This window comes from Myotis nattereri (assembly GCF_964212035.1).
Source record: "Myotis nattereri genome assembly, chromosome: 7".
NCBI classification, from domain to species: domain Eukaryota; kingdom Metazoa; phylum Chordata; class Mammalia; order Chiroptera; family Vespertilionidae; genus Myotis; species Myotis nattereri.
Genome location: NC_138082.1, coordinates 95,007,817 through 95,079,905, shown reverse-complemented (window position 1 = coordinate 95,079,905; position 72,089 = coordinate 95,007,817).

Below are 72,089 nucleotides of genomic sequence, written 5' to 3'. Positions count from 1 at the left end.
AAGTCGCCAGAGTAATACGGCCTCAATTGTAAACATAAGCAGTACAGTCCTCACTTACAGGCTTTCTACACAAATTTTGAGCTGTATAAACAAGAATTCCTAATATTTGAAAGCAAATTCAAGTGAAAACGCTCGCTAAAGTGCCCGGAGTTGTAAATGTTATCAGTTTGCTGGTCATTTCACGGCTTTCCACTGGTAATGTCTGTGATTACAAACGGCAGGAAATGTAGGAAGAATCAATTTACTTTAATTTCAAGGGGTTCTTCCAACTTTTTAATCATTTCTGGAAACTCTAATTACGTATTTTAAGAGTTTTACCACAACTAGAGAGTTTTCTTACAAATATGTACTGGAACCGTCAGGATTTTAACAGAGTCATACAAAAGTCGCCAGAGTAATACGGCCTCAATTGTAAACATAAGCAGTACAGTCCTCACTTACAGGCTTTCTACACAAATTTTGAGCTATATAAACAAGAATTCCTAATATTTGAAAGCAAATTCAAGTGAAAACGCTCGCTAAAGTGCCCGGAGTTGTAAATGTTATCAGTTTGCTGGTCATTTCACGGCTTTCCACTGGTAATGTCTGTGATTACAAACGGCAGGAAATGTAGGAAGAATCTATTTACTTTTATTTCAAGGGGTTCTTCCAACTTTTTAATCATTTCTGGAAACTCTAATTACGTATTTTAAGAGTTTTACCACAACTAGAGAATTTTCTTACAAAAATGTACTGGAACCGTCAGGATTTTAACAGAGTCATACAAAAGTCGCCAGAGTAATACGGCCTCAATTGTAAACATGAGCAGTACTTCTCACTTACAGGCTTTCTACACAAATTTTGAGCTGTATAAACAAGAATTCCTAATATTTGAAAGCAAATTCAAGTGAAAACGCTCCCTAAAGTGTCCCGAGTTGTAAATATTATCAGTTTGCTGGTCATTTCACGGCTTTCCACTGGTAATGTCTGTGATTACAAACGGCAGGAAATGTAGGAAGAATCTATTTACTTTAATTTCAAGGGGTTCTTCCAACTTTTTAATCATTTCTGGAAACTCTAATTACGTATTTTAAGAGTTTTACCACAACTAGAGAGTTTTCTTACAAAAATGTACTGGAACCGTCAGGATTTTAACAGAGTCATACAAAAGTCGCCAGAGTAATACGGCCTCAATTGTAAACATATGCAGTACAGTCCTCACTTACAGGCTTTCTACACAAATTTTGAGCTGTATAAACAAGAATTCCTAATATTTGAAAGCAAATTCAAGTGAAAACGCTCCCTAAAGTGCCCGGAGTTGTAAATATTATCAGTTTGCTGGTCATTTCACGGCTTTCCACTGGTAATGTCTGTGATTACAAACGGCAGGAAATGTAGGAAGAATCTATTTACTTTAATTTCAAGGGGTTCTTCCAAGTTTTTAATCATTTCTGGGAACTCTAATTGCGTATTTTAAGAGTTTTACCACAACTAGAGAGTTTTCTTACAAATATGTACTGGAACCGTCAGGGTTTTAACAGAGTCATACAAAAGTCGCCAGAGTAATGCGGCCTCAATTGTAAACATAAGCAGTACAGTCCTCACTTACATGCTTTCTACACAAATTTTGAGCTGTATAAACAAGAATTCCTAATATTTGAAAGCAAATTCAAGTGAAAACGCTCCCTAAAGTGCCCGGAGTTGTAAATATTATCAGTTTGCTGGTCATTTCACGGCTTTCCACTGGTAATGTCTGTGATTACAAACGGCAGGAAATGTAGGAAGAATCAATTTACTTTAATATCAAGGGGTTCTTCCAAGTGTTTAATCATTTCTGGAAACTCTAATTGCGTATTTTAAGAGTTTTACCACAACTAGAGAGTTTTCTTACAAATATGCACTGGAACCGTCAGGATTTTAACAGAGTCATACAAAAGTCGCCAGAGTAATACGGCCTCAATTGTAAACATAAGCAGTACAGTCCTCACTTACAGGCTTTCTACACAAATTTTGAGCTGTATAAACAAGAATTCCTAATATTTGAAAGCAAATTCAAGTGAAAACGCTCCCTAAAGTGCCCGGAGTTGTAAATGTTATCAGTTTGCTGGTCATTTCACGGCTTTCCACTGGTAATGTCTGTGATTACAAACGGCAGGAAATGTAGGAAGAATCAATTTACTTTAATTTCAAGGGGTTCTTCCAAGTTTTTAATCATTTCTGGAAACTCTAATTGCGTATTTTAAGAGTTTTACCACAACTAGAGAGTTTTCTTACAAATATGTACTGGAACCGTCAGGATTTTAACAGAGTCATACAAAAGTCGCCAGAGTAATAAGGCCTCAATTGTAAACATAAGCAGTACAGTCCTCACTTACAGGCTTTCTACACAAATTTTGAGCTGTATAAACAAGAATTCCTAATATGTGAAAGCAAATTCAAGTGAGAACGCTCGCTAAAGTGCCCGGAGTTGTAAATGTTATCAGTTTGCTGGTCATTTCACGGCTTTCCACTGGTAATGTCTGTGATTACAAACGGCAGGAAATGTAGGAAGAATCAATTTACTTTAATTTCAAGGGGTTCTTCCAACTTTTTTATCATTTCTGGAAACTCTAATTACGTATTTTAAGAGTTTTACCACAACTAGAGAGTTTTCTTACAAATATGTACTGGAACCGTCAGGATTTTAACAGAGTCATACAAAAGTTGCCAGAGTAATACGGCCTCAATTGTAAACATAAGCAGTACAGTCCTCACTTACAGGCTTTCTACACAAATTTTGAGCTGTATAAACAAGAATTCCTAATATTTGAAAGCAAAATCAAGTGAAAACGCTCCCTAAAGTGCCCGGAGTTGTAAATGTTATCAGTTTGCTGGTCATTTCACGGCTTTCCACTGGTAATGTCTGTGATTACAAACGGCAGGAAATGTAGGAAGAATCTATTTACTTTAATTTCAAGGGGTTCTTCCAACTTTTTAATCATTTCTGGAAACTCTAATTACGTATTTTAAGAGTTTTACCACAACTAGAGAGTTTTCTTACAAAAATGTACTGGAACCGTCAGGATTTTAACAGAGTCATACAAAACTCGCCAGAGTAATACGGCCTCAATTGTAAACATAAGCAGTACAGTCCTCACTTACAGGCTTTCTACACAAATTTTGAGCTGTATAAACAAGAATTCCTAATATGTGAAAGCAAATTCAAGTGAAAACGCTCGCTAAAGTGCCCGGAGTTGTAAATGTTATCAGTTTGCTGGTCATTTCACGGCTTTCCACTGGTAATGTCTGTGATTACAAACGGCAGGAAATGTAGGAAGAATCAATTTACTTTAATTTCAAGGGGTTCTTCCAAGTTTTTAATCATTTCTGGAAACTCTAATTGCGTATTTTAAGAGTTTTACCACAACTACAGAGTTTTCTTACAAATATGTACTGGAACCGTCAGGATTTTAACAGAGTCATACAAAAGTCGCCAGAGTAATACGGCCTCAATTGTAAACATAAGCAGTACAGTCCTCACTTACAGGCTTTCTACACAAATTTTGAGCTGTATAAACAAGAATTCCTAATATTTGAAAGCAAATTCAAGTGAAAACGCTCGCTAAAGTGCCCGGAGTTGTAAATGTTATCAGTTTGCTGGTCATTTCACGGCTTTCCACTGGTAATGTCTGTGATTACAAACGGCAGGAAATGTAGGAAGAATCAATTTACTTTAATTTCAAGGGGTTCTTCCAAGTTTTTAATCATTTCTGGAAACTCTAATTGCGTATTTTAAGAGTTTTACCACAACTAGAGAGTTTTCTTACAAATATGTACTGGAACCGTCAGGATTTTAACAGAGTCATACAAAAGTCGCCAGAGTAATAAGGCCTCAATTGTAAACATAAGCAGTACAGTCCTCACTTACAGGCTTTCTACACAAATTTTGAGCTGTATAAACAAGAATTCCTAATATGTGAAAGCAAATTCAAGTGAGAACGCTCGCTAAAGTGCCCGGAGTTGTAAATGTTATCAGTTTGCTGGTCATTTCACGGCTTTCCACTGGTAATGTCTGTGATTACAAACGGCAGGAAATGTAGGAAGAATCAATTTACTTTAATTTCAAGGGGTTCTTCCAAGTTTTTAAGCATTTCTGGAAACTCTAATTGCGTATTTTAAGAGTTTTACCACAACTAGAGAGTTTTCTTACAAATATGTACTGGAACCGTCAGGATTTTAACAGAGTCATACAAAAGTCGCCAGAGTAATACGGCCTCAATTGTAAACATAAGCAGTACAGTCCTCACTTACAGGCTTTCTACACAAATTTTGAGCTGTATAAACAAGAATTCCTAATATTTGAAAGCAAATTCAAGTGAAAACGCTCCCTAAAGTGTCCCGAGTTGTAAATATTATCAGTTTGCTGGTCATTTCACGGCTTTCCACTGGTAATGTCTGTGATTACAAACGGCAGGAAATGTAGGAAGAATCTATTTACTTTAATTTCAAGGGGTTCTTCCAACTTTTTAATCATTTCTGGAAACTCTAATTACGTATTTTAAGAGTTTTACCACAACTAGAGAGTTTTCTTACAAAAATGTACTGGAACCGTCAGGATTTTAACAGAGTCATACAAAAGTCGCCAGAGTAATACGGCCTCAATTGTAAACATATGCAGTACAGTCCTCACTTACAGGCTTTCTACACAAATTTTGAGCTGTATAAACAAGAATTCCTAATATTTGAAAGCAAATTCAAGTGAAAACGCTCCCTAAAGTGCCCGGAGTTGTAAATATTATCAGTTTGCTGGTCATTTCACGGCTTTCCACTGGTAATGTCTGTGATTACAAACGGCAGGAAATGTAGGAAGAATCTATTTACTTTAATTTCAAGGGGTTCTTCCAAGTTTTTAATCATTTCTGGGAACTCTAATTGCGTATTTTAAGAGTTTTACCACAACTAGAGAGTTTTCTTACAAATATGTACTGGAACCGTCAGGGTTTTAACAGAGTCATACAAAAGTCGCCAGAGTAATGCGGCCTCAATTGTAAACATAAGCAGTACAGTCCTCACTTACATGCTTTCTACACAAATTTTGAGCTGTATAAACAAGAATTCCTAATATTTGAAAGCAAATTCAAGTGAAAACGCTCCCTAAAGTGCCCGGAGTTGTAAATATTATCAGTTTGCTGGTCATTTCACGGCTTTCCACTGGTAATGTCTGTGATTACAAACGGCAGGAAATGTAGGAAGAATCAATTTACTTTAATATCAAGGGGTTCTTCCAAGTGTTTAATCATTTCTGGAAACTCTAATTGCGTATTTTAAGAGTTTTACCACAACTAGAGAGTTTTCTTACAAATATGCACTGGAACCGTCAGGATTTTAACAGAGTCATACAAAAGTCGCCAGAGTAATACGGCCTCAATTGTAAACATAAGCAGTACAGTCCTCACTTACAGGCTTTCTACACAAATTTTGAGCTGTATAAACAAGAATTCCTAATATTTGAAAGCAAATTCAAGTGAAAACGCTCCCTAAAGTGCCCGGAGTTGTAAATGTTATCAGTTTGCTGGTCATTTCACGGCTTTCCACTGGTAATGTCTGTGATTACAAACGGCAGGAAATGTAGGAAGAATCAATTTACTTTAATTTCAAGGGGTTCTTCCAAGTTTTTAATCATTTCTGGAAACTCTAATTGCGTATTTTAAGAGTTTTACCACAACTAGAGAGTTTTCTTACAAATATGTACTGGAACCGTCAGGATTTTAACAGAGTCATACAAAAGTCGCCAGAGTAATAAGGCCTCAATTGTAAACATAAGCAGTACAGTCCTCACTTACAGGCTTTCTACACAAATTTTGAGCTGTATAAACAAGAATTCCTAATATGTGAAAGCAAATTCAAGTGAGAACGCTCGCTAAAGTGCCCGGAGTTGTAAATGTTATCAGTTTGCTGGTCATTTCACGGCTTTCCACTGGTAATGTCTGTGATTACAAACGGCAGGAAATGTAGGAAGAATCAATTTACTTTAATTTCAAGGGGTTCTTCCAACTTTTTTATCATTTCTGGAAACTCTAATTACGTATTTTAAGAGTTTTACCACAACTAGAGAGTTTTCTTACAAATATGTACTGGAACCGTCAGGATTTTAACAGAGTCATACAAAAGTCGCCAGAGTAATACGGCCTCAATTGTAAACATAAGCAGTACAGTCCTCACTTACAGGCTTTCTACACAAATTTTGAGCTGTATAAACAAGAATTCCTAATATTTGAAAGCAAAATCAAGTGAAAACGCTCCCTAAAGTGCCCGGAGTTGTAAATGTTATCAGTTTGCTGGTCATTTCACGGCTTTCCACTGGTAATGTCTGTGATTACAAACGGCAGGAAATGTAGGAAGAATCTATTTACTTTAATTTCAAGGGGTTCTTCCAACTTTTTAATCATTTCTGGAAACTCTAATTACGTATTTTAAGAGTTTTACCACAACTAGAGAGTTTTCTTACAAAAATGTACTGGAACCGTCAGGATTTTAACAGAGTCATACAAAACTCGCCAGAGTAATACGGCCTCAATTGTAAACATAAGCAGTACAGTCCTCACTTACAGGCTTTCTACACAAATTTTGAGCTGTATAAACAAGAATTCCTAATATGTGAAAGCAAATTCAAGTGAAAACGCTCGCTAAAGTGCCCGGAGTTGTAAATGTTATCAGTTTGCTGGTCATTTCACGGCTTTCCACTGGTAATGTCTGTGATTACAAACGGCAGGAAATGTAGGAAGAATCAATTTACTTTAATTTCAAGGGGTTCTTCCAAGTTTTTAATCATTTCTGGAAACTCTAATTGCGTATTTTAAGAGTTTTACCACAACTACAGAGTTTTCTTACAAATATGTACTGGAACCGTCAGGATTTTAACAGAGTCATACAAAAGTCGCCAGAGTAATACGGCCTCAATTGTAAACATAAGCAGTACAGTCCTCACTTACAGGCTTTCTACACAAATTTTGAGCTGTATAAACAAGAATTCCTAATATTTGAAAGCAAATTCAAGTGAAAACGCTCGCTAAAGTGCCCGGAGTTGTAAATGTTATCAGTTTGCTGGTCATTTCACGGCTTTCCACTGGTAATGTCTGTGATTACAAACGGCAGGAAATGTAGGAAGAATCAATTTACTTTAATTTCAAGGGGTTCTTCCAAGTTTTTAATCATTTCTGGAAACTCTAATTGCGTATTTTAAGAGTTTTACCACAACTAGAGAGTTTTCTTACAAATATGTACTGGAACCGTCAGGATTTTAACAGAGTCATACAAAAGTCGCCAGAGTAATAAGGCCTCAATTGTAAACATAAGCAGTACAGTCCTCACTTACAGGCTTTCTACACAAATTTTGAGCTGTATAAACAAGAATTCCTAATATGTGAAAGCAAATTCAAGTGAGAACGCTCGCTAAAGTGCCCGGAGTTGTAAATGTTATCAGTTTGCTGGTCATTTCACGGCTTTCCACTGGTAATGTCTGTGATTACAAACGGCAGGAAATGTAGGAAGAATCAATTTACTTTAATTTCAAGGGGTTCTTCCAAGTTTTTAAGCATTTCTGGAAACTCTAATTGCGTATTTTAAGAGTTTTACCACAACTAGAGAGTTTTCTTACAAATATGTACTGGAACCGTCAGGATTTTAACAGAGTCATACAAAAGTCGCCAGAGTAATACGGCCTCAATTGTAAACATAAGCAGTACAGTCCTCACTTACAGGCTTTCTACACAAATTTTGAGCTGTATAAACAAGAATTCCTAATATTTGAAAGCAAATTCAAATGAAAACGCTCGCTAAAGTGCCCGGAGTTGTAAATGTTATCAGTTTGCTGGTCATTTCACGGCTTTCCACTGGTAATGTCTGTGATTACAAACGGCAGGAAATGTAGGAAGAATCAATTTACTTTAATTTCAAGGGGTTCTTCCAACTTTTTTATCATTTCTGGAAACTCTAATTACGTATTTTAAGAGTTTTACCACAACTAGAGAGTTTTCTTACAAATATGTACTGGAACCGTCAGGATTTTAACAGAGTCATACAAAAGTCGCCAGAGTAATACGGCCTCAATTGTAAACATAAGCAGTACAGTCCTCACTTACAGGCTTTCTACACAAATTTTGAGCTGTATAAACAAGAATTCCTAATATTTGAAAGCAAAATCAAGTGAAAACGCTCCCTAAAGTGCCCGGAGTTGTAAATGTTATCAGTTTGCTGGTCATTTCACGGCTTTCCACTGGTAATGTCTGTGATTACAAACGGCAGGAAATGTAGGAAGAATCAATTTACTTTAATTTCAAGGGGTTCTTCCAACTTTTTAATCATTTCTGGAAACTCTAATTACGTATTTTAAGAGTTTTACCACAACTAGAGAGTTTTCTTACAAAAATGTACTGGAACCGTCAGGATTTTAACAGAGTCATACAAAACTCGCCAGAGTAATACGGCCTCAATTGTAAACATAAGCAGTACAGTCCTCACTTACAGGCTTTCTACACAAATTTTGAGCTGTATAAACAAGAATTCCTAATATGTGAAAGCAAATTCAAGTGAAAACGCTCGCTAAAGTGCCCGGAGTTGTAAATGTTATCAGTTTGCTGGTCATTTCACGGCTTTCCACTGGTAATGTCTGTGATTACAAACGGCAGGAAATGTAGGAAGAATCAATTTACTTTAATTTCAAGGGGTTCTTCCAAGTTTTTAATCATTTCTGGAAACTCTAATTGCGTATTTTAAGAGTTTTACCACAACTACAGAGTTTTCTTACAAATATGTACTGGAACCGTCAGGATTTTAACAGAGTCATACAAAAGTCGCCAGAGTAATACGGCCTCAATTGTAAACATAAGCAGTACAGTCCTCACTTACAGGCTTTCTACACAAATTTTGAGCTGTATAAACAAGAATTCCTAATATTTGAAAGCAAATTCAAGTGAAAACGCTCGCTAAAGTGCCCGGAGTTGTAAATGTTATCAGTTTGCTGGTCATTTCACGGCTTTCCACTGGTAATGTCTGTGATTACAAACGGCAGGAAATGTAGGAAGAATCAATTTACTTTAATTTCAAGGGGTTCTTCCAACTTTTTAATCATTTCTGGAAACTCTAATTACGTATTTTAAGAGTTTCACCACAACTAGAGAGTTTTCTTACAAATATGTACTGGAACCGTCAGGATTTTAACAGAGTCATACAAAAGTCGCCAGAGTAATACGGCCTCAATTGTAAACATAAGCAGTACAGTCCTCACTTACAGGCTTTCTACACAAATTTTGAGCTGTATAAACAAGGATTCCTAATATTTGAAAGCAAAATCAAGTGAAAACGCTCCCTAAAGTGCCCGGAGTTGTAAATGTTATCAGTTTGCTGGTCATTTCACGGCTTTCCACTGGTAATGTCTGTGATTACAAACGGCAGGAAATGTAGGAAGAATCTATTTACTTTAATTTCAAGGGGTTCTTCCAACTTTTTAATCATTTCTGGAAACTCTAATTACGTATTTTAAGAGTTTTACCACAACTAGAGAGTTTTCTTAAAAAAATGTACTGGAACCGATAGGATTTTAACAGAGTCATACAAAAGTCGCCAGAGTAATACGGCCTCAATTGTAAACATAAGCAGTACAGTCCTCACTTACAGGCTTTCTACACAAATTTTGAGCTGTATAAACAAGAATTCCTAATATTTGAAAGCAAATTCAAGTGAAAACGCTCCCTAAAGTGCCCGGAGTTGTAAATATTATCAGTTTGCTGGTCATTTCACGGCTTTCCACTGGTAATGTCTGTGATTACAAACGGCAGAAAATGTAGGAAGAATCTATTTACTTTAATTTCAAGGTGTTCTTCCAAGTTTTTAATCATTTCTGGGAACTCTAATTGCGTATTTTAAGAGTTTTACCACAACTAGAGAGTTTTCTTACAAATATGTACTGGAACCGTCAGGGTTTTAACAGAGTCATACAAAAGTCGCCAGAGTAATGCGGCCTCAATTGTAAACATAAGCAGTACAGTCCTCACTTACATGCTTTCTACACAAATTTTGAGCTGTATAAACAAGAATTCCTAATATTTGAAAGCAAATTCAAGTGAAAACGCTCCCTAAAGTGCCCGGAGTTGTAAATGTTATCAGTTTGCTGGTCATTTCACGGCTTTCCACTGGTAATGTCTGTGATTACAAACGGCAGGAAATGTAGGAAGAATCAATTTACTTTAATTTCAAGGGGTTCTTCCAACTTTTTAATCATTTCTGGAAACAATAATTACGTATTTTAAGAGTTTTACCACAACTACAGAGTTTTCTTACAAAAATGTACTGGAACCGTCAGGATTTTAACAGAGTCATACAAAAGTCGAAAGAGTAATGCGTCCTCAATTGTAAACATAAGCAGTACAGTCCTCACTTACAGGCTTTCTACACAAATTTTGAGCTGTATAAACAAGAATTCCTAATATTTGAAAGCAAATTCAAGTGAAAACGCTCGCTAAAGTGCCCGGAGTTGTAAATGTTATCAGTTTGCTGGTCATTTCACGGCTTTCCACTGGTAATGTCTGTGATTACAAACGGCAGGAAATGTAGGAAGAATCAATTTACTTTAATTTCAAGGGGTTCTTCCAAGTTTTTAATCATTTCTGGAAACTCTAATTGCGTATTTTAAGAGTTTTACCACAACTAGAGAGTTTTCTTACAAATATGTACTGGAACCGTCAGGATTTTAACAGAGTCATACAAAAGTCGCCAGAGTAATACGGCCTCAATTGTAAACATAAGCAGTACAGTCCTCACTTACAGGCTTTCTACACAAATTTTGAGCTGTATAAACAAGAATTCCTAATATTTGAAAGCAAAATCAAGTGAAAACGCTCCCTAAAGTGCCCGGAGTTGTAAATGTTATCAGTTTGCTGGTCATTTCACGGCTTTCCACTGGTAATGTCTGTGATTACAAACGGCAGGAAATGTAGGAAGAATCTATTTACTTTAATTTCAAGGGGTTCTTCCAACTTTTTAATCATTTCTGGAAACTCTAATTACGTATTTTAAGAGTTTTACCACAACTAGAGAGTTTTCTTAAAAAAATGTACTGGAACCGATAGGATTTTAACAGAGTCATACAAAAGTCGCCAGAGTAATGCGGCCTCAATTGTAAACATAAGCAGTACAGTCCTCACTTACAGGCTTTCTACACAAATTTTGAGCTGTATAAACAAGAATTCCTAATATTTGAAAGCAAATTCAAGTGAAAACGCTCCCTAAAGTGCCCGGAGTTGTAAATATTATCAGTTTGCTGGTCATTTCACGGCTTTCCACTGGTAATGTCTGTGATTACAAACGGCAGAAAATGTAGGAAGAATCTATTTACTTTAATTTCAAGGTGTTCTTCCAAGTTTTTAATCATTTCTGGGAACTCTAATTGCGTATTTTAAGAGTTTTACCACAACTAGAGAGTTTTCTTACAAATATGTACTGGAACCGTCAGGGTTTTAACAGAGTCATACAAAAGTCGCCAGAGTAATGCGGCCTCAATTGTAAACATAAGCAGTACAGTCCTCACTTACATGCTTTCTACACAAATTTTGAGCTGTATAAACAAGAATTCCTAATATTTGAAAGCAAATTCAAGTGAAAACGCTCCCTAAAGTGCCCGGAGTTGTAAATGTTATCAGTTTGCTGGTCATTTCACGGCTTTCCACTGGTAATGTCTGTGATTACAAACGGCAGGAAATGTAGGAAGAATCAATTTACTTTAATTTCAAGGGGTTCTTCCAACTTTTTAATCATTTCTGGAAACTCTAATTACGTATTTTAAGAGTTTTACCACAACTACAGAGTTTTCTTACAAAAATGTACTGGAACCGTCAGGATTTTAACAGAGTCATACAAAAGTCGAAAGAGTAATGCGTCCTCAATTGTAAACATAAGCAGTACAGTCCTCACTTACAGGCTTTCTACACAAATTTTGAGCTGTATAAACAAGAATTCCTAATATTTGAAAGCAAATTCAAGTGAAAACGCTCGCTAAAGTGCCCGGAGTTGTAAATGTTATCAGTTTGCTGGTCATTTCACGGCTTTCCACTGGTAATGTCTGTGATTACAAACGGCAGGAAATGTAGGAAGAATCAATTTACTTTAATTTCAAGGGGTTCTTCCAAGTTTTTAATCATTTCTGGAAACTCTAATTGCGTATTTTAAGAGTTTTACCACAACTAGAGAGTTTTCTTACAAATATGTACTGGAACCGTCAGGATTTTAACAGAGTCATACAAAAGTCGCCAGAGTAATAAGGCCTCAATTGTAAACATAAGCAGTACAGTCCTCACTTACAGGCTTTCTACACAAATTTTGAGCTGTATAAACAAGAATTCCTAATATGTGAAAGCAAATTCAAGTGAGAACGCTCGCTAAAGTGCCCGGAGTTGTAAATGTTATCAGTTTGCTGGTCATTTCACGGCTTTCCACTGGTAATGTCTGTGATTACAAACGGCAGGAAATGTAGGAAGAATCAATTTACTTTAATTTCAAGGGGTTCTTCCAAGTTTTTAAGCATTTCTGGAAACTCTAATTGCGTATTTTAAGAGTTTTACCACAACTAGAGAGTTTTCTTACAAATATGTACTGGAACCGTCAGGATTTTAACAGAGTCATACAAAAGTCGCCAGAGTAATACGGCCTCAATTGTAAACATAAGCAGTACAGTCCTCACTTACAGGCTTTCTACACAAATTTTGAGCTGTATAAACAAGAATTCCTAATATTTGAAAGCAAAATCAAGTGAAAACGCTCCCTAAAGTGCCCGGAGTTGTAAATGTTATCAGTTTGCTGGTCATTTCACGGCTTTCCACTGGTAATGTCTGTGATTACAAACGGCAGGAAATGTAGGAAGAATCAATTTACTTTAATTTCAAGGGGTTCTTCCAACTTTTTAATCATTTCTGGAAACTCTAATTACGTATTTTAAGAGTTTTACCACAACTAGAGAGTTTTCTTACAAAAATGTACTGGAACCGTCAGGATTTTAACAGAGTCATACAAAACTCGCCAGAGTAATACGGCCTCAATTGTAAACATAAGCAGTACAGTCCTCACTTACAGGCTTTCTACACAAATTTTGAGCTGTATAAACAAGAATTCCTAATATGTGAAAGCAAATTCAAGTGAAAACGCTCGCTAAAGTGCCCGGAGTTGTAAATGTTATCAGTTTGCTGGTCATTTCACGGCTTTCCACTGGTAATGTCTGTGATTACAAACGGCAGGAAATGTAGGAAGAATCAATTTACTTTAATTTCAAGGGGTTCTTCCAAGTTTTTAATCATTTCTGGAAACTCTAATTGCGTATTTTAAGAGTTTTACCACAACTAGAGAGTTTTCTTACAAATATGTACTGGAACCGTCAGGATTTTAACAGAGTCATACAAAAGTCGCCAGAGTAATAAGGCCTCAATTGTAAACATAAGCAGTACAGTCCTCACTTACAGGCTTTCTACACAAATTTTGAGCTGTATAAACAAGAATTCCTAATATGTGAAAGCAAATTCAAGTGAGAACGCTCGCTAAAGTGCCCGGAGTTGTAAATGTTATCAGTTTGCTGGTCATTTCACGGCTTTCCACTGGTAATGTCTGTGATTACAAACGGCAGGAAATGTAGGAAGAATCAATTTACTTTAATTTCAAGGGGTTCTTCCAACTTTTTTATCATTTCTGGAAACTCTAATTACGTATTTTAAGAGTTTTACCACAACTAGAGAGTTTTCTTACAAATATGTACTGGAACCGTCAGGATTTTAACAGAGTCATACAAAAGTCGCCAGAGTAATACGGCCTCAATTGTAAACATAAGCAGTACAGTCCTCACTTACAGGCTTTCTACACAAATTTTGAGCTGTATAAACAAGAATTCCTAATATTTGAAAGCAAAATCAAGTGAAAACGCTCCCTAAAGTGCCCGGAGTTGTAAATGTTATCAGTTTGCTGGTCATTTCACGGCTTTCCACTGGTAATGTCTGTGATTACAAACGGCAGGAAATGTAGGAAGAATCAATTTACTTTAATTTCAAGGGGTTCTTCCAACTTTTTAATCATTTCTGGAAACTCTAATTACGTATTTTAAGAGTTTTACCACAACTAGAGAGTTTTCTTACAAAAATGTACTGGAACCGTCAGGATTTTAACAGAGTCATACAAAACTCGCCAGAGTAATACGGCCTCAATTGTAAACATAAGCAGTACAGTCCTCACTTACAGGCTTTCTACACAAATTTTGAGCTGTATAAACAAGAATTCCTAATATGTGAAAGCAAATTCAAGTGAAAACGCTCGCTAAAGTGCCCGGAGTTGTAAATGTTATCAGTTTGCTGGTCATTTCACGGCTTTCCACTGGTAATGTCTGTGATTACAAACGGCAGGAAATGTAGGAAGAATCAATTTACTTTAATTTCAAGGGGTTCTTCCAAGTTTTTAATCATTTCTGGAAACTCTAATTGCGTATTTTAAGAGTTTTACCACAACTACAGAGTTTTCTTACAAATATGTACTGGAACCGTCAGGATTTTAACAGAGTCATACAAAAGTCGCCAGAGTAATACGGCCTCAATTGTAAACATAAGCAGTACAGTCCTCACTTACAGGCTTTCTACACAAATTTTGAGCTGTATAAACAAGAATTCCTAATATTTGAAAGCAAATTCAAGTGAAAACGCTCGCTAAAGTGCCCGGAGTTGTAAATGTTATCAGTTTGCTGGTCATTTCACGGCTTTCCACTGGTAATGTCTGTGATTACAAACGGCAGGAAATGTAGGAAGAATCAATTTACTTTAATTTCAAGGGGTTCTTCCAACTTTTTAATCATTTCTGGAAACTCTAATTACGTATTTTAAGAGTTTCACCACAACTAGAGAGTTTTCTTACAAATATGTACTGGAACCGTCAGGATTTTAACAGAGTCATACAAAAGTCGCCAGAGTAATACGGCCTCAATTGTAAACATAAGCAGTACAGTCCTCACTTACAGGCTTTCTACACAAATTTTGAGCTGTATAAACAAGAATTCCTAATATTTGAAAGCAAAATCAAGTGAAAACGCTCCCTAAAGTGCCCGGAGTTGTAAATGTTATCAGTTTGCTGGTCATTTCACGGCTTTCCACTGGTAATGTCTGTGATTACAAACGGCAGGAAATGTAGGAAGAATCTATTTACTTTAATTTCAAGGGGTTCTTCCAACTTTTTAATCATTTCTGGAAACTCTAATTACGTATTTTAAGAGTTTTACCACAACTAGAGAGTTTTCTTAAAAAAATGTACTGGAACCGATAGGATTTTAACAGAGTCATACAAAAGTCGCCAGAGTAATACGGCCTCAATTGTAAACATAAGCAGTACAGTCCTCACTTACAGGCTTTCTACACAAATTTTGAGCTGTATAAACAAGAATTCCTAATATTTGAAAGCAAATTCAAGTGAAAACGCTCCCTTAAGTGCCCGGAGTTGTAAATATTATCAGTTTGCTGGTCATTTCACGGCTTTCCACTGGTAATGTCTGTGATTACAAACGGCAGAAAATGTAGGAAGAATCTATTTACTTTAATTTCAAGGTGTTCTTCCAAGTTTTTAATCATTTCTGGGAACTCTAATTGCGTATTTTAAGAGTTTTACCACAACTAGAGAGTTTTCTTACAAATATGTACTGGAACCGTCAGGGTTTTAACAGAGTCATACAAAAGTCGCCAGAGTAATGCGGCCTCAATTGTAAACATAAGCAGTACAGTCCTCACTTACATGCTTTCTACACAAATTTTGAGCTGTATAAACAAGAATTCCTAATATTTGAAAGCAAATTCAAGTGAAAACGCTCCCTAAAGTGCCCGGAGTTGTAAATGTTATCAGTTTGCTGGTCATTTCACGGCTTTCCACTGGTAATGTCTGTGATTACAAACGGCAGGAAATGTAGGAAGAATCAATTTACTTTAATTTCAAGGGGTTCTTCCAACTTTTTAATCATTTCTGGAAACAATAATTACGTATTTTAAGAGTTTTACCACAACTACAGAGTTTTCTTACAAAAATGTACTGGAACCGTCAGGATTTTAACAGAGTCATACAAAAGTCGAAAGAGTAATGCGTCCTCAATTGTAAACATAAGCAGTACAGTCCTCACTTACAGGCTTTCTACACAAATTTTGAGCTGTATAAACAAGAATTCCTAATATTTGAAAGCAAATTCAAGTGAAAACGCTCGCTAAAGTGCCCGGAGTTGTAAATGTTATCAGTTTGCTGGTCATTTCACGGCTTTCCACTGGTAATGTCTGTGATTACAAACGGCAGGAAATGTAGGAAGAATCAATTTACTTTAATTTCAAGGGGTTCTTCCAAGTTTTTAATCATTTCTGGAAACTCTAATTGCGTATTTTAAGAGTTTTACCACAACTAGAGAGTTTTCTTACAAATATGTACTGGAACCGTCAGGATTTTAACAGAGTCATACAAAAGTCGCCAGAGTAATACGGCCTCAATTGTAAACATAAGCAGTACAGTCCTCACTTACAGGCTTTCTACACAAATTTTGAGCTGTATAAACAAGAATTCCTAATATTTGAAAGCAAAATCAAGTGAAAACGCTCCCTAAAGTGCCCGGAGTTGTAAATGTTATCAGTTTGCTGGTCATTTCACGGCTTTCCACTGGTAATGTCTGTGATTACAAACGGCAGGAAATGTAGGAAGAATCTATTTACTTTAATTTCAAGGGGTTCTTCCAACTTTTTAATCATTTCTGGAAACTCTAATTACGTATTTTAAGAGTTTTACCACAACTAGAGAGTTTTCTTAAAAAAATGTACTGGAACCGATAGGATTTTAACAGAGTCATACAAAAGTCGCCAGAGTAATACGGCCTCAATTGTAAACATAAGCAGTACAGTCCTCACTTACAGGCTTTCTACACAAATTTTGAGCTGTATAAACAAGAATTCCTAATATTTGAAAGCAAATTCAAGTGAAAACGCTCCCTAAAGTGCCCGGAGTTGTAAATATTATCAGTTTGCTGGTCATTTCACGGCTTTCCACTGGTAATGTCTGTGATTACAAACGGCAGAAAATGTAGGAAGAATCTATTTACTTTAATTTCAAGGTGTTCTTCCAAGTTTTTAATCATTTCTGGGAACTCTAATTGCGTATTTTAAGAGTTTTACCACAACTAGAGAGTTTTCTTACAAATATGTACTGGAACCGTCAGGGTTTTAACAGAGTCATACAAAAGTCGCCAGAGTAATGCGGCCTCAATTGTAAACATAAGCAGTACAGTCCTCACTTACATGCTTTCTACACAAATTTTGAGCTGTATAAACAAGAATTCCTAATATTTGAAAGCAAATTCAAGTGAAAACGCTCCCTAAAGTGCCCGGAGTTGTAAATGTTATCAGTTTGCTGGTCATTTCACGGCTTTCCACTGGTAATGTCTGTGATTACAAACGGCAGGAAATGTAGGAAGAATCAATTTACTTTAATTTCAAGGGGTTCTTCCAACTTTTTAATCATTTCTGGAAACTCTAATTACGTATTTTAAGAGTTTTACCACAACTAGAGAATTTTCTTACAAAAATGTACTGGAACCGTCAGGATTTTAACAGAGTCATACAAAAGTCGAAAGAGTAATGCGTCCTCAATTGTAAACATAAGCAGTACAGTCCTCACTTACAGGCTTTCTACACAAATTTTGAGCTGTATAAACAAGAATTCCTAATATTTGAAAGCAAATTCAAGTGAAAACGCTCGCTAAAGTGCCCGGAGTTGTAAATGTTATCAGTTTGCTGGTCATTTCACGGCTTTCCACTGGTAATGTCTGTGATTACAAACGGCAGGAAATGTAGGAAGAATCAATTTACTTTAATTTCAAGGGGTTCTTCCAAGTTTTTAATCATTTCTGGAAACTCTAATTGCGTATTTTAAGAGTTTTACCACAACTAGAGAGTTTTCTTACAAATATGTACTGGAACCGTCAGGATTTTAACAGAGTCATACAAAAGTCGCCAGAGTAATAAGGCCTCAATTGTAAACATAAGCAGTACAGTCCTCACTTACAGGCTTTCTACACAAATTTTGAGCTGTATAAACAAGAATTCCTAATATGTGAAAGCAAATTCAAGTGAGAACGCTCGCTAAAGTGCCCGGAGTTGTAAATGTTATCAGTTTGCTGGTCATTTCACGGCTTTCCACTGGTAATGTCTGTGATTACAAACGGCAGGAAATGTAGGAAGAATCAATTTACTTTAATTTCAAGGGGTTCTTCCAAGTTTTTAAGCATTTCTGGAAACTCTAATTGCGTATTTTAAGAGTTTTACCACAACTAGAGAGTTTTCTTACAAATATGTACTGGAACCGTCAGGATTTTAACAGAGTCATACAAAAGTCGCCAGAGTAATACGGCCTCAATTGTAAACATAAGCAGTACAGTCCTCACTTACAGGCTTTCTACACAAATTTTGAGCTGTATAAACAAGAATTCCTAATATTTGAAAGCAAATTCAAGTGAAAACGCTCGCTAAAGTGCCCGGAGTTGTAAATGTTATCAGTTTGCTGGTCATTTCACGGCTTTCCACTGGTAATGTCTGTGATTACAAACGGCAGGAAATGTAGGAAGAATCAATTTACTTTAATTTCAAGGGGTTCTTCCAACTTTTTTATCATTTCTGGAAACTCTAATTACGTATTTTAAGAGTTTTACCACAACTAGAGAGTTTTCTTACAAATATGTACTGGAACCGTCAGGATTTTAACAGAGTCATACAAAAGTCGCCAGAGTAATACGGCCTCAATTGTAAACATAAGCAGTACAGTCCTCACTTACAGGCTTTCTACACAAATTTTGAGCTGTATAAACAAGAATTCCTAATATTTGAAAGCAAAATCAAGTGAAAACGCTCCCTAAAGTGCCCGGAGTTGTAAATGTTATCAGTTTGCTGGTCATTTCACGGCTTTCCACTGGTAATGTCTGTGATTACAAACGGCAGGAAATGTAGGAAGAATCAATTTACTTTAATTTCAAGGGGTTCTTCCAACTTTTTAATCATTTCTGGAAACTCTAATTACGTATTTTAAGAGTTTTACCACAACTAGAGAGTTTTCTTACAAAAATGTACTGGAACCGTCAGGATTTTAACAGAGTCATACAAAACTCGCCAGAGTAATACGGCCTCAATTGTAAACATAAGCAGTACAGTCCTCACTTACAGGCTTTCTACACAAATTTTGAGCTGTATAAACAAGAATTCCTAATATGTGAAAGCAAATTCAAGTGAAAACGCTCGCTAAAGTGCCCGGAGTTGTAAATGTTATCAGTTTGCTGGTCATTTCACGGCTTTCCACTGGTAATGTCTGTGATTACAAACGGCAGGAAATGTAGGAAGAATCAATTTACTTTAATTTCAAGGGGTTCTTCCAAGTTTTTAATCATTTCTGGAAACTCTAATTGCGTATTTTAAGAGTTTTACCACAACTACAGAGTTTTCTTACAAATATGTACTGGAACCGTCAGGATTTTAACAGAGTCATACAAAAGTCGCCAGAGTAATACGGCCTCAATTGTAAACATAAGCAGTACAGTCCTCACTTACAGGCTTTCTACACAAATTTTGAGCTGTATAAACAAGAATTCCTAATATTTGAAAGCAAATTCAAGTGAAAACGCTCGCTAAAGTGCCCGGAGTTGTAAATGTTATCAGTTTGCTGGTCATTTCACGGCTTTCCACTGGTAATGTCTGTGATTACAAACGGCAGGAAATGTAGGAAGAATCAATTTACTTTAATTTCAAGGGGTTCTTCCAACTTTTTAATCATTTCTGGAAACTCTAATTACGTATTTTAAGAGTTTCACCACAACTAGAGAGTTTTCTTACAAATATGTACTGGAACCGTCAGGATTTTAACAGAGTCATACAAAAGTCGCCAGAGTAATACGGCCTCAATTGTAAACATAAGCAGTACAGTCCTCACTTACAGGCTTTCTACACAAATTTTGAGCTGTATAAACAAGAATTCCTAATATTTGAAAGCAAAATCAAGTGAAAACGCTCCCTAAAGTGCCCGGAGTTGTAAATGTTATCAGTTTGCTGGTCATTTCACGGCTTTCCACTGGTAATGTCTGTGATTACAAACGGCAGGAAATGTAGGAAGAATCTCTTTACTTTAATTTCAAGGGGTTCTTCCAACTTTTTAATCATTTCTGGAAACTCTAATTACGTATTTTAAGAGTTTTACCACAACTAGAGAGTTTTCTTAAAAAAATGTACTGGAACCGATAGGATTTTAACAGAGTCATACAAAAGTCGCCAGAGTAATACGGCCTCAATTGTAAACATAAGCAGTACAGTCCTCACTTACAGGCTTTCTACACAAATTTTGAGCTGTATAAACAAGAATTCCTAATATTTGAAAGCAAATTCAAGTGAAAACGCTCCCTAAAGTGCCCGGAGTTGTAAATATTATCAGTTTGCTGGTCATTTCACGGCTTTCCACTGGTAATGTCTGTGATTACAAACGGCAGAAAATGTAGGAAGAATCTATTTACTTTAATTTCAAGGTGTTCTTCCAAGTTTTTAATCATTTCTGGGAACTCTAATTGCGTATTTTAAGAGTTTTACCACAACTAGAGAGTTTTCTTACAAATATGTACTGGAACCGTCAGGGTTTTAACAGAGTCATACAAAAGTCGCCAGAGTAATGCGGCCTCAATTGTAAACATAAGCAGTACAGTCCTCACTTACATGCTTTCTACACAAATTTTGAGCTGTATAAACAAGAATTCCTAATATTTGAAAGCAAATTCAAGTGAAAACGCTCCCTAAAGTGCCCGGAGTTGTAAATGTTATCAGTTTGCTGGTCATTTCACGGCTTTCCACTGGTAATGTCTGTGATTACAAACGGCAGGAAATGTAGGAAGAATCAATTTACTTTAATTTCAAGGGGTTCTTCCAACTTTTTAATCATTTCTGGAAACTCTAATTACGTATTTTAAGAGTTTTACCACAACTACAGAGTTTTCTTACAAAAATGTACTGGAACCGTCAGGATTTTAACAGAGTCATACAAAAGTCGAAAGAGTAATGCGTCCTCAATTGTAAACATAAGCAGTACAGTCCTCACTTACAGGCTTTCTACACAAATTTTGAGCTGTATAAACAAGAATTCCTAATATTTGAAAGCAAATTCAAGTGAAAACGCTCCCTAAAGTGCCCGGAGTTGTAAATATTATCAGTTTGCTGGTCATTTCACGGCTTTCCACTGGTAATGTCTGTGATTACAAACGGCAGGAAATGTAGGAAGAATCAATTTACTTTAATTTCAAGGGGTTCTTCCAAGTGTTTAATCATTTCTGGAAACTCTAATTGCGTATTTTAAGAGTTTTACCACAACTAGAGAGTTTTCTTACAAATATGCACTGGAACCGTCAGGATTTTAACAGAGTCATACAAAAGTCGCCAGAGTAATGCGGCCTCAATTGTAAACATAAGCAGTACAGTCCTCACTTACAGGCTTTCTACACAAATTTTGAGCTGTATAAACAAGAATTCCTAATATTTGAAAGCAAATTCAAGTGAAAACACTCCCTAAAGTGCCCAAAGTTGTAAATATTATCAGTTTGCTGGTCATTTCACGGCTTTCCACTGGTAATGTCTATGATTACAAACGGCAGGAAATGTAGGAAGAATCAATTTACTTTAATTTCAAGGGGTTCTTCCAAGTTTTTAATCATTTCTGGAAACTCTAATTGCGTATTTTAACAGTTTTACCACAACCAGAGAGTTTTCTTACAAATATGTACTGGAACCGTCAGGATTTTAACAGAGTCATACAAAAGTCGCCAGAGTAATGCGGCCTCAATTGTAAACATAAGCAGTACAGTCCTCACTTACAGGCTTTCTACACAAATTTTGAGCTGTATAAACAAGAATTCCTAATATTTGAAAGCAAATTCAAGTGAAAACGCTCGCTAAAGTGCCCGGAGTTGTAAATGTTATCAGTTTGCTGGTCATTTCACGGCTTTCCACTGGTAATGTCTGTGATTACAAACGGCAGGAAATGTAGGAAGAATCTATTTACTTTAATTTCAAGGGGTTCTTCCAACTTTTCAATCATTTCTGGAAACTCTCATTACGTATTTTAAGAGTTTTACCACAACTAGAGAGTTTTCTTACAAATATGTACTGGAACTGTCAGGATTTTAACAGAGTCATACAAAAGTCGCCAGAGTAATGCGGCGTCAATTGTAAACATAAGCAGTACAGTCCTCACTTACAGGCTTTCTACACAAATTTTGAGCTGTATAAACAAGAATTCCTAATATTTGAAAGCAAATTCAAGTGAAAACGCTCCCTAAAGTGCCCGGAGTTGTAAATGTTACCAGTTTGCTGGTCATTTCACGGTTTTCCACTGGTAATGTCTGTGATTACAAACGGCAGGAAATGTAGGAAGAATCTATTTACTTTAATTTCAAGGGGTTCTTCCAAGTTTTTAATCATTTCTGGAAACTCTAATTACGTATTTTAAGAGTTTTACCACAACTAGAGAGTTTTCTTACAAAAATGTACTGGAACCGTCAGGATTTTAACAGAGTCATACAAAAGTTGCCAGAGTAATACGGCCTCAATTGTAAACATAAGCAGTACAGTCCTCACTTACATGCTTTCTACACAAATTTTGAGATGTATAAACAAGAATTCCTAATATTTGAAAGCAAATTCAAGTGAAAACGCTCCCTAAAGTGCCCCGAGTTGTAAATATTATCAGTTTGCTGGTCATTTCACGGCTTTCCACTGGTAATGTCTGTGATTACAAACGGCAGGAAATGTAGGAAGAATAAATTTACTTTAATTTCAAGGGGTTCTTCCAAGTGTTTAATCATTTCTGGAAACTCTAATTGCGTATTTTAAGAGTTTCACCACAACTAGAGAGTTTTCTTAAAAATATGTACTGGAACCGTCAGGATTTTAACAGAGTCATACAAAAGTCGCCAGAGTAATGCGGCCTCAATTGTAAACATAAGCAGTACAGTCCTCACTTACAGGCTTTCTACACAAATTATGAGCTGTATAAACAAGAATTCCTAATATTTGAAAGCAAATTCAAGTGAAAACGCGCGCTAAAGTGCCCGGAGTTGTAAATGTTATCAGTTTGCTGGTCATTTCACGGCTTTCCACTGGTAATGTCTGTGATTACAAACGGCAGGAAATGTAGGAAGAATCAATTTACTTTAATTTCAAGGGGTTCTTCCAACTTTTAAATCATTTCTGGAAACTCTCATTACGTATTTTAAGAGTTTTACCACAACTAGAGAGTTTTCTTACAAATATGTACTGGAACCGTCAGGATTTTAACAGTCATACAAAAGTCGCCAGAGTAATACGGCCTCAATTGTAAACATAAGCAGTACAGTCCTCACTTACAGGCTTTCTACACAAATTTTGAGCTGTATAAACAAGAATTCCTAATATTTGAAAGCAAATTCAAGTGAAAACGCTCCCTAAAGTGCCCCGAGTTGTAAATATTATCAGTTTGCTGGTCATTTCACGGCTTTCCACTGGTAATGTCTGTGATTACAAACGGCAGGAAATGTAGGAAGAATAAATTTACTTTAATTTCAAGGGGTTCTTCCAAGTGTTTAATCATTTCTGGAAACTCTAATTGCGTATTTTAAGAGTTTCACCACAACTAGAGAGTTTTCTTAAAAATATGTACTGGAACCGTCAGGATTTTAACAGAGTCATACAAAAGTCGCCAGAGTAATGCGGCCTCAATTGTAAACATAAGCAGTACAGTCCTCACTTACAGGCTTTCTACACAAATTATGAGCTGTATAAACAAGAATTCCTAATATTTGAAAGCAAATTCAAGTGAAAACGCGCGCTAAAGTGCCCGGAGTTGTAAATGTTATCAGTTTGCTGGTCATTTCACGGCTTTCCACTGGTAATGTCTGTGATTACAAACGGCAGGAAATGTAGGAAGAATCAATTTACTTTAATTTCAAGGGGTTCTTCCAACTTTTAAATCATTTCTGGAAACTCTCATTACGTATTTTAAGAGTTTTACCACAACTAGAGAGTTTTCTTACAAATATGTACTGGAACCGTCAGGATTTTAACAGTCATACAAAAGTCGCCAGAGTAATACGGCCTCAATTGTAAACATAAGCAGTACAGTCCTCACTTACAGGCTTTCTACACAAATTTTGAGCTGTATAAACAAGAATTCCTAATATTTGAAATCAAATTCAAGTGAAAACGCTCCCTAAAGTGCCCGGAGTTGTAAATATTATCAGTTTGCTGGTCATTTCACGGCTTTCCACTGGTAATGTCTGTGATTACAAACGGCAGGAAATGTAGGAAGAATCAATTTACTTTAATTTCAAGGGGTTCTTCCAACTTTTTTATCATTTCTGGAAACTCTAATTACGTATTTTAAGAGTTTTACCACAACTAGAGAGTTTTCTTACAAATATGTACTGGAACCGTCAGGATTTTAACAGAGTCATACAAAAGTCGCCAGAGTAATACGGCCTCAATTGTAAACATAAGCAGTACAGTCCTCACTTACAGGCTTTCTACACAAATTTTGAGCTGTATAAACAAGAATTCCTAATATTTGAAAGCAAAATCAAGTGAAAACGCTCCCTAAAGTGCCCGGAGTTGTAAATGTTATCAGTTTGCTGGTCATTTCACGGCTTTCCACTGGTAATGTCTGTGATTACAAACGGCAGGAAATGTAGGAAGAATCAATTTACTTTAATATCAAGGGGTTCTTCCAAGTTTTTAATCATTTCTGGAAACTCTAATTGCGTATTTTAACAGTTTTACCACAACCAGAGAGTTTTCTTACAAATATGTACTGGAACCGTCAGGATTTTAACAGAGTCATACAAAAGTCGCCAGAGTAATGCGGCCTCAATTGTAAACATAAGCAGTACAGTCCTCACTTACAGGCTTTCTACACAAATTTTGAGCTGTATAAACAAGAATTCCTAATATTTGAAAGCAAATTCAAGTGAAAACGCTCGCTAAAGTGCCCGGAGTTGTAAATGTTATCAGTTTGCTGGTCATTTCACGGCTTTCCACTGGTAATGTCTGTGATTACAAACGGCAGGAAATGTAGGAAGAATCTATTTACTTTAATTTCAAGGGGTTCTTCCAACTTTTCAATCATTTCTGGAAACTCTAATTGCGTATTTTAAGAGTTTTACCACAACTAGAGAGTTTTCTTACAAATATGTACTGGAACTGTCAGGATTTTAACAGAGTCATACAAAAGTCGCCAGAGTAATGCGGCCTCAATTGTAAACATAAGCAGTACAGTCCTCACTTACAGGCTTTCTACACAAATTTTGAGCTGTATAAACAAGAATTCCTAATATTTGAAAGCAAATTCAAGTGAAAACGCTCCCTAAAGTGCCCGGAGTTGTAAATGTTACCAGTTTGCTGGTCATTTCACGGTTTTCCACTGGTAATGTCTGTGATTACAAACGGCAGGAAATGTAGGAAGAATCTATTTACTTTAATTTCAAGGGGTTCTTCCAAGTTTTTAATCATTTCTGGAAACTCTAATTACGTATTTTAAGAGTTTTACCACAACTAGAGAGTTTTCTTACAAAAATGTACTGGAACCGTCAGGATTTTAACAGAGTCATACAAAAGTTGCCAGAGTAATACGGCCTCAATTGTAAACATAAGCAGTACAGTCCTCACTTACATGCTTTCTACACAAATTTTGAGATGTATAAACAAGAATTCCTAATATTTGAAAGCAAATTCAAGTGAAAACGCTCCCTAAAGTGCCCCGAGTTGTAAATATTATCAGTTTGCTGGTCATTTCACGGCTTTCCACTGGTAATGTCTGTGATTACAAACGGCAGGAAATGTAGGAAGAATAAATTTACTTTAATTTCAAGGGGTTCTTCCAAGTGTTTAATCATTTCTGGAAACTCTAATTGCGTATTTTAAGAGTTTCACCACAACTAGAGAGTTTTCTTAAAAATATGTACTGGAACCGTCAGGATTTTAACAGAGTCATACAAAAGTCGCCAGAGTAATGCGGCCTCAATTGTAAACATAAGCAGTACAGTCCTCACTTACAGGCTTTCTACACAAATTATGAGCTGTATAAACAAGAATTCCTAATATTTGAAAGCAAATTCAAGTGAAAACGCGCGCTAAAGTGCCCGGAGTTGTAAATGTTATCAGTTTGCTGGTCATTTCACGGCTTTCCACTGGTAATGTCTGTGATTACAAACGGCAGGAAATGTAGGAAGAATCAATTTACTTTAATTTCAAGGGGTTCTTCCAACTTTTAAATCATTTCTGGAAACTCTCATTACGTATTTTAAGAGTTTTACCACAACTAGAGAGTTTTCTTACAAATATGTACTGGAACCGTCAGGATTTTAACAGTCATACAAAAGTCGCCAGAGTAATACGGCCTCAATTGTAAACATAAGCAGTACAGTCCTCACTTACAGGCTTTCTACACAAATTTTGAGCTGTATAAACAAGAATTCCTAATATTTGAAAGCAAATTCAAGTGAAAACGCTCCCTAAAGTGCCCCGAGTTGTAAATATTATCAGTTTGCTGGTCATTTCACGGCTTTCCACTGGTAATGTCTGTGATTACAAACGGCAGGAAATGTAGGAAGAATAAATTTACTTTAATTTCAAGGGGTTCTTCCAAGTGTTTAATCATTTCTGGAAACTCTAATTGCGTATTTTAAGAGTTTCACCACAACTAGAGAGTTTTCTTAAAAATATGTACTGGAACCGTCAGGATTTTAACAGAGTCATACAAAAGTCGCCAGAGTAATGCGGCCTCAATTGTAAACATAAGCAGTACAGTCCTCACTTACAGGCTTTCTACACAAATTATGAGCTGTATAAACAAGAATTCCTAATATTTGAAAGCAAATTCAAGTGAAAACGCGCGCTAAAGTGCCCGGAGTTGTAAATGTTATCAGTTTGCTGGTCATTTCACGGCTTTCCACTGGTAATGTCTGTGATTACAAACGGCAGGAAATGTAGGAAGAATCAATTTACTTTAATTTCAAGGGGTTCTTCCAACTTTTAAATCATTTCTGGAAACTCTCATTACGTATTTTAAGAGTTTTACCACAACTAGAGAGTTTTCTTACAAATATGTACTGGAACCGTCAGGATTTTAACAGTCATACAAAAGTCGCCAGAGTAATACGGCCTCAATTGTAAACATAAGCAGTACAGTCCTCACTTACAGGCTTTCTACACAAATTTTGAGCTGTATAAACAAGAATTCCTAATATTTGAAAGCAAATTCAAGTGAAAACGCTCCCTAAAGTGCCCCGAGTTGTAAATATTATCAGTTTGCTGGTCATTTCACGGCTTTCCACTGGTAATGTCTGTGATTACAAACGGCAGGAAATGTAGGAAGAATCAATTTACTTTAATTTCAAGGGGTTCTTCCAACTTTTTTATCATTTCTGGAAACTCTAATTACGTATTTTAAGAGTTTTACCACAACTAGAGAGTTTTCTTACAAATATGTACTGGAACCGTCAGGATTTTAACAGAGTCATACAAAAGTCGCCAGAGTAATACGGCCTCAATTGTAAACATAAGCAGTACAGTCCTCACTTACAGGCTTTCTACACAAATTTTGAGCTGTATAAACAAGAATTCCTAATATTTGAAAGCAAAATCAAGTGAAAACGCTCCCTAAAGTGCCCGGAGTTGTAAATGTTATCAGTTTGCTGGTCATTTCACGGCTTTCCACTGGTAATGTCTGTGATTACAAACGGCAGGAAATGTAGGAAGAATCTATTTACTTTAATTTCAAGGGGTTCTTCCAACTTTTTAATCATTTCTGGAAACTCTAATTACGTATTTTAAGAGTTTTACCACAACTAGAGAGTTTTCTTACAAAAATGTACTGGAACCGTCAGGATTTTAACAGAGTCATACAAAACTCGCCAGAGTAATACGGCCTCAATTGTAAACATAAGCAGTACAGTCCTCACTTACAGGCTTTCTACACAAATTTTGAGCTGTATAAACAAGAATTCCTAATATGTGAAAGCAAATTCAAGTGAAAACGCTCGCTAAAGTGCCCGGAGTTGTAAATGTTATCAGTTTGCTGGTCATTTCACGGCTTTCCACTGGTAATGTCTGTGATTACAAACGGCAGGAAATGTAGGAAGAATCAATTTACTTTAATTTCAAGGGGTTCTTCCAAGTTTTTAATCATTTCTGGAAACTCTAATTGCGTATTTTAAGAGTTTTACCACAACTACAGAGTTTTCTTACAAATATGTACTGGAACCGTCAGGATTTTAACAGAGTCATACAAAAGTCGCCAGAGTAATACGGCATCAATTGTAAACATAAGCAGTACAGTCCTCACTTACAGGCTTTCTACACAAATTTTGAGCTGTATAAACAAGAATTCCTAATATTTGAAAGCAAATTCAAGTGAAAACGCTCCCTAAAGTGCCCGGAGTTGTAAATGTTATCAGTTTGCTGGTCATTTCACGGCTTTCCACTGGTAATGTCTGTGATTACAAACGGCAGGAAATGTAGGAAGAATCAATTTACTTTAATATCAAGGGGTTCTTCCAAGTTTTTAATCATTTCTGGAAACTCTAATTGCGTATTTTAACAGTTTTACCACAACCAGAGAGTTTTCTTACAAATATGTACTGGAACCGTCAGGATTTTAACAGAGTCATACAAAAGTCGCCAGAGTAATGCGGCCTCAATTGTAAACATAAGCAGTACAGTCCTCACTTACAGGCTTTCTACACAAATTTTGAGCTGTATAAACAAGAATTCCTAATATTTGAAAGCAAATTCAAGTGAAAACGCTCGCTAAAGTGCCCGGAGTTGTAAATGTTATCAGTTTGCTGGTCATTTCACGGCTTTCCACTGGTAATGTCTGTGATTACAAACGGCAGGAAATGTAGGAAGAATCAATTTACTTTAATTTCAAGGGGTTCTTCCAAGTGTTTAATCATTTCTGGAAACTCTAATTGCGTATTTTAAGAGTTTTACCACAACTAGAGAGTTTTCTTACAAATATGCACTGGAACCGTCAGGATTTTAACAGAGTCATACAAAAGTCGCCAGAGTAATAAGGCCTCAATTGTAAACATAAGCAGTACAGTCCTCACTTACAGGCTTTCTACACAAATTTTGAGCTGTATAAACAAGAATTCCTAATATTTGAAAGCAAATTCAAGTGAAAACACTCCCTAAAGTGCCCAAAGTTGTAAATATTATCAGTTTGCTGGTCAATTCACGGCTTTCCACTGGTAATGTCTATGATTACAAACGGCAGGAAATGTAGGAAGAATCAATTTACTTTAATTTCAAGGGGTTCTTCCAAGTTTTTAATCATTTCTGGAAACTCTAATTGCGTATTTTAACAGTTTTACCACAACCAGAGAGTTTTCTTACAAATATGTACTGGAACCGTCAGGATTTTAACAGAGTCATACAAAAGTCGCCAGAGTAATGCGGCCTCAATTGTAAACATAAGCAGTACAGTCCTCACTTACAGGCTTTCTACACAAATTTTGAGCTGTATAAACAAGAATTCCTAATATTTGAAAGCAAATTCAAGTGAAAACGCTCGCTAAAGTGCCCGGAGTTGTAAATGTTATCAGTTTGCTGGTCATTTCACGGCTTTCCACTGGTAATGTCTGTGATTACAAACGGCAGGAAATGTAGGAAGAATCTATTTACTTTAATTTCAAGGGGTTCTTCCAACTTTTCAATCATTTCTGGAAACTCTAATTGCGTATTTTAAGAGTTTTACCACAACTAGAGAGTTTTCTTACAAATATGTACTGGAACTGTCAGGATTTTAACAGAGTCATACAAAAGTCGCCAGAGTAATGCGGCCTCAATTGTAAACATAAGCAGTACAGTCCTCACTTACAGGCTTTCTACACAAATTTTGAGCTGTATAAACAAGAATTCCTAATATTTGAAAGCAAATTCAAGTGAAAACGCTCCCTAAAGTGCCCGGAGTTGTAAATGTTACCAGTTTGCTGGTCATTTCACGGTTTTCCACTGGTAATGTCTGTGATTACAAACGGCAGGAAATGTAGGAAGAATCTATTTACTTTAATTTCAAGGGGTTCTTCCAAGTTTTTAATCATTTCTGGAAACTCTAATTACGTATTTTAAGAGTTTTACCACAACTAGAGAGTTTTCTTACAAAAATGTACTGGAACCGTCAGGATTTTAACAGAGTCATACAAAAGTTGCCAGAGTAATACGGCCTCAATTGTAAACATAAGCAGTACAGTCCTCACTTACATGCTTTCTACACAAATTTTGAGATGTATAAACAAGAATTCCTAATATTTGAAAGCAAATTCAAGTGAAAACGCTCCCTAAAGTGCCCCGAGTTGTAAATATTATCAGTTTGCTGGTCATTTCACGGCTTTCCACTGGTAATGTCTGTGATTACAAACGGCAGGAAATGTAGGAAGAATCAATTTACTTTAATTTCAAGGGGTTCTTCCAACTTTTAAATCATTTCTGGAAACTCTCATTACGTATTTTAAGAGTTTTACCACAACTAGAGAGTTTTCTTACAAATATGTACTGGAACCGTCAGGATTTTAACAGTCATACAAAAGTCGCCAGAGTAATACGGCCTCAATTGTAAACATAAGCAGTACAGTCCTCACTTACAGGCTTTCTACACAAATTTTGAGCTGTATAAACAAGAATTCCTAATATTTGAAATCAAATTCAAGTGAAAACGCTCCCTAAAGTGCCCGGAGTTGTAAATATTATCAGTTTGCTGGTCATTTCACGGCTTTCCACTGGTAATGTCTGTGATTACAAACGGCAGGAAATGTAGGAAGAATCAATTTACTTTAATTTCAAGGGGTTCTTCCAACTTTTTTATCATTTCTGGAAACTCTAATTACGTATTTTAAGAGTTTTACCACAACTAGAGAGTTTTCTTACAAATATGTACTGGAACCGTCAGGATTTTAACAGAGTCATACAAAAGTCGCCAGAGTAATACGGCCTCAATTGTAAACATAAGCAGTACAGTCCTCACTTACAGGCTTTCTACACAAATTTTGAGCTGTATAAACAAGAATTCCTAATATTTGAAAGCAAAATCAAGTGAAAACGCTCCCTAAAGTGCCCGGAGTTGTAAATGTTATCAGTTTGCTGGTCATTTCACGGCTTTCCACTGGTAATGTCTGTGATTACAAACGGCAGGAAATGTAGGAAGAATCTATTTACTTTAATTTCAAGGGGTTCTTCCAACTTTTTAATCATTTCTGGAAACTCTAATTACGTATTTTAAGAGTTTTACCACAACTAGAGAGTTTTCTTACAAAAATGTACTGGAACCGTCAGGATTTTAACAGAGTCATACAAAACTCGCCAGAGTAATACGGCCTCAATTGTAAACATAAGCAGTACAGTCCTCACTTACAGGCTTTCTACACAAATTTTGAGCTGTATAAACAAGAATTCCTAATATGTGAAAGCAAATTCAAGTGAAAACGCTCGCTAAAGTGCCCGGAGTTGTAAATGTTATCAGTTTGCTGGTCATTTCACGGCTTTCCACTGGTAATGTCTGTGATTACAAACGGCAGGAAATGTAGGAAGAATCAATTTACTTTAATTTCAAGGGGTTCTTCCAAGTTTTTAATCATTTCTGGAAACTCTAATTACGTATTTTAAGAGTTTTACCACAACTAGAGAGTTTTCTTACAAAAATGTACTGGAACCGTCAGGATTTTAACAGAGTCATACAAAACTCGCCAGAGTAATACGGCCTCAATTGTAAACATAAGCAGTACAGTCCTCACTTACAGGCTTTCTACACAAATTTTGAGCTGTATAAACAAGAATTCCTAATATTTGAAAGCAAATTCAAGTGAAAACGCTCCCTAAAGTGCCCGGAGTTGTAAATGTTATCAGTTTGCTGGTCATTTCACGGCTTTCCACTGGTAATGTCTGTGATTACAAACGGCAGGAAATGTAGGAAGAATCAATTTACTTTAATTTCAAGGGGTTCTTCCAAGTTTTTAATCATTTCTGGAAACTCTAATTGCGTATTTTAAGAGTTTTACCACAACTAGAGAGTTTTCTTACAAATATGTACTGGAACCGTCAGGATTTTAACAGAGTCATACAAAAGTCGCCAGAGTAATAAGGCCTCAATTGTAAACATAAGCAGTACAGTCCTCACTTACAGGCTTTCTACACAAATTTTGAGCTGTATAAACAAGAATTCCTAATATGTGAAAGCAAATTCAAGTGAGAACGCTCGCTAAAGTGCCCGGAGTTGTAAATGTTATCAGTTTGCTGGTCATTTCACGGCTTTCCACTGGTAATGTCTGTGATTACAAACGGCAGGAAATGTAGGAAGAATCAATTTACTTTAATTTCAAGGGGTTCTTCCAAGTTTTTAAGCATTTCTGGAAACTCTAATTGCGTATTTTAAGAGTTTTACCACAACTAGAGAGTTTTCTTACAAATATGTACTGGAACCGTCAGGATTTTAACAGAGTCACACAAAAGTCGCCAGAGTAATACGGCCTCAATTGTAAACATAAGCAGTACAGTCCTCACTTACAGGCTTTCTACACAAATTTTGAGCTGTATAAACAAGAATTCCTAATATTTGAAAGCAAATTCAAATGAAAACGCTCGCTAAAGTGCCCGGAGTTGTAAATGTTATCAGTTTGCTGGTCATTTCACGGCTTTCCACTGGTAATGTCTGTGATTACAAACGGCAGGAAATGTAGGAAGAATCAATTTACTTTAATTTCAAGGGGTTCTTCCAACTTTTTTATCATTTCTGGAAACTCTAATTACGTATTTTAAGAGTTTTACCACAACTAGAGAGTTTTCTTACAAATATGTACTGGAACCGTCAGGATTTTAACAGAGTCATACAAAAGTCGCCAGAGTAATACGGCCTCAATTGTAAACATAAGCAGTACAGTCCTCACTTACAGGCTTTCTACACAAATTTTGAGCTGTATAAACAAGAATTCCTAATATTTGAAAGCAAAATCAAGTGAAAACGCTCCCTAAAGTGCCCGGAGTTGTAAATGTTATCAGTTTGCTGGTCATTTCACGGCTTTCCACTGGTAATGTCTGTGATTACAAACGGCAGGAAATGTAGGAAGAATCTATTTACTTTAATTTCAAGGGGTTCTTCCAACTTTTTAATCATTTCTGGAAACTCTAATTACGTATTTTAAGAGTTTTACCACAACTAGAGAGTTTTCTTACAAAAATGTACTGGAACCGTCAGGATTTTAACAGAGTCATACAAAACTCGCCAGAGTAATACGGCCTCAATTGTAAACATAAGCAGTACAGTCCTCACTTACAGGCTTTCTACACAAATTTTGAGCTGTATAAACAAGAATTCCTAATATGTGAAAGCAAATTCAAGTGAAAACGCTCGCTAAAGTGCCCGGAGTTGTAAATGTTATCAGTTTGCTGGTCATTTCACGGCTTTCCACTGGTAATGTCTGTGATTACAAACGGCAGGAAATGTAGGAAGAATCAATTTACTTTAATTTCAAGGGGTTCTTCCAAGTTTTTAATCATTTCTGGAAACTCTAATTACGTATTTTAAGAGTTTTACCACAACTAGAGAGTTTTCTTACAAATATGTACTGGAACCGTCAGGATTTTAACAGAGTCATACAAAAGTCGCCAGAGTAATACGGCCTCAATTGTAAACATAAGCAGTACAGTCCTCACTTACAGGCTTTCTACACAAATTTTGAGCTGTATAAACAAGAATTCCTAATATTTGAAAGCAAAATCAAGTGAAAACGCTCCCTAAAGTGCCCGGAGTTGTAAATGTTATCAGTTTGCTGGTCATTTCACGGCTTTCCACTGGTAATGTCTGTGATTACAAACGGCAGGAAATGTAGGAAGAATCTATTTACTTTAATTTCAAGGGGTTCTTCCAACTTTTTAATCATTTCTGGAAACTCTAATTGCGTATTTTAAGAGTTTTACCACAACTAGAGAGTTTTCTTACAAATATGTACTGGAACCGTCAGGATTTTAACAGAGTCATACAAAAGTCGCCAGAGTAATGCGGCCTCAATTGTAAACATAAGCAGTACAGTCCTCACTTACAGGCTTTCTACACAAATTTTGAGCTGTATAAACAAGAATTCCTAATATGTGAAAGCAAATTCAAGTGAAAACGCTCGCTAAAGTGCCCGGAGTTGTAAATGTTATCAGTTTGCTGGTCATTTCACGGCTTTCCACTGGTAATGTCTGTGATTACAAACGGCAGGAAATGTAGGAAGAATCTATTTACTTTAATTTCAAGGGGTTCTTCCAAGTTTTTAATCATTTCTGGAAACTCTAATTACGTATTTTAAGAGTTTTACCACAACTAGAGAGTTTTCTTACAAAAATGTACTGGAACCGTCAGGATTTTAACAGAGTCATACAAAACTCGCCAGAGTAATACGGCCTCAATTGTAAACATAAGCAGTACAGTCCTCACTTACAGGCTTTCTACACAAATTTTGAGCTGTATAAACAAGAATTCCTAATATTTGAAAGCAAATTCAAGTGAAAACGCTCCCTAAAGTGCCCGGAGTTGTAAATGTTATCAGTTTGCTGGTCATTTCACGGCTTTCCACTGGTAATGTCTGTGATTACAAACGGCAGGAAATGTAGGAAGAATCAATTTACTTTAATTTCAAGGGGTTCTTCCAAGTGTTTAATCATTTCTGGAAACTCTAATTGCGTATTTTAAGAGTTTTACCACAACTAGAGAGTTTTCTTACAAATATGTACTGGAACCGTCAGGATTTTAACAGAGTCATACAAAAGTCGCCAGAGTAATGCGGCCTCAATTGTAAACATAAGCAGTACAGTCCTCACTTACAGGCTTTCTACACAAATTATGAGCTGTATAAACAAGAATTCCTAATATGTGAAAGCAAATTCAAGTGAGAACGCGCGCTAAAGTGCCCGGAGTTGTAAATGTTATCAGTTTGCTGGTCATTTCACGGCTTTCCACTGGTAATGTCTGTGATTACAAACGGCAGGAAATGTAGGAAGAATCAATTTACTTTAATTTCAAGGGGTTCTTCCAAGTTTTTAAGCATTTCTGGAAACTCTAATTGCGTATTTTAAGAGTTTTACCACAACTAGAGAGTTTTCTTACAAATATGTACTGGAACCGTCAGGATTTTAACAGAGTCACACAAAAGTCGCCAGAGTAATACGGCCTCAATTGTAAACATAAGCAGTACAGTCCTCACTTACAGGCTTTCTACACAAATTTTGAGCTGTATAAACAAGAATTCCTAATATTTGAAAGCAAATTCAAATGAAAACGCTCGCTAAAGTGCCCGGAGTTGTAAATGTTATCAGTTTGCTGGTCATTTCACGGCTTTCCACTGGTAATGTCTGTGATTACAAACGGCAGGAAATGTAGGAAGAATCAATTTACTTTAATTTCAAGGGGTTCTTCCAACTTTTTTATCATTTCTGGAAACTCTAATTACGTATTTTAAGAGTTTTACCACAACTAGAGAGTTTTCTTACAAATATGTACTGGAACCGTCAGGATTTTAACAGTCATACAAAAGTCGCCAGAGTAATACGGCCTCAATTGTAAACATAAGCAGTACAGTCCTCACTTACAGGCTTTCTACACAAATTTTGAGCTGTATAAACAAGAATTCCTAATATTTGAAAGCAAAATCAAGTGAAAACGCTCCCTAAAGTGCCCGGAGTTGTAAATGTTATCAGTTTGCTGGTCATTTCACGGCTTTCCACTGGTAATGTCTGTGATTACAAACGGCAGGAAATGTAGGAAGAATCTATTTACTTTAATTTCAAGGGGTTCTTCCAACTTTTTAATCATTTCTGGAAACTCTAATTACGTATTTTAAGAGTTTTACCACAACTAGAGAGTTTTCTTACAAAAATGTACTGGAACCGTCAGGATTTTAACAGAGTCATACAAAACTCGCCAGAGTAATACGGCCTCAATTGTAAACATAAGCAGTACAGTCCTCACTTACAGGCTTTCTACACAAATTTTGAGCTGTATAAACAAGAATTCCTAATATGTGAAAGCAAATTCAAGTGAAAACGCTCGCTAAAGTGCCCGGAGTTGTAAATGTTATCAGTTTGCTGGTCATTTCACGGCTTTCCACTGGTAATGTCTGTGATTACAAACGGCAGGAAATGTAGGAAGAATCAATTTACTTTAATTTCAAGGGGTTCTTCCAAGTTTTTAATCATTTCTGGAAACTCTAATTACGTATTTTAAGAGTTTTACCACAACTAGAGAGTTTTCTTACAAAAATGTACTGGAACCGTCAGGATTTTAACAGAGTCATACAAAACTCGCCAGAGTAATACGGCCTCAATTGTAAACATAAGCAGTACAGTCCTCACTTACAGGCTTTCTACACAAATTTTGAGCTGTATAAACAAGAATTCCTAATATGTGAAAGCAAATTCAAGTGAAAACGCTCGCTAAAGTGCCCGGAGTTGTAAATGTTATCAGTTTGCTGGTCATTTCACGGCTTTCCACTGGTAATGTCTGTGATTACAAACGGCAGGAAATGTAGGAAGAATCAATTTACTTTAATTTCAAGGGGTTCTTCCAAGTTTTTAATCATTTCTGGAAACTCTAATTGCGTATTTTAAGAGTTTTACCACAACTACAGAGTTTTCTTACAAATATGTACTGGAACCGTCAGGATTTTAACAGAGTCATACAAAAGTCGCCAGAGTAATGCGGCCTCAATTGTAAACATAAGCAGTACAGTCCTCACTTACAGGCTTTCTACACAAATTTTGAGCTGTATAAACAAGAATTCCTAATATTTGAAAGCAAATTCAAGTGAAAACGCTCGCTAAAGTGCCCGGAGTTGTAAATGTTATCAGTTTGCTGGTCATTTCACGGCTTTCCACTGGTAATGTCTGTGATTACAAACGGCAGGAAATGTAGGAAGAATCTATTTACTTTAATTTCAAGGGGTTCTTCCAACTTTTCAATCATTTCTGGAAACTCTAATTGCGTATTTTAAGAGTTTTACCACAACTAGAGAGTTTTCTTACAAATATGTACTGGAACTGTCAGGATTTTAACAGAGTCATACAAAAGTCGCCAGAGTAATGCGGCCTCAATTGTAAACATAAGCAGTACAGTCCTCACTTACAGGCTTTCTACACAAATTTTGAGCTGTATAAACAAGAATTCCTAATATTTGAAAGCAAATTCAAGTGAAAACGCTCCCTAAAGTGCCCGGAGTTGTAAATGTTACCAGTTTGCTGGTCATTTCACGGTTTTCCACTGGTAATGTCTGTGATTACAAACGGCAGGAAATGTAGGAAGAATCTATTTACTTTAATTTCAAGGGGTTCTTCCAAGTTTTTAATCATTTCTGGAAACTCTAATTACGTATTTTAAGAGTTTTACCACAACTAGAGAGTTTTCTTACAAAAATGTACTGGAACCGTCAGGATTTTAACAGAGTCATACAAAAGTTGCCAGAGTAATACGGCCTCAATTGTAAACATAAGCAGTACAGTCCTCACTTACATGCTTTCTACACAAATTTTGAGATGTATAAACAAGAATTCCTAATATTTGAAAGCAAATTCAAGTGAAAACGCTCCCTAAAGTGCCCCGAGTTGTAAATATTATCAGTTTGCTGGTCATTTCACGGCTTTCCACTGGTAATGTCTGTGATTACAAACGGCAGGAAATGTAGGAAGAATAAATTTACTTTAATTTCAAGGGGTTCTTCCAAGTGTTTAATCATTTCTGGAAACTCTAATTGCGTATTTTAAGAGTTTCACCACAACTAGAGAGTTTTCTTAAAAATATGTACTGGAACCGTCAGGATTTTAACAGAGTCATACAAAAGTCGCCAGAGTAATGCGGCCTCAATTGTAAACATAAGCAGTACAGTCCTCACTTACAGGCTTTCTACACAAATTATGAGCTGTATAAACAAGAATTCCTAATATTTGAAAGCAAATTCAAGTGAAAACGCGCGCTAAAGTGCCCGGAGTTGTAAATGTTATCAGTTTGCTGGTCATTTCACGGCTTTCCACTGGTAATGTCTGTGATTACAAACGGCAGGAAATGTAGGAAGAATCAATTTACTTTAATTTCAAGGGGTTCTTCCAACTTTTAAATCATTTCTGGAAACTCTCATTACGTATTTTAAGAGTTTTACCACAACTAGAGAGTTTTCTTACAAATATGTACTGGAACCGTCAGGATTTTAACAGTCATACAAAAGTCGCCAGAGTAATACGGCCTCAATTGTAAACATAAGCAGTACAGTCCTCACTTACAGGCTTTCTACACAAATTTTGAGCTGTATAAACAAGAATTCCTAATATTTGAAATCAAATTCAAGTGAAAACGCTCCCTAAAGTGCCCGGAGTTGTAAATATTATCAGTTTGCTGGTCATTTCACGGCTTTCCACTGGTAATGTCTGTGATTACAAACGGCAGGAAATGTAGGAAGAATCAATTTACTTTAATATCAAGGGGTTCTTCCAAGTTTTTAATCATTTCTGGAAACTCTAATTGCGTATTTTAACAGTTTTACCACAACCAGAGAGTTTTCTTACAAATATGTACTGGAACCGTCAGGATTTTAACAGAGTCATACAAAAGTCGCCAGAGTAATGCGGCCTCAATTGTAAACATAAGCAGTACAGTCCTCACTTACAGGCTTTCTACACAAATTTTGAGCTGTATAAACAAGAATTCCTAATATTTGAAAGCAAATTCAAGTGAAAACGCTCGCTAAAGTGCCCGGAGTTGTAAATGTTATCAGTTTGCTGGTCATTTCACGGCTTTCCACTGGTAATGTCTGTGATTACAAACGGCAGGAAATGTAGGAAGAATCAATTTACTTTAATTTCAAGGGGTTATTCCAAGTGTTTAATCATTTCTGGAAACTCTAATTGCGTATTTTAAGAGTTTTACCACAACTAGAGAGTTTTCTTACAAATATGCACTGGAACCGTCAGGATTTTAACAGAGTCATACAAAAGTCGCCAGAGTAATAAGGCCTCAATTGTAAACATAAGCAGTACAGTCCTCACTTACAGGCTTTCTACACAAATTTTGAGCTGTATAAACAAGAATTCCTAATATTTGAAAGCAAATTCAAGTGAAAACACTCCCTAAAGTGCCCAAAGTTGTAAATATTATCAGTTTGCTGGTCAATTCACGGCTTTCCACTGGTAATGTCTATGATTACAAACGGCAGGAAATGTAGGAAGAATCAATTTACTTTAATTTCAAGGGGTTCTTCCAAGTTTTTAATCATTTCTGGAAACTCTAATTGCGTATTTTAACAGTTTTACCACAACCAGAGAGTTTTCTTACAAATATGTACTGGAACCGTCAGGATTTTAACAGAGTCATACAAAAGTCGCCAGAGTAATGCGGCCTCAATTGTAAACATAAGCAGTACAGTCCTCACTTACAGGCTTTCTACACAAATTTTGAGCTGTATAAACAAGAATTCCTAATATTTGAAAGCAAATTCAAGTGAAAACGCTCGCTAAAGTGCCCGGAGTTGTAAATGTTATCAGTTTGCTGGTCATTTCACGGCTTTCCACTGGTAATGTCTGTGATTACAAACGGCAGGAAATGTAGGAAGAATCTATTTACTTTAATTTCAAGGGGTTCTTCCAACTTTTCAATCATTTCTGGAAACTCTAATTGCGTATTTTAAGAGTTTTACCACAACTAGAGAGTTTTCTTACAAATATGTACTGGAACTGTCAGGATTTTAACAGAGTCATACAAAAGTCGCCAGAGTAATGCGGCCTCAATTGTAAACATAAGCAGTACAGTCCTCACTTACAGGCTTTCTACACAAATTTTGAGCTGTATAAACAAGAATTCCTAATATTTGAAAGCAAATTCAAGTGAAAACGCTCCCTAAAGTGCCCGGAGTTGTAAATGTTACCAGTTTGCTGGTCATTTCACGGTTTTCCACTGGTAATGTCTGTGATTACAAACGGCAGGAAATGTAGGAAGAATCTATTTACTTTAATTTCAAGGGGTTCTTCCAAGTTTTTAATCATTTCTGGAAACTCTAATTACGTATTTTAAGAGTTTTACCACAACTAGAGAGTTTTCTTACAAAAATGTACTGGAACCGTCAGGATTTTAACAGAGTCATACAAAAGTTGCCAGAGTAATACGGCCTCAATTGTAAACATAAGCAGTACAGTCCTCACTTACATGCTTTCTACACAAATTTTGAGATGTATAAACAAGAATTCCTAATATTTGAAAGCAAATTCAAGTGAAAACGCTCCCTAAAGTGCCCCGAGTTGTAAATATTATCAGTTTGCTGGTCATTTCACGGCTTTCCACTGGTAATGTCTGTGATTACAAACGGCAGGAAATGTAGGAAGAATCAATTTACTTTAATTTCAAGGGGTTCTTCCAACTTTTAAATCATTTCTGGAAACTCTCATTACGTATTTTAAGAGTTTTACCACAACTAGAGAGTTTTCTTACAAATATGTACTGGAACCGTCAGGATTTTAACAGTCATACAAAAGTCGCCAGAGTAATACGGCCTCAATTGTAAACATAAGCAGTACAGTCCTCACTTACAGGCTTTCTACACAAATTTTGAGCTGTATAAACAAGAATTCCTAATATTTGAAATCAAATTCAAGTGAAAACGCTCCCTAAAGTGCCCGGAGTTGTAAATATTATCAGTTTGCTGGTCATTTCACGGCTTTCCACTGGTAATGTCTGTGATTACAAACGGCAGGAAATGTAGGAAGAATCAATTTACTTTAATTTCAAGGGGTTCTTCCAACTTTTTTATCATTTCTGGAAACTCTAATTACGTATTTTAAGAGTTTTACCACAACTAGAGAGTTTTCTTACAAATATGTACTGGAACCGTCAGGATTTTAACAGAGTCATACAAAAGTCGCCAGAGTAATACGGCCTCAATTGTAAACATAAGCAGTACAGTCCTCACTTACAGGCTTTCTACACAAATTTTGAGCTGTATAAACAAGAATTCCTAATATTTGAAAGCAAAATCAAGTGAAAACGCTCCCTAAAGTGCCCGGAGTTGTAAATGTTATCAGTTTGCTGGTCATTTCACGGCTTTCCACTGGTAATGTCTGTGATTACAAACGGCAGGAAATGTAGGAAGAATCTATTTACTTTAATTTCAAGGGGTTCTTCCAACTTTTTAATCATTTCTGGAAACTCTAATTACGTATTTTAAGAGTTTTACCACAACTAGAGAGTTTTCTTACAAAAATGTACTGGAACCGTCAGGATTTTAACAGAGTCATACAAAACTCGCCAGAGTAATACGGCCTCAATTGTAAACATAAGCAGTACAGTCCTCACTTACAGGCTTTCTACACAAATTTTGAGCTGTATAAACAAGAATTCCTAATATGTGAAAGCAAATTCAAGTGAAAACGCTCGCTAAAGTGCCCGGAGTTGTAAATGTTATCAGTTTGCTGGTCATTTCACGGCTTTCCACTGGTAATGTCTGTGATTACAAACGGCAGGAAATGTAGGAAGAATCAATTTACTTTAATTTCAAGGGGTTCTTCCAAGTTTTTAATCATTTCTGGAAACTCTAATTACGTATTTTAAGAGTTTTACCACAACTAGAGAGTTTTCTTACAAAAATGTACTGGAACCGTCAGGATTTTAACAGAGTCATACAAAACTCGCCAGAGTAATACGGCCTCAATTGTAAACATAAGCAGTACAGTCCTCACTTACAGGCTTTCTACACAAATTTTGAGCTGTATAAACAAGAATTCCTAATATTTGAAAGCAAATTCAAGTGAAAACGCTCCCTAAAGTGCCCGGAGTTGTAAATGTTATCAGTTTGCTGGTCATTTCACGGCTTTCCACTGGTAATGTCTGTGATTACAAACGGCAGGAAATGTAGGAAGAATCAATTTACTTTAATTTCAAGGGGTTCTTCCAAGTTTTTAATCATTTCTGGAAACTCTAATTGCGTATTTTAAGAGTTTTACCACAACTAGAGAGTTTTCTTACAAATATGTACTGGAACCGTCAGGATTTTAACAGAGTCATACAAAAGTCGCCAGAGTAATAAGGCCTCAATTGTAAACATAAGCAGTACAGTCCTCACTTACAGGCTTTCTACACAAATTTTGAGCTGTATAAACAAGAATTCCTAATATGTGAAAGCAAATTCAAGTGAGAACGCTCGCTAAAGTGCCCGGAGTTGTAAATGTTATCAGTTTGCTGGTCATTTCACGGCTTTCCACTGGTAATGTCTGTGATTACAAACGGCAGGAAATGTAGGAAGAATCAATTTACTTTAATTTCAAGGGGTTCTTCCAAGTTTTTAAGCATTTCTGGAAACTCTAATTGCGTATTTTAAGAGTTTTACCACAACTAGAGAGTTTTCTTACAAATATGTACTGGAACCGTCAGGATTTTAACAGAGTCACACAAAAGTCGCCAGAGTAATACGGCCTCAATTGTAAACATAAGCAGTACAGTCCTCACTTACAGGCTTTCTACACAAATTTTGAGCTGTATAAACAAGAATTCCTAATATTTGAAAGCAAATTCAAATGAAAACGCTCGCTAAAGTGCCCGGAGTTGTAAATGTTATCAGTTTGCTGGTCATTTCACGGCTTTCCACTGGTAATGTCTGTGATTACAAACGGCAGGAAATGTAGGAAGAATCAATTTACTTTAATTTCAAGGGGTTCTTCCAACTTTTTTATCATTTCTGGAAACTCTAATTACGTATTTTAAGAGTTTTACCACAACTAGAGAGTTTTCTTACAAATATGTACTGGAACCGTCAGGATTTTAACAGAGTCATACAAAAGTCGCCAGAGTAATACGGCCTCAATTGTAAACATAAGCAGTACAGTCCTCACTTACAGGCTTTCTACACAAATTTTGAGCTGTATAAACAAGAATTCCTAATATTTGAAAGCAAAATCAAGTGAAAACGCTCCCTAAAGTGCCCGGAGTTGTAAATGTTATCAGTTTGCTGGTCATTTCACGGCTTTCCACTGGTAATGTCTGTGATTACAAACGGCAGGAAATGTAGGAAGAATCTATTTACTTTAATTTCAAGGGGTTCTTCCAACTTTTTAATCATTTCTGGAAACTCTAATTACGTATTTTAAGAGTTTTACCACAACTAGAGAGTTTTCTTACAAAAATGTACTGGAACCGTCAGGATTTTAACAGAGTCATACAAAACTCGCCAGAGTAATACGGCCTCAATTGTAAACATAAGCAGTACAGTCCTCACTTACAGGCTTTCTACACAAATTTTGAGCTGTATAAACAAGAATTCCTAATATGTGAAAGCAAATTCAAGTGAAAACGCTCGCTAAAGTGCCCGGAGTTGTAAATGTTATCAGTTTGCTGGTCATTTCACGGCTTTCCACTGGTAATGTCTGTGATTACAAACGGCAGGAAATGTAGGAAGAATCAATTTACTTTAATTTCAAGGGGTTCTTCCAAGTTTTTAATCATTTCTGGAAACTCTAATTACGTATTTTAAGAGTTTTACCACAACTAGAGAGTTTTCTTACAAATATGTACTGGAACCGTCAGGATTTTAACAGAGTCATACAAAAGTCGCCAGAGTAATACGGCCTCAATTGTAAACATAAGCAGTACAGTCCTCACTTACAGGCTTTCTACACAAATTTTGAGCTGTATAAACAAGAATTCCTAATATTTGAAAGCAAAATCAAGTGAAAACGCTCCCTAAAGTGCCCGGAGTTGTAAATGTTATCAGTTTGCTGGTCATTTCACGGCTTTCCACTGGTAATGTCTGTGATTACAAACGGCAGGAAATGTAGGAAGAATCTATTTACTTTAATTTCAAGGGGTTCTTCCAACTTTTTAATCATTTCTGGAAACTCTAATTGCGTATTTTAAGAGTTTTACCACAACTAGAGAGTTTTCTTACAAATATGTACTGGAACCGTCAGGATTTTAACAGAGTCATACAAAAGTCGCCAGAGTAATGCGGCCTCAATTGTAAACATAAGCAGTACAGTCCTCACTTACAGGCTTTCTACACAAATTTTGAGCTGTATAAACAAGAATTCCTAATATGTGAAAGCAAATTCAAGTGAAAACGCTCGCTAAAGTGCCCGGAGTTGTAAATGTTATCAGTTTGCTGGTCATTTCACGGCTTTCCACTGGTAATGTCTGTGATTACAAACGGCAGGAAATGTAGGAAGAATCTATTTACTTTAATTTCAAGGGGTTCTTCCAAGTTTTTAATCATTTCTGGAAACTCTAATTACGTATTTTAAGAGTTTTACCACAACTAGAGAGTTTTCTTACAAAAATGTACTGGAACCGTCAGGATTTTAACAGAGTCATACAAAACTCGCCAGAGTAATACGGCCTCAATTGTAAACATAAGCAGTACAGTCCTCACTTACAGGCTTTCTACACAAATTTTGAGCTGTATAAACAAGAATTCCTAATATTTGAAAGCAAATTCAAGTGAAAACGCTCCCTAAAGTGCCCGGAGTTGTAAATGTTATCAGTTTGCTGGTCATTTCACGGCTTTCCACTGGTAATGTCTGTGATTACAAACGGCAGGAAATGTAGGAAGAATCAATTTACTTTAATTTCAAGGGGTTCTTCCAAGTGTTTAATCATTTCTGGAAACTCTAATTGCGTATTTTAAGAGTTTTACCACAACTAGAGAGTTTTCTTACAAATATGTACTGGAACCGTCAGGATTTTAACAGAGTCATACAAAAGTCGCCAGAGTAATGCGGCCTCAATTGTAAACATAAGCAGTACAGTCCTCACTTACAGGCTTTCTACACAAATTATGAGCTGTATAAACAAGAATTCCTAATATGTGAAAGCAAATTCAAGTGAGAACGCGCGCTAAAGTGCCCGGAGTTGTAAATGTTATCAGTTTGCTGGTCATTTCACGGCTTTCCACTGGTAATGTCTGTGATTACAAACGGCAGGAAATGTAGGAAGAATCAATTTACTTTAATTTCAAGGGGTTCTTCCAAGTTTTTAAGCATTTCTGGAAACTCTAATTGCGTATTTTAAGAGTTTTACCACAACTAGAGAGTTTTCTTACAAATATGTACTGGAACCGTCAGGATTTTAACAGAGTCACACAAAAGTCGCCAGAGTAATACGGCCTCAATTGTAAACATAAGCAGTACAGTCCTCACTTACAGGCTTTCTACACAAATTTTGAGCTGTATAAACAAGAATTCCTAATATTTGAAAGCAAATTCAAATGAAAACGCTCGCTAAAGTGCCCGGAGTTGTAAATGTTATCAGTTTGCTGGTCATTTCACGGCTTTCCACTGGTAATGTCTGTGATTACAAACGGCAGGAAATGTAGGAAGAATCAATTTACTTTAATTTCAAGGGGTTCTTCCAACTTTTTTATCATTTCTGGAAACTCTAATTACGTATTTTAAGAGTTTTACCACAACTAGAGAGTTTTCTTACAAATATGTACTGGAACCGTCAGGATTTTAACAGTCATACAAAAGTCGCCAGAGTAATACGGCCTCAATTGTAAACATAAGCAGTACAGTCCTCACTTACAGGCTTTCTACACAAATTTTGAGCTGTATAAACAAGAATTCCTAATATTTGAAAGCAAAATCAAGTGAAAACGCTCCCTAAAGTGCCCGGAGTTGTAAATGTTATCAGTTTGCTGGTCATTTCACGGCTTTCCACTGGTAATGTCTGTGATTACAAACGGCAGGAAATGTAGGAAGAATCTATTTACTTTAATTTCAAGGGGTTCTTCCAACTTTTTAATCATTTCTGGAAACTCTAATTACGTATTTTAAGAGTTTTACCACAACTAGAGAGTTTTCTTACAAAAATGTACTGGAACCGTCAGGATTTTAACAGAGTCATACAAAACTCGCCAGAGTAATACGGCCTCAATTGTAAACATAAGCAGTACAGTCCTCACTTACAGGCTTTCTACACAAATTTTGAGCTGTATAAACAAGAATTCCTAATATGTGAAAGCAAATTCAAGTGAAAACGCTCGCTAAAGTGCCCGGAGTTGTAAATGTTATCAGTTTGCTGGTCATTTCACGGCTTTCCACTGGTAATGTCTGTGATTACAAACGGCAGGAAATGTAGGAAGAATCAATTTACTTTAATTTCAAGGGGTTCTTCCAAGTTTTTAATCATTTCTGGAAACTCTAATTACGTATTTTAAGAGTTTTACCACAACTAGAGAGTTTTCTTACAAAAATGTACTGGAACCGTCAGGATTTTAACAGAGTCATACAAAACTCGCCAGAGTAATACGGCCTCAATTGTAAACATAAGCAGTACAGTCCTCACTTACAGGCTTTCTACACAAATTTTGAGCTGTATAAACAAGAATTCCTAATATGTGAAAGCAAATTCAAGTGAAAACGCTCGCTAAAGTGCCCGGAGTTGTAAATGTTATCAGTTTGCTGGTCATTTCACGGCTTTCCACTGGTAATGTCTGTGATTACAAACGGCAGGAAATGTAGGAAGAATCAATTTACTTTAATTTCAAGGGGTTCTTCCAAGTTTTTAATCATTTCTGGAAACTCTAATTGCGTATTTTAAGAGTTTTACCACAACTACAGAGTTTTCTTACAAATATGTACTGGAACCGTCAGGATTTTAACAGAGTCATACAAAAGTCGCCAGAGTAATGCGGCCTCAATTGTAAACATAAGCAGTACAGTCCTCACTTACAGGCTTTCTACACAAATTTTGAGCTGTATAAACAAGAATTCCTAATATTTGAAAGCAAATTCAAGTGAAAACGCTCGCTAAAGTGCCCGGAGTTGTAAATGTTATCAGTTTGCTGGTCATTTCACGGCTTTCCACTGGTAATGTCTGTGATTACAAACGGCAGGAAATGTAGGAAGAATCTATTTACTTTAATTTCAAGGGGTTCTTCCAACTTTTCAATCATTTCTGGAAACTCTAATTGCGTATTTTAAGAGTTTTACCACAACTAGAGAGTTTTCTTACAAATATGTACTGGAACTGTCAGGATTTTAACAGAGTCATACAAAAGTCGCCAGAGTAATGCGGCCTCAATTGTAAACATAAGCAGTACAGTCCTCACTTACAGGCTTTCTACACAAATTTTGAGCTGTATAAACAAGAATTCCTAATATTTGAAAGCAAATTCAAGTGAAAACGCTCCCTAAAGTGCCCGGAGTTGTAAATGTTACCAGTTTGCTGGTCATTTCACGGTTTTCCACTGGTAATGTCTGTGATTACAAACGGCAGGAAATGTAGGAAGAATCTATTTACTTTAATTTCAAGGGGTTCTTCCAAGTTTTTAATCATTTCTGGAAACTCTAATTACGTATTTTAAGAGTTTTACCACAACTAGAGAGTTTTCTTACAAAAATGTACTGGAACCGTCAGGATTTTAACAGAGTCATACAAAAGTTGCCAGAGTAATACGGCCTCAATTGTAAACATAAGCAGTACAGTCCTCACTTACATGCTTTCTACACAAATTTTGAGATGTATAAACAAGAATTCCTAATATTTGAAAGCAAATTCAAGTGAAAACGCTCCCTAAAGTGCCCCGAGTTGTAAATATTATCAGTTTGCTGGTCATTTCACGGCTTTCCACTGGTAATGTCTGTGATTACAAACGGCAGGAAATGTAGGAAGAATAAATTTACTTTAATTTCAAGGGGTTCTTCCAAGTGTTTAATCATTTCTGGAAACTCTAATTGCGTATTTTAAGAGTTTCACCACAACTAGAGAGTTTTCTTAAAAATATGTACTGGAACCGTCAGGATTTTAACAGAGTCATACAAAAGTCGCCAGAGTAATGCGGCCTCAATTGTAAACATAAGCAGTACAGTCCTCACTTACAGGCTTTCTACACAAATTATGAGCTGTATAAACAAGAATTCCTAATATTTGAAAGCAAATTCAAGTGAAAACGCGCGCTAAAGTGCCCGGAGTTGTAAATGTTATCAGTTTGCTGGTCATTTCACGGCTTTCCACTGGTAATGTCTGTGATTACAAACGGCAGGAAATGTAGGAAGAATCAATTTACTTTAATTTCAAGGGGTTCTTCCAACTTTTAAATCATTTCTGGAAACTCTCATTACGTATTTTAAGAGTTTTACCACAACTAGAGAGTTTTCTTACAAATATGTACTGGAACCGTCAGGATTTTAACAGTCATACAAAAGTCGCCAGAGTAATACGGCCTCAATTGTAAACATAAGCAGTACAGTCCTCACTTACAGGCTTTCTACACAAATTTTGAGCTGTATAAACAAGAATTCCTAATATTTGAAATCAAATTCAAGTGAAAACGCTCCCTAAAGTGCCCGGAGTTGTAAATATTATCAGTTTGCTGGTCATTTCACGGCTTTCCACTGGTAATGTCTGTGATTACAAACGGCAGGAAATGTAGGAAGAATCAATTTACTTTAATTTCAAGGGGTTCTTCCAACTTTTTTATCATTTCTGGAAACTCTAATTACGTATTTTAAGAGTTTTACCACAACTAGAGAGTTTTCTTACAAATATGTACTGGAACCGTCAGGATTTTAACAGAGTCATACAAAAGTCGCCAGAGTAATATGGCCTCAATTGTAAACATAAGCAGTACAGTCCTCACTTACAGGCTTTCTACACAAATTTTGAGCTGTATAAACAAGAATTCCTAATATTTGAAAGCAAAATCAAGTGAAAACGCTCCCTAAAGTGCCCGGAGTTGTAAATGTTATCAGTTTGCTGGTCATTTCACGGCTTTCCACTGGTAATGTCTGTGATTACAAACGGCAGGAAATGTAGGAAGAATCTATTTACTTTAATTTCAAGGGGTTCTTCCAACTTTTTAATCATTTCTGGAAACTCTAATTACGTATTTTAAGAGTTTTACCACAACTAGAGAGTTTTCTTACAAAAATGTACTGGAACCGTCAGGATTTTAACAGAGTCATACAAAACTCGCCAGAGTAATACGGCCTCAATTGTAAACATAAGCAGTACAGTCCTCACTTACAGGCTTTCTACACAAATTTTGAGCTGTATAAACAAGAATTCCTAATATGTGAAAGCAAATTCAAGTGAAAACGCTCGCTAAAGTGCCCGGAGTTGTAAATGTTATCAGTTTGCTGGTCATTTCACGGCTTTCCACTGGTAATGTCTGTGATTACAAACGGCAGGAAATGTAGGAAGAATCAATTTACTTTAATTTCAAGGGGTTCTTCCAAGTTTTTAATCATTTCTGGAAACTCTAATTACGTATTTTAAGAGTTTTACCACAACTAGAGAGTTTTCTTACAAAAATGTACTGGAACCGTCAGGATTTTAACAGAGTCATACAAAACTCGCCAGAGTAATACGGCCTCAATTGTAAACATAAGCAGTACAGTCCTCACTTACAGGCTTTCTACACAAATTTTGAGCTGTATAAACAAGAATTCCTAATATGTGAAAGCAAATTCAAGTGAAAACGCTCGCTAAAGTGCCCGGAGTTGTAAATGTTATCAGTTTGCTGGTCATTTCACGGCTTTCCACTGGTAATGTCTGTGATTACAAACGGCAGGAAATGTAGGAAGAATCTATTTACTTTAATTTCAAGGGGTTCTTCCAAGTTTTTAATCATTTCTGGAAACTCTAATTGCGTATTTTAAGAGTTTTACCACAACTACAGAGTTTTCTTACAAATATGTACTGGAACCGTCAGGATTTTAACAGAGTCATACAAAAGTCGCCAGAGTAATACGGCCTCAATTGTAAACATAAGCAGTACAGTCCTCACTTACAGGCTTTCTACACAAATTTTGAGCTGTATAAACAAGAATTCCTAATATTTGAAAGCAAATTCAAGTGAAAACGCTCCCTAAAGTGCCCGGAGTTGTAAATGTTATCAGTTTGCTGGTCATTTCACGGCTTTCCACTGGTAATGTCTGTGATTACAAACGGCAGGAAATGTAGGAAGAATCAATTTACTTTAATTTCAAGGGGTTCTTCCAAGTTTTTAATCATTTCTGGAAACTCTAATTGCGTATTTTAAGAGTTTTACCACAACTAGAGAGTTTTCTTACAAATATGTACTGGAACCGTCAGGATTTTAACAGAGTCATACAAAAGTCGCCAGAGTAATAAGGCCTCAATTGTAAACATAAGCAGTACAGTCCTCACTTACAGGCTTTCTACACAAATTTTGAGCTGTATAAACAAGAATTCCTAATATGTGAAAGCAAATTCAAGTGAGAACGCTCGCTAAAGTGCCCGGAGTTGTAAATGTTATCAGTTTGCTGGTCATTTCACGGCTTTCCACTGGTAATGTCTGTGATTACAAACGGCAGGAAATGTAGGAAGAATCAATTTACTTTAATTTCAAGGGGTTCTTCCAAGTTTTTAAGCATTTCTGGAAACTCTAATTGCGTATTTTAAGAGTTTTACCACAACTAGAGAGTTTTCTTACAAATATGTACTGGAACCGTCAGGATTTTAACAGAGTCATACAAAAGTCGCCAGAGTAATACGGCCTCAATTGTAAACATAAGCAGTACAGTCCTCACTTACAGGCTTTCTACACAAATTTTGAGCTGTATAAACAAGAATTCCTAATATTTGAAAGCAAATTCAAATGAAAACGCTCGCTAAAGTGCCCGGAGTTGTAAATGTTATCAGTTTGCTGGTCATTTCACGGCTTTCCACTGGTAATGTCTGTGATTACAAACGGCAGGAAATGTAGGAAGAATCAATTTACTTTAATTTCAAGGGGTTCTTCCAACTTTTTTATCATTTCTGGAAACTCTAATTACGTATTTTAAGAGTTTTACCACAACTAGAGAGTTTTCTTACAAATATGTACTGGAACCGTCAGGATTTTAACAGAGTCATACAAAAGTCGCCAGAGTAATACGGCCTCAATTGTAAACATAAGCAGTACAGTCCTCACTTACAGGCTTTCTACACAAATTTTGAGCTGTATAAACAAGAATTCCTAATATTTGAAAGCAAAATCAAGTGAAAACGCTCCCTAAAGTGCCCGGAGTTGTAAATGTTATCAGTTTGCTGGTCATTTCACGGCTTTCCACTGGTAATGTCTGTGATTACAAACGGCAGGAAATGTAGGAAGAATCAATTTACTTTAATTTCAAGGGGTTCTTCCAACTTTTTAATCATTTCTGGAAACTCTAATTACGTATTTTAAGAGTTTTACCACAACTAGAGAGTTTTCTTACAAAAATGTACTGGAACCGTCAGGATTTTAACAGAGTCATACAAAACTCGCCAGAGTAATACGACCTCAATTGTAAACATAAGCAGTACAGTCCTCACTTACAGGCTTTCTACACAAATTTTGAGCTGTATAAACAAGAATTCCTAATATGTGAAAGCAAATTCAAGTGAAAACGCTCGCTAAAGTGCCCGGAGTTGTAAATGTTATCAGTTTGCTGGTCATTTCACGGCTTTCCACTGGTAATGTCTGTGATTACAAACGGCAGGAAATGTAGGAAGAATCAATTTACTTTAATTTCAAGGGGTTCTTCCAAGTTTTTAATCATTTCTGGAAACTCTAATTGCGTATTTTAAGAGTTTTACCACAACTACAGAGTTTTCTTACAAATATGTACTGGAACCGTCAGGATTTTAACAGAGTCATACAAAAGTCGCCAGAGTAATACGGCCTCAATTGTAAACATAAGCAGTACAGTCCTCACTTACAGGCTTTCTACACAAATTTTGAGCTGTATAAACAAGAATTCCTAATATTTGAAAGCAAAATCAAGTGAAAACGCTCCCTAAAGTGCCCGGAGTTGTAAATGTTATCAGTTTGCTGGTCATTTCACGGCTTTCCACTGGTAATGTCTGTGATTACAAACGGCAGGAAATGTAGGAAGAATCTATTTACTTTAATTTCAAGGGGTTCTTCCAACTTTTTAATCATTTCTGGAAACTCTAATTACGTATTTTAAGAGTTTTACCACAACTAGAGAGTTTTCTTAAAAAAATGTACTGGAACCGATAGGATTTTAACAGAGTCATACAAAAGTCGCCAGAGTAATACGGCCTCAATTGTAAACATAAGCAGTACAGTCCTCACTTACAGGCTTTCTACACAAATTTTGAGCTGTATAAACAAGAATTCCTAATATTTGAAAGCAAATTCAAGTGAAAACGCTCCCTAAAGTGCCCGGAGTTGTAAATATTATCAGTTTGCTGGTCATTTCACGGCTTTCCACTGGTAATGTCTGTGATTACAAACGGCAGGAAATGTAGGAAGAATCTATTTACTTTAATTTCAAGGTGTTCTTCCAAGTTTTTAATCATTTCTGGGAACTCTAATTGCGTATTTTAAGAGTTTTACCACAACTAGAGAGTTTTCTTACAAATATGTACTGGAACCGTCAGGATTTTAACAGACTCATACAAAAGTCGAAAGAGTAATGCGTCCTCAATTGTAAACATAAGCGGTACAGTCCTCACTTACAGGCTTTCTACACAAATTTTGAGCTGTATAAACAAGAATTCCTAATATTTGAAAGCAAATTCAAGTGAAAACGCTCCCTAAAGTGCCCGGAGTTGTAAATGTTATCAGTTTGCTGGTCATTTCACGGTTTTCCACTGGTAATGCCTGTGATTACAAACGGCAGGAAATGTAGGAAGAATCTATTTACTTTAATTTCAAGGGGTTCTTCCAAGTTTTTAATCATTTCTGGAAACTCTAATTACGTATTTTAAGAGTTTTACCACAACTAGAGAGTTTTCTTACAAAAATGTACTGGAACCGTCAGGATTTTAACAGAGTCATACAAAAGTTGCCAGAGTAATACGGCCTCAATTGTAAACATAAGCAGTACAGTCCTCACTTACATGCTTTCTACACAAATTTTGAGATGTATAAACAAGAATTCCTAATATTTGAAAGCAAATTCAAGTGAAAACGCTCCCTAAAGTGCCCCGAGTTGTAAATATTATCAGTTTGCTGGTCATTTCACGGCTTTCCACTGGTAATGTCTGTGATTACAAACGGCAGGAAATGTAGGAAGAATAAATTTACTTTAATTTCAAGGGGTTCTTCCAAGTGTTTAATCATTTCTGGAAACTCTAATTGCGTATTTTAAGAGTTTCACCACAACTAGAGAGTTTTCTTAAAAATATGTACTGGAACCGTCAGGATTTTAACAGAGTCATACAAAAGTCGCCAGAGTAATGCGGCCTCAATTGTAAACATAAGCAGTACAGTCCTCACTTACAGGCTTTCTACACAAATTATGAGCTGTATAAACAAGAATTCCTAATATTTGAAAGCAAATTCAAGTGAAAACGCGCGCTAAAGTGCCCGGAGTTGTAAATGTTATCAGTTTGCTGGTCATTTCACGGCTTTCCACTGGTAATGTCTGTGATTACAAACGGCAGGAAATGTAGGAAGAATCAATTTACTTTAATTTCAAGGGGTTCTTCCAACTTTTAAATCATTTCTGGAAACTCTCATTACGTATTTTAAGAGTTTTACCACAACTAGAGAGTTTTCTTACAAATATGTACTGGAACCGTCAGGATTTTAACAGTCATACAAAAGTCGCCAGAGTAATACGGCCTCAATTGTAAACATAAGCAGTACAGTCCTCACTTACAGGCTTTCTACACAAATTTTGAGCTGTATAAACAAGAATTCCTAATATTTGAAATCAAATTCAAGTGAAAACGCTCCCTAAAGTGCCCGGAGTTGTAAATATTATCAGTTTGCTGGTCATTTCACGGCTTTCCACTGGTAATGTCTGTGATTACAAACGGCAGGAAATGTAGGAAGAATCAATTTACTTTAATTTCAAGGGGTTCTTCCAACTTTTTAATCATTTCTGGAAACTCTAATTGCGTATTTTAAGAGTTTTACCACAACTAGAGAGTTTTCTTACAAATATGTACTGGAACTGTCAGGATTTTAACAGAGTCATACAAAAGTCGCCAGAGTAATGTGGCCTCAATTGTAAACATAAGCAGTACAGTCCTCACTTACAGGCTTTCTACACAAATTTTGAGCTGTATAAACAAGAATTCCTAATATTTGAAAACAAATTCAAGTGAAAACGCTCGCTAAAGTGCCCGGAGTTGTAAATGTTATCAGTTTGCTGGTCATTTCACGGCTTTCCACTGGTAATGTCTGTGATTACAAACGGCAGGAAATGTAGGAAGAATCAATTTACTTTAATTTCAAGGGGTTCTTCCAACTTTTTAATCATTTCTGGAAACTCTAATTACGTATTTTAAGAGTTTTACCACAACTAGAGAGTTTTCTTACAAAAATGTACTGGAACCGTCAGGATTTTAACAGAGTCATACAAAAGTCGAAAGAGTAATGCGTCCTCAATTGTAAACATAAGCAGTACAGTCCTCACTTACAGGCTTTCTACACAAATTTTGAGCTGTATAAACAAGAATTCCTAATATTTGAAAGCAAATTCAAGTGAAAACGCTCCCTAAAGTGCCCGGAGTTGTAAATGTTATCAGTTTGCTGGTCATTTCACGGCTTTCCACTGGTAATGTCTGTGATTACAAACGGCAGGAAATGTAGGAAGAATCAATTTACTTTAATTTCAAGGGGTTCTTCCAAGTGTTTAATCATTTCTGGAAACTCTAATTGCGTATTTTAAGAGTTTTACCACAACTAGAGAGTTTTCTTACAAATATGCACTGGAACCGTCAGGATTTTAACAGAGTCATACAAAAGTCGCCAGAGTAATACGGCCTCAATTGTAAACATAAGCAGTACAGTCCTCACTTACAGGCTTTCTACACAAATTTTGAGCTGTATAAACAAGAATTCCTAATATTTGAAAGCAAATTCAAGTGAAAACGCTCCCTAAAGTGCCCGGAGTTGTAAATGTTACAGTTTGCTGGTCATTTCACGGCTTTCCACTGGTAATGTCTGTGATTACAAACGGCAGGAAATGTAGGAAGAATCAATTTACTTTAATTTCAAGGGGTTCTTCCAACTTTTTAATCATTTCTGGAAACTCTAATTACGTATTTTAAGAGTTTTACCACAACTAGAGAGTTTTCTTAAAAAAATGTACTGGAACCGATAGGATTTTAACAGAGTCATACAAAAGTCGCCAGAGTAATACGGCCTCAATTGTAAACATAAGCAGTACAGTCCTCACTTACAGGCTTTCTACACAAATTTTGAGCTGTATAAACAAGAATTCCTAATATTTGAAAGCAAATTCAAGTGAAAACGCTCCCTAAAGTGCCCGGAGTTGTAAATATTATCAGTTTGCTGGTCATTTCACGGCTTTCCACTGGTAATGTCTGTGATTACAAACGGCAGGAAATGTAGGAAGAATCTATTTACTTTAATTTCAAGGGGTTCTTCCAAGTTTTTAATCATTTCTGGAAACTCTAATTACGTATTTTAAGAGTTTTACCACAACTAGAGAGTTTTCTTACAAAAATGTACTGGAACCGTCAGGATTTTAACAGAGTCATACAAAAGTTGCCAGAGTAATACGGCCTCAATTGTAAACATAAGCAGTACAGTCCTCACTTACATGCTTTCTACACAAATTTTGAGATGTATAAACAAGAATTCCTAATATTTGAAAGCAAATTCAAGTGAAAACGCTCCCTAAAGTGCCCCGAGTTGTAAATATTATCAGTTTGCTGGTCATTTCACGGCTTTCCACTGGTAATGTCTGTGATTACAAACGGCAGGAAATGTAGGAAGAATAAATTTACTTTAATTTCAAGGGGTTCTTCCAAGTGTTTAATCATTTCTGGAAACTCTAATTGCGTATTTTAAGAGTTTCACCACAACTAGAGAGTTTTCTTAAAAATATGTACTGGAACCGTCAGGATTTTAACAGAGTCATACAAAAGTCGCCAGAGTAATGCGGCCTCAATTGTAAACATAAGCAGTACAGTCCTCACTTACAGGCTTTCTACACAAATTATGAGCTGTATAAACAAGAATTCCTAATATTTGAAAGCAAATTCAAGTGAAAACGCGCGCTAAAGTGCCCGGAGTTGTAAATGTTATCAGTTTGCTGGTCATTTCACGGCTTTCCACTGGTAATGTCTGTGATTACAAACGGCAGGAAATGTAGGAAGAATCAATTTACTTTAATTTCAAGGGGTTCTTCCAACTTTTAAATCATTTCTGGAAACTCTCATTACGTATTTTAAGAGTTTTACCACAACTAGAGAGTTTTCTTACAAATATGTACTGGAACCGTCAGGATTTTAACAGTCATACAAAAGTCGCCAGAGTAATACGGCCTCAATTGTAAACATAAGCAGTACAGTCCTCACTTACAGGCTTTCTACACAAATTTTGAGCTGTATAAACAAGAATTCCTAATATTTGAAATCAAATTCAAGTGAAAACGCTCCCTAAAGTGCCCGGAGTTGTAAATATTATCAGTTTGCTGGTCATTTCACGGCTTTCCACTGGTAATGTCTGTGATTACAAACGGCAGGAAATGTAGGAAGAATCAATTTACTTTAATTTCAAGGGGTTCTTCCAACTTTTTAATCATTTCTGGAAACTCTAATTGCGTATTTTAAGAGTTTTACCACAACTAGAGAGTTTTCTTACAAATATGTACTGGAACTGTCAGGATTTTAACAGAGTCATACAAAAGTCGCCAGAGTAATGTGGCCTCAATTGTAAACATAAGCAGTACAGTCCTCACTTACAGGCTTTCTACACAAATTTTGAGCTGTATAAACAAGAATTCCTAATATTTGAAAACAAATTCAAGTGAAAACGCTCGCTAAAGTGCCCGGAGTTGTAAATGTTATCAGTTTGCTGGTCATTTCACGGCTTTCCACTGGTAATGTCTGTGATTACAAACGGCAGGAAATGTAGGAAGAATCAATTTACTTTAATTTCAAGGGGTTCTTCCAACTTTTTAATCATTTCTGGAAACTCTAATTACGTATTTTAAGAGTTTTACCACAACTAGAGAGTTTTCTTACAAAAATGTACTGGAACCGTCAGGATTTTAACAGAGTCATACAAAAGTCGAAAGAGTAATGCGTCCTCAATTGTAAACATAAGCAGTACAGTCCTCACTTACAGGCTTTCTACACAAATTTTGAGCTGTATAAACAAGAATTCCTAATATTTGAAAGCAAATTCAAGTGAAAACGCTCCCTAAAGTGCCCGGAGTTGTAAATGTTATCAGTTTGCTGGTCATTTCACGGCTTTCCACTGGTAATGTCTGTGATTACAAACGGCAGGAAATGTAGGAAGAATCAATTTACTTTAATTTCAAGGGGTTCTTCCAAGTGTTTAATCATTTCTGGAAACTCTAATTGCGTATTTTAAGAGTTTTACCACAACTAGAGAGTTTTCTTACAAATATGCACTGGAACCGTCAGGATTTTAACAGAGTCATACAAAAGTCGCCAGAGTAATACGGCCTCAATTGTAAACATAAGCAGTACAGTCCTCACTTACAGGCTTTCTACACAAATTTTGAGCTGTATAAACAAGAATTCCTAATATTTGAAAGCAAATTCAAGTGAAAACGCTCCCTAAAGTGCCCGGAGTTGTAAATGTTACAGTTTGCTGGTCATTTCACGGCTTTCCACTGGTAATGTCTGTGATTACAAACGGCAGGAAATGTAGGAAGAATCAATTTACTTTAATTTCAAGGGGTTCTTCCAACTTTTTAATCATTTCTGGAAACTCTAATTACGTATTTTAAGAGTTTTACCACAACTAGAGAATTTTCTTACAAAAATGTACTGGAACCGTCAGGATTTTAACAGAGTCATACAAAAGTCGCCAGAGTAATACGGCCTCAATTGTAAACATAAGCAGTATTTCTCACTTACAGGCTTTCTACACAAATTTTGAGCTGTATAAACAAGAATTCCTAATATTTGAAAGCAAATTCAAGTGAAAACACTCCCTAAAGTGCCCAAGGTTGTAAATATTATCAGTTTGCTGGTCATTTCACGGCTTTCCACTGGTAATGTCTATGATTACAAACGGCAGGAAATGTAGGAAGAATCAATTTACTTCAATTTCAAGGGGTTCTTCCAAGTGTTTAATCATTTCTGGAAACTCTAATTGCGTATTTTAAGAGTTTTACCACAACTAGAGAGTTTTCTTACAAATATGCACTGGAACCGTCAGGATTTTAACAGAGTCATACAAAAGTCGCCAGAGTAATAAGGCCTCAATTGTAAACATAAGCAGTACAGTCCTCACTTACAGGCTTTCTACACAAATTTTGAGCTGTATAAACAAGAATTCCTAATATTTGAAAGCAAATTCAAGTGAAAACACTCCCTAAAGTGCCCAAAGTTGTAAATATTATCAGTTTGCTGGTCATTTCACGGCTTTCCACTGGTAATGTCTATGATTACAAACGGCAGGAAATGTAGGAAGAATCAATTTACTTTAATTTCAAGGGGTTCTTCCAAGTTTTTAATCATTTCTGGAAACTCTAATTGCGTATTTTAACAGTTTTACCACAACCAGAGAGTTTTCTTACAAATATGTACTGGAACCGTCAGGATTTTAACAGAGTCATACAAAAGTCGCCAGAGTAATGCGGCCTCAATTGTAAATATAAGCAGTACAGTCCTCACTTACAGGCTTTCTACACAAATTTTGAGCTGTATAAACAAGAATTCCTAATATTTGAAAGCAAATTCAAGTGAAAACGCTCGCTAAAGTGCCCGGAGTTGTAAATGTTATCAGTTTGCTGGTCATTTCACGGCTTTCCACTGGTAATGTCTGTGATTACAAACGGCAGGAAATGTAGGAAGAATCTATTTACTTTAATTTCAAGGGGTTCTTCCAACTTTTCAATCATTTCTGGAAACTCTAATTGCGTATTTTAAGAGTTTTACCACAACTAGAGAGTTTTCTTACAAATATGTACTGGAACTGTCAGGATTTAAACAGAGTCATACAAAAGTCGCCAGAGTAATGCGGCCTCAATTGTAAACATAAGCAGTACAGTCCTCACTTACAGGCTTTCTACACAAATTTTGAGCTGTATAAACAAGAATTCCTAATATTTGAAAGCAAATTCAAGTGAAAACGCTCCCTAAAGTGCCCGGAGTTGTAAATGTTATCAGTTTGCTGGTCATTTCACGGCTTTCCACTGGTAATGTCTGTGATTACAAACGGCAGGAAATGTAGGAAGAATCTATTTACTTTAATTTCAAGGGGTTCTTCCAAGTTTTTAATCATTTCTGGAAACTCTAATTACGTATTTTAAGAGTTTTACCACAACTAGAGAGTTTTCTTACAAAAATGTACTGGAACCGTCAGGATTTTAACAGAGTCATACAAAAGTTGCCAGAGTAATACGGCCTCAATTGTAAACATAAGCAGTACAGTCCTCACTTACATGCTTTCTACACAAATTTTGAGATGTATAAACAAGAATTCCTAATATTTGAAAGCAAATTCAAGTGAAAACGCTCCCTAAAGTGCCCGGAGTTGTAAATGTTATCAGTTTGCTGGTCATTTCACGGCTTTCCACTGGTAATGTCTGTGATTACAAACGGCAGGAAATGTAGGAAGAATCAATTTACTTTAATTTCAAGGGGTTCTTCCAAGTGTTTAATCATTTCTGGAAACTCTAATTGCGTATTTTAAGAGTTTCACCACAACTAGAGAGTTTTCTTACAAATATGCACTGGAACCGTCAGGATTTTAACAGAGTCATACAAAAGTCGCCAGAGTAATACGGCCTCAATTGTAAACATAAGCAGTACAGTCCTCACTTACAGGCTTTCTACACAAATTATGAGCTGTATAAACAAGAATTCCTAATATTTGAAAGCAAATTCAAGTGAAAACGCTCCCTAAAGTGCCCGGAGTTGTAAATGTTACAGTTTGCTGGTCATTTCACGGCTTTCCACTGGTAATGTCTGTGATTACAAACGGCAGGAAATGTAGGAAGAATCAATTTACTTTAATTTCAAGGGGTTCTTCCAACTTTTTAATCATTTCTGGAAACTCTAATTACGTATTTTAAGAGTTTTACCACAACTAGAGAATTTTCTTACAAAAATGTACTGGAACCGTCAGGATTTTAACAGAGTCATACAAAAGTCGCCAGAGTAATACGGCCTCAATTGTAAACATAAGCAGTATTTCTCACTTACAGGCTTTCTACACAAATTTTGAGCTGTATAAACAAGAATTCCTAATATTTGAAAGCAAATTCAAGTGAAAACACTCCCTAAAGTGCCCAAGGTTGTAAATATTATCAGTTTGCTGGTCATTTCACGGCTTTCCACTGGTAATGTCTATGATTACAAACGGCAGGAAATGTAGGAAGAATCAATTTACTTTAATTTCAAGGGGTTCTTCCAAGTGTTTAATCATTTCTGGAAACTCTAATTGCGTATTTTAAGAGTTTTAAGACAACTAGAGAGTTTTCTTACAAATATGCACTGGAACCGTCAGGATTTTAACAGAGTCATACAAAAGTCGCCAGAGTAATAAGGCCTCAATTGTAAACATAAGCAGTACAGTCCTCACTTACAGGCTTTCTACACAAATTTTGAGCTGTATAAACAAGAATTCCTAATATTTGAAAGCAAATTCAAGTGAAAACACTCCCTAAAGTGCCCAAAGTTGTAAATATTATCAGTTTGCTGGTCATTTCACGGCTTTCCACTGGTAATGTCTATGATTACAAACGGCAGGAAATGTAGGAAGAATCAATTTACTTTAATTTCAAGGGGTTCTTCCAAGTTTTTAATCATTTCTGGAAACTCTAATTGCGTATTTTAACAGTTTTACCACAACCAGAGAGTTTTCTTACAAATATGTACTGGAACCGTCAGGATTTTAACAGAGTCATACAAAAGTCGCCAGAGTAATGCGGCCTCAATTGTAAACATAAGCAGTACAGTCCTCACTTACAGGCTTTCTACACAAATTTTGAGCTGTATAAACAAGAATTCCTAATATTTGAAAGCAAATTCAAGTGAAAACGCTCGCTAAAGTGCCCGGAGTTGTAAATGTTATCAGTTTGCTGGTCATTTCACGGCTTTCCACTGGTAATGTCTGTGATTACAAACGGCAGGAAATGTAGGAAGAATCTATTTACTTTAATTTCAAGGGGTTCTTCCAACTTTTCAATCATTTCTGGAAACTCTAATTGCGTATTTTAAGAGTTTTACCACAACTAGAGAGTTTTCTTACAAATATGTACTGGAACTGTCAGGATTTTAACAGAGTCATACAAAAGTCGCCAGAGTAATGCGGCCTCAATTGTAAACATAAGCAGTACAGTCCTCACTTACAGGCTTTCTACACAAATTTTGAGCTGTATAAACAAGAATTCCTAATATTTGAAAGCAAATTCAAGTGAAAACGCGCGCTAAAGTGCCCGGAGTTGTAAATGTTATCAGTTTGCTGGTCATTTCACGGCTTTCCACTGGTAATGTCTGTGATTACAAACGGCAGGAAATGTAGGAAGAATCAATTTACTTTAATTTCAAGGGGTTCTTCCAACTTTTAAATCATTTCTGGAAACTCTCATTACGTATTTTAAGAGTTTTACCACAACTAGAGAGTTTTCTTACAAATATGTACTGGAACCGTCAGGATTTTAACAGTCATACAAAAGTCGCCAGAGTAATACGGCCTCAATTGTAAACATAAGCAGTACAGTCCTCACTTACAGGCTTTCTACACAAATTTTGAGCTGTATAAACAAGAATTCCTAATATTTGAAATCAAATTCAAGTGAAAAAGCTCCCTAAAGTGCCCGGAGTTGTAAATATTATCAGTTTGCTGGTCATTTCACGGCTTTCCACTGGTAATGTCTATGATTACAAACGGCAGGAAATGTAGGAAGAATCAATTTACTTTAATTTCAAGGGGTTCTTCCAACTTTTTAATCATTTCTGGAAACTCTAATTGCGTATTTTAAGAGTTTTACCACAACTAGAGAGTTTTCTTACAAATATGTACTGGAACCGTCAGGATTTTAACAGAGTCATACAAAAGTCGCCAGAGTAATGTGGCCTCAATTGTAAACATAAGCAGTACAGTCCTCACTTACAGGCTTTCTACACAAATTTTGAGCTGTATAAACAAGAATTCCTAATATTTGAAAACAAATTCAAGTGAAAACGCTCGCTAAAGTGCCCGGAGTTGTAAATGTTATCAGTTTGCTGGTCATTTCACGGCTTTCCACTGGTAATGTCTGTGATTACAAACGGCAGGAAATGTAGGAAGAATCAATTTACTTTAATTTCAAGGGGTTCTTCCAACTTTTTAATCATTTCTGGAAACTCTAATTACGTATTTTAAGAGTTTTACCACAACTAGAGAGTTTTCTTACAAAAATGTACTGGAACCGTCAGGATTTTAACAGAGTCATACAAAAGTCGCCAGAGTAATGCGGCCTCAATTGTAAACATAAGCAGTACAGTCCTCACTTACAGGCTTTCTACACAAATTTTGAGCTGTATAAACAAGAATTCCTAATATTTGAAAGCAAATTCAAGTGAAAACGCTCGCTAAAGTGCCCGGAGTTGTAAATGTTATCAGTTTGCTGGTCATTTCACGGCTTTCCACTGGTAATGTCTGTGATTACAAACGGCAGGAAATGTAGGAAGAATCTATTTACTTTAATTTCAAGGGGTTCTTCCAAGTTTTTAATCATTTCTGGAAACTCTAATTGCGTATTTTAAGAGTTTTACCACAACCAGAGAGTTTTCTTACAAATATGTACTGGAACTGTCAGGATTTTAACAGAGTCATACAAAAGTCGCCAGAGTAATACGGCCTCAATTGTAAACATAAGCAGTACAGTCCTCACTTACAGGCTTTCTACACAAATTTTGAGCTGTATAAACAAGAATTCCTAATATTTGAAAGCAAATTCAAGTGAAAACGCTCCCTAAAGTGCCCGGAGTTGTAAATGTTACCAGTTTGCTGGTCATTTCACGGCTTTCCACTGGTAATGTCTGTGATTACAAACGGCAGGAAATGTAGGAAGAATCAATTTACTTTAATTTCAAGGGGTTCTTCCAAGTTTTTAATCATTTCTGGGAACTCTAATTCCGTATTTTAAGAGTTTTACCACAACTAGATAGTTTTCTTACAAATATGTACTGGAACCGTCACGGTTTTAACAGAGTGATACAAAAGTCGCCAGAGTAATGCGGCCTCAATTGTAAACATAAGCAGTACAGTCCTCACTTACAGGCTTTCTACACAAATTTTGAGCTGTATAAACAAGAATTCCTAATATTTGAAAGCAAATTCAAGTGAAAACGCTCCCTAAAGTGCCCGGAGTTGTAAATGTTATCAGTTTGCTGGTCATTTCACGGTTTTCCACTGGTAATGTCTGTGATTACAAACGGCAGGAAATGTAGGAAGAATCAATTTACTTTAATTTCAAGGGGTTCTTCCAACTTTTTAATCATTTCTGGAAACTCTAATTACGTATTTTAAGAGTTTTACCACAACTAGAGAATTTTCTTACAAAAATGTACTGGAACCGTCAGGATTTTAACAGAGTCATACAAAAGTCGCCAGAGTAATACGGCCTCAATTGTAAACATAAGCAGTATTTCTCACTTACAGGCTTTCTACACAAATTTTGAGCTGTATAAACAAGAATTCCTAATATTTGAAAGCAAATTCAAGTGAAAACACTCCCTAAAGTGCCCAAGGTTGTAAATATTATCAGTTTGCTGGTCATTTCACGGCTTTCCACTGGTAATGTCTATGATTACAAACGGCAGGAAATGTAGGAAGAATCAATTTACTTTAATTTCAAGGGGTTCTTCTAAGTTTTTAATCATTTCTGGAAACTCTAATTGCGTATTTTAAGAGTTTTACCACAACTAGAGAGTTTTCTTACAAATATGTACTGGAACCGTCAGGATTTTAACAGAGTCATACAAAAGTCGCCAGAGTAATAAGGCCTCAATTGTAAACATAAGCAGTACAGTCCTCACTTACAGGCTTTCTACACAAATTTTGAGCTGTATAAACAAGAATTCCTAATATTTGAAAGCAAATTCAAGTTAAAACACTCCCTAAAGTGCCCAAAGTTGTAAATATTATCAGTTTGCTGGTCATTTCACGGCTTTCCACTGGTAATGTCTATGATTACAAACGGCAGGAAATGTAGGAAGAATCAATTTACTTTAATTTCAAGGGGTTCTTCCAAGTTTTTAATCATTTCTGGAAACTCTAATTGCGTATTTTAACAGTTTTACCACAACCAGAGAGTTTTCTTACAAATATGTACTGGAACCGTCAGGATTTTAACAGAGTCATACAAAAGTCGCCAGAGTAATGCGGCCTCAATTGTAAACATAAGCAGTACAGTCCTCACTTACAGGCTTTCTACACAAATTTTGAGCTGTATAAACAAGAATTCCTAATATTTGAAAGCAAATTCAAGTGAAAACGCTCGCTAAAGTGCCCGGAGTTGTAAATGTTATCAGTTTGCTGGTCATTTCACGGCTTTCCACTGGTAATGTCTGTGATTACAAACGGCAGGAAATGTAGGAAGAATCTATTTACTTTAATTTCAAGGGGTTCTTCCAACTTTTCAATCATTTCTGGAAACTCTAATTGCGTATTTTAAGAGTTTTACCACAACTAGAGAGTTTTCTTACAAATATGTACTGGAACCGTCAGGATTTTAACAGAGTCATACAAAAGTCGCCAGAGTAATGCGGCCTCAATTGTAAACATAAGCAGTACAGTCCTCACTTACAGGCTTTCTACACAAATTTTGAGCTGTATAAACAAGAATTCCTAATATTTGAAAGCAAATTCAAGTGAAAACGCTCCCTAAAGTGCCCGGAGTTGTAAATGTTATCAGTTTGCTGGTCATTTCACGGTTTTCCACTGGTAATGTCTGTGATTACAAACGGCAGGAAATGTAGGAAGAATCTATTTACTTTAATTTCAAGGGGTTCTTCCAAGTTTTTAATCATTTCTGGAAACTCTAATTACGTATTTTAAGAGTTTTACCACAACTAGAGAGTTTTCTTACAAAAATGTACTGGAACCGTCAGGATTTTAACTGAGTCATACAAAAGTTGCCAGAGTAATACGGCCTCAATTGTAAACATAAGCAGTACAGTCCTCACTTACATGCTTTCTACACAAATTTTGAGATGTATAAACAAGAATTCCTAATATTTGAAAGCAAATTCAAGTGAAAACGCTCCCTAAAGTGCCCCGAGTTGTAAATATTATCAGTTTGCTGGTCATTTCACGGCTTTCCACTGGTAATGTCTGTGATTACAAACGGCAGGAAATGTAGGAAGAATAAATTTACTTTAATTTCAAGGGGTTCTTCCAAGTGTTTAATCATTTCTGGAAACTCTAATTGCGTATTTTAAGAGTTTCACCACAACTAGAGAGTTTTCTTAAAAATATGTACTGGAACCGTCAGGATTTTGACAGAGTCATACAAAAGTCGCCAGAGTAATGCGGCCTCAATTGTAAACATAAGCAGTACAGTCCTCACTTACAGGCTTTCTACACAAATTATGAGCTGTATAAACAAGAATTCCTAATATTTGAAAGCAAATTCAAGTGAAAACGCGCGCTAAAGTGCCCGGAGTTGTAAATGTTATCAGTTTGCTGGTCATTTCACGGCTTTCCACTGGTAATGTCTGTGATTACAAACGGCAGGAAATGTAGGAAGAATCAATTTACTTTAATTTCAAGGGGTTCTTCCAACTTTTAAATCATTTCTGGAAACTCTCATTACGTATTTTAAGAGTTTTACCACAACTAGAGAGTTTTCTTACAAATATGTACTGGAACCGTCAGGATTTTAACAGTCATACAAAAGTCGCCAGAGTAATACGGCCTCAATTGTAAACATAAGCAGTACAGTCCTCACTTACAGGCTTTCTACACAAATTTTGAGCTGTATAAACAAGAATTCCTAATATTTGAAATCAAATTCAAGTGAAAACGCTCCCTAAAGTGCCCGGAGTTGTAAATATTATCAGTTTGCTGGTCATTTCACGGCTTTCCACTGGTAATGTCTGTGATTACAAACGGCAGGAAATGTAGGAAGAATCAATTTACTTTAATTTCAAGGGGTTCTTCCAACTTTTTAATCATTTCTGGAAACTCTAATTGCGTATTTTAAGAGTTTTACCACAACTAGAGAGTTTTCTTACAAATATGTACTGGAACCGTCAGGATTTTAACAGAGTCATACAAAAGTCGCCAGAGTAATACTGCCTCAATTGTAAACATAAGCAGTACAGTCCTCACTTACAGGCTTTCTACACAAATTTTGAGCTGTATAAACAAGAATTCCTAATATTTGAAAGCAAATTAAAGTGAAAACGCGCGCTAAAGTGACCGGGGTTGTAAATGTTATCAGTTTGCTGGTCATTTCACGGCTTTCCACTGGTAATGTCTGTGATTACAAACGGCAGGAAATGTAGGAAGAATCTATTTACTTTAATTTCAAGGGGTTCTTCCAAGTTTTTAATCATTTCTGGAAACTCTAATTGCGTATTTTAAGAGTTTTACCACAACTAGAGTTTTCTTACAAAAATGTACTGGAACCGTCAGGATTTTAACAGAGTCATACAAAAGTCGCCAGAGTAATACGGCCTCAATTGTAAACATAAGCAGTACAGTCCTCACTTACAGGCTTTCTACACAAATTTTGAGCTGTATAAACAAGAATTCCTAATATTTGAAAGCAAATTCAAGTGAAAACGCTCCCTAAAGTGCCCGGAGTTGTAAATATTATCAGTTTGCTGGTCATTTCACGGATTTCCACTGGTAATGTCTGTGATTAAAAACGGCAGGAAATGTAGGAAGAATCTATTTACTTTAATTTCAAGGGGTTCTTCCAAGTTTTTAATCATTTCTGGGAACTCTAATTGCGTATTTTAAGAGTTTTACCACAACTAGAGAGTTTTCTTACAAATATGTACTGGAACCGTCAGGGTTTTAACAGAGTCATACAAAAGTCGCCAGAGAAATGCGGCCTCAATTGTAAACATAAGCAGTACAGTCCTCACTTACAGGCTTTCTACACAAATTTTGAGCTGTATAAACAAGAATTCCTAATATTTGAAAGCAAATTCAAGTGAAAACGCTCGCTAAAGTGCCCGGAGTTGTAAATGTTATCAGTTTGCTGGTCATTTCACGGCTTTCCACTGGTAATGTCTGTGATTACAAACGGCAGGAAATGTAGGAAGAATCTATTTACTTTTATTTCAATGGGTTCTTCCAACTTTTTAATCATTTCTGGAAACTCTAATTACGTATTTTAAGAGTTTTACCTCAACTAGAGAGTTTTCTTACAAAAATGTACTGGAACCGTCAGGATTTTAACAGAGTCATACAGAAGTCGAAAGAGTAATGCGTCCTCAATTGTAAACATAAGCAGTACAGTCCTCACTTACAGGCTTTCTACACAAATTTTGAGCTGTATAAACAAGAATTCCTAATATTTGAAAGCAAATTCAAGTGAAAACGCTCCCTAAAGTGCCCCGAGTTGTAAATATTATCAGTTTGCTGGTCATTTCACGGCTTTCCACTGGTAATGTCTGTGATTACAAACGGCAGGAAATGTAGGAAGAATCAATTTACTTTAATTTCAAGGGGTTCTTCCAACTTTTTATTCATTTCTGGAATCTCTAATTGCGTATTTTAAGAGTTTTACCACAACTAGAGAGTTTTCTTACAAATATGTACTGGAACCGTCAGGATTTTAACAGAGTCATACAAAAGTCGCCAGAGTAATAAGGCCTCAATTGTAAACATAAGCAGTACAGTCCTCACTTACAGGCTTTCTACACAAATTTTGAGCTGTATAAACAAGAATTCCTAATATTTGAAAGCAAATTCAAGTGAAAACGCTCCCTAAAGTGCCCCGAGTTGTAAATATTATCAGTTTGCTGGTCATTTCACGGCTTTCCACTGGTAATGTCTGTGATTACAAACGGCAGGAAATGTAGGAAGAATCAATTTACTTTAATTTCAAGGGGTTCTTCCAAGTTTTTAATCATTTCTGGAAACTCTAATTGCGTATTTTAAGAGTTTTACCACAACTAGAGAGTTTTCTTACAAAAATGTACTGGAACCGTCAGGATTTTAACAGAGTCATACAAAAGTCGCCAGAGTAATGCGGCCTCAATTGTAAACATAAGCAGTACAGTCCTCACTTACAGGCTTTCTACACAAATTTTGAGCTGTATAAACAAGAATTCCTAATATTTGAAAGCAAATTCAAGTGAAAACGCTCCCTAAAGTGCCCGGAGTTGTAAATGTTATCAGTTTGCTGGTCATTTCACGGCTTTCCACTGGTAATGTCTGTGATTACAAACGGCAGGAAATGTAGGAAGAATCTATTTACTTTAATTTCAAGGTGTTCTTCCAAGTTTTTAATCATTTCTGGGAACTCTAATTGCATATTTTAAGAGTTTTACCACAACTAGAGAGTTTTCTTACAAATATGTACTGGAACCGTCAGGGTTTTAACAGAGTCATACAAAAGTCGCCAGAGTAATGCGGCCTCAATTGTAAACATAAGCAGTACAGTCCTCACTTACAGGCTTTCTACACAAATTTTGAGCTGTATAAACAAGAATTCCTAATATTTGAAAGCAAATTCAAGTGAAAACGCTCGCTAAAGTGCCCGGAGTTGTAAATGTTATCAGTTTGCTGGTCATTTCACGGCTTTCCACTGGTAATGTCTGTGATTACAAACGGCAGGAAATGTAGGAAGAATCTATTTACTTTTATTTCAAGGGGTTCTTCCAACTTTTTAATCATTTCTGGAAACTCTAATTACGTATTTTAAGAGTTTTACCACAACTAGAGAATTTTCTTACAAAAATGTACTGGAACCGTCAGGATTTTAACAGAGTCATACAAAAGTCGCCAGAGTAATACGGCCTCAATTGTAAACATAAGCAGTACTTCTCACTTACAGGCTTTCTACACAAATTTTGAGCTGTATAAACAAGAATTCCTAATATTTGAAAGCAAATTCAAGTGAAAACGCTCCCTAAAGTGTCCCAAGTTGTAAATATTATCAGTTTGCTGGTCATTTCACGGCTTTCCACTGGTAATGTCTGTGATTACAAACGGCAGGAAATGTAGGAAGAATCAATTTACTTTAATTTCAAGGGGTTCTTCCAAGTTTTTAATCATTTCTGGAAACTCTAATTGCGTATTTTAAGAGTTTTACCACAACTAGAGAGTTTTCTTACAAATATGTACTGGAACCGTCAGGATTTTAACAGAGTCATACAAAAGTCGCCAGAGTAATAAGGCCTCAATTGTAAACATAAGCAGTACAGTCCTCACTTACAGGCTTTCTACACAAATTTTGAGCTGTATAAACAAGAATTCCTAATATTTGAAAGCAAATTCAAGTGAAAACGCTCGCTAAAGTGCCCGGAGTTGTAAATGTTATCAGTTTGCTGGTCATTTCACGGCTTTCCACTGGTAATGTCTGTGATTACAAACGGCAGGAAATGTAGGAAGAATCAATTTACTTTAATTTCAAGGGGTTCTTCCAAGTTTTTAATCATTTCTGGAAACTCTAATTGCGTATTTTAAGAGTTTTACCACAACTAGAGAGTTTTCTTACAAAAATGTACTAGAACCGTCAGGATTTTAACAGAGTTATACAAAAGTCGCCAGAGTAATACGGCCTCAATTGTAAACATAAGCAGTACAGTCCTCACTTACAGGCTTTCTACACAAATTTTGAGCTGTATAAACAAGAATTCCTAATATGTGAAAGCAAATTCAAGTGAAAACGCTCGCTAAAGTGCCCGAAGTTGTAAATGTTATCAGTTTGCTGGTCATTTCACGGCTTTCCACTGGTAATGTCTGTGATTACAAACGGCAGGAAATGTAGGAAGAATCAATTTACTTTAATTTCAAGGGGTTCTTCCAAGTTTTTAATCATTTCTGGAAACTCTAATTGCGTATTTTAAGAGTTTTACCACAACTAGAGAGTTTTCTTACAAAAATGTACTGGAACCGTCAGGATTTTAACAGAGTCATACAAAAGTCGCCAGAGTAATACGGCCTCAATTGTAAACATAAGCAGTACAGTCCTCACTTACAGGCTTTCTACACAAATTTTGAGCTGTATAAACAAGAATTCCTAATATTTGAAAGCAAATTCAAGTGAAAACGCTCGCTAAAGTGCCCGGAGTTGTAAATGTTATCAGTTTGCTGGTCATTTCACGGCTTTCCACTGGTAATGTCTGTGATTACAAACGGCAGGAAATGTAGGAAGAATCAATTTACTTTAATTTCAAGGGGTTCTTCCAAGTTTTTAATCATTTCTGGAAACTCTAATTGCGTATTTTAAGAGTTTTACCACAACTAGAGAGTTTTCTTACAAATATGTACTGGAACCGTCAGGATTTTAACAGAGTCATACAAAAGTCGCCAGAGTAATACGGCCTCAATTGTAAACATAAGCAGTACAGTCCTCACTTACAGGCTTTCTACACAAATTTTGAGCTGTATAAACAAGAATTCCTAATATTTGAAAGCAAATTCAAGTGAAAACGCTCGCTAAAGTGCCCGGAGTTGTAAATGTTATCAGTTTGCTGGTCATTTCACGGCTTTCCACTGGTAATGTCTGTGATTACAAACGGCAGGAAATGTAGGAAGAATCAATTTACTTTAATTTCAAGGGGTTCTTCCAACTTTTTAATCATTTCTGGAAACTCTAATTACGTATTTTAAGAGTTTTACCACAACTAGAGAGTTTTCTTACAAATATGTACTGGAACCGTCAGGATTTTAACAGAGTCATACAAAAGTCGCCAGAGTAATACGGCCTCAATTTTAAACATAAGCAGTACAGTCCTCACTTACAGGCTTTCTACACAAATTTTGAGCTGTATAAACAAGAATTCCTAATATTTGAAAGCAAATTCAAGTGAAAACGCTCGCTAAAGTGCCCGGAGTTGTAAATGTTATCAGTTTGCTGGTCATTTCACGGCTTTCCACTGGTAATGTCTGTGATTACAAATGGCAGGAAATGTAGGAAGAATCTATTTACTTTTATTTCAAGGGGTTCTTCCAACTTTTTAATCATTTCTGGAAACTCTAATTACGTATTTTAAGAGTTTTACCACAACTAGAGAATTTTCTTACAAAAATGTACTGGAACCGTCAGGATTTTAACAGAGTCATACAAAAGTCGCCAGAGTAATACGGCCTCAATTGTAAACATAAGCAGTACTTCTCACTTACAGGCTTTCTACACAAATTTTGAGCTGTATAAACAAGAATTCCTAATATTTGAAAGCAAATTCAAGTGAAAACGCTCCCTAAAGTGCCCGGAGTTGTAAATATTATCAGTTTGCTGGTCATTTCACGGCTTTCCACTGGTAATGTCTGTGATTACAAACGGCAGGAAATGTAGGAAGAATCTATTTACTTTAATTTCAAGGGGTTCTTCCAAGTTTTTAATCATTTCTGGGAACTCTAATTGCGTATTTTAAGAGTTTTACCACAACTAGAGAGTTTTCTTACAAATATGTACTGGAACCGTCAGGGTTTTAACAGAGTCATACAAAAGTCGCCAGAGTAATGCGGCCTCAATTGTAAACATAAGCAGTACAGTCCTCACTTACGGGCTTTCTACACAAATTTTGAGCTGTATAAACAAGAATTCCTAATATTGGAAAGCAAATTCAAGTGAAAACGCTCCCTAAAGTGCCCGGAGTTGTAAATGTTATCAGTTTGCTGGTCATTTCACGGCTTTCCACTGGTAATGTCTGTGATTACAAACGGCAGGAAATGTAGGAAGAATCAATTTACTTTAATTTCAAGGGGTTCTTCCAAGTGTTTAATCATTTCTGGAAACTCTAATTGCGTATTTTAAGAGTTTTACCACAACTAGAGAGTTTTCTTACAAATATGCACTGGAACCGTCAGGATTTTAACAGAGTCATACAAAAGTCGCCAGAGTAATACGGCCTCAATTGTAAACATAAGCAGTACAGTCCTCACTTACAGGCTTTCTACACAAATTTTGAGCTGTATAAACAAGAATTCCTAATATTTGAAAGCAAATTCAAGTGAAAAC